The sequence below is a fragment of the Erigeron canadensis genome, chromosome 2 (assembly GCF_010389155.1).
Source record: "Erigeron canadensis isolate Cc75 chromosome 2, C_canadensis_v1, whole genome shotgun sequence".
NCBI classification, from domain to species: Eukaryota; Viridiplantae; Streptophyta; class Magnoliopsida; order Asterales; family Asteraceae; genus Erigeron; species Erigeron canadensis.
Window position 1 is genome coordinate 42832499 of NC_057762.1, and position 70113 is coordinate 42902611.

Consider the following 70113-nt stretch of genomic DNA (forward strand, 5'->3'; position numbering starts at 1 on the left):
TTTGAAAGGACTGGACTCGATAAGAGGAAAACACGAAAAAAACAATTTTTTTTTACATAGCTTCCCCACTGCGACGCAGTGGGGGAAAACACTCGTACTGCGGCGCAATGGGAATTCACTGACCTGCGCGACCAAAATCCCCCACTGCGGCGCAGTGGGGCAGCACAAGCCCACTGCGGCAGTGGGAATCTGCTGCTCCAGTTCTCATTTCCAAAACCACAAATTTGACACTTTAAATCACTTTAGAGACATTCAACTCATTTCCAACCATAACTAAGACTTCAAATCGTATAGTACATCTTTACATCATGATTTAACATCAATACTTCAATCACAACTACATTGCCCACCAAATAGGTAAAATGTACAAATTACCCAAGTTGTCAAAACACCCATTTGACACAATGCCAACTACAAATTCTAAGAGTTCCAAAACCCAAAATAATAGCCTTACAATACTTTCATATAAAAAGGACACAAAATATACCAAGAGCCAAATGAGGTGGGATGAACTAGGTTTCTAACAAACACCTATAAAAAACCTTTAAAAGCCTAGCAACTTCAATATTAACACTTCAATAGACTAAGCTAGTTCTTTCTTCTGGAACCACCTATAAAATGATAAACAACTAAAATGGTAAGCGAATGCTTAGTGAATAAACTTGCATACAAATATATATACGAAGGAGGGCAAAAACACAAAAGACTATCGCTTGTAGCCAATGAAACCGTCATATCATCACTTGCATACTCACTTTTGCGCTAACAAACACATACATGGATCCATATACGCTAAACAATAATCAAAGAGGTTCTTAGGCCTCATCTCAATACACAAGAGATTCTTAGGCCTCATCTCAATACAACTATGGGGTTCTTAGGCCCCGGCCTCAAAATTAGGCCCTAACGCCAAATCGATTACCACACACGGAATCCATCGTCATATGATAATCGACCCAACATACATACAAGAGTATGCAAATTTACTCACCTCCTCCGCGACTAACAACAATCAAGAATGCCACAAGTGCAAAGCTTTCAACCTAACAAATCAATACAATATGCATCAGACCTTATTCACAAACTTGGCTAGCTCACATAGCCACCATCAATTCACTAGCATTCATATTTACCCAAACTCATTCTCTTGGAGTTGGCTTAATTCCAATCTCATTCGACAAAATTAAATCTTTCATAATCATCATTCACCATTATCTATCACTTTGCTAAAAATCTCATTTTACCACCATCATGTGGCCATTTCATCTTATTGCTCAAAATTACCAAATTATCATTTTGACCATAATGGTCACTAACAACTCAAATCAATAAGTTCATGCAACCCTATTATCATAAATCAAGTTACAAACAATAAAATGTGGGAATATTAGCAAAATCATAATACAACCCAAAAACCCCCAATTTGGATTGTTGCATGAACCCTAATTCTTGAGCTAAAAATCAAAACTAGGTTAGAAGAATTATTATCTTAAATAAGAATTCTACTATAATGAAATTAAACAACTAGAATCAAGCTCTTTTCTCCTTTCTTTCTTGGTGTGATTCGACACCCACACATACCCACACTCAGATCTCCAATTAACTAGTTAACTAATTGTAGTGATTATTATTATTATTATGGAAGGATTTGATTAATTACGATAAACACACTTGAAGACAATTAAAATCATACTTCTATTCTCCTCCTTTTTTCCTTCTTGAATTTGATCCACAGACCATCATCACACACTTTCAATTTCAATCTTTGAATTTAGAAGAATGATGGAAGATTATTGATATTGTTGAATGATTTTGGAATTGAATTGAAATGAAGTATGATTTGAAAGGAAATCAAGATAAGAAGATAGAAAAAGGTAATGGAAGGACTAGTGGAATGATGATTCAAAAGTAATGGGATGGCTGACATCTCTCCCTTGATGCCACGCCTTTTCTCAATTTTTATGGGTATATTACCCGCTATCTGTTAAAGTTCCAATTAAATTAGCCCCCGATTCAAAATTGAAGTATCAGAAAATTATTTTAATGTCAAAACTACAAAAAAAGGTTAATTTATGTATCTTAAAATCATTGGGGTGTTACATATTTATGGTATATATATCGTACAAAGTATAAGAGTATCTCTTGGATTGATTGATATAATTTGAAGCTTTTATAATTTTTTGTATATATCGACATCTTGTCAGGGTGAGTATAAATATAAAGTTTACTTTTTTTATAAAAAAAAATTCTTTACTTATCTCCTCCCATATTTCAATCGACACCTTTGTGCCAAATTTCTTTATCACATGCCGATAGCGATGCTTGCTTAGTAAGAGGACGTGCCATGCCGATCTTCGGTACCACAACCCTTAGCACACACCTCCTCTAATTTTAGTCAAACCTTTTTTACCCAAGTACCAGTAAAAAAAAGTTTGACTAATTTCACCTTTTTTGATTGCATTGAACAAAAGTTTTGAAGTGTCAGACTAATTTCACCTTCTTTAATTTTAGTCAAACCTTTTTTACTCAAATACGAGAAACTTTTAACAGACACCAAGTTACACAGACAGAATACCAAAGTGACACAAACTCACAAACCAGCCCACCTGAATATTTACCGCCGGAATCCACTTTCCTAACAGAATATGCTTTTTCAAGCTACCAGATTTTTTTAACCCATTTATTCTAAGCAATGTAAGCTTTTATGTTTATTTATTCAAAGTCATTACTTTAGATGATTACATATATACAATAGTATGTATGATTCTTGATATTGATCTTTATGTAAAACATAATATTTTTGGTTTAGGGTTTTAATATTTTTTTAATTTTTTTTATTGTAAGCATATAACATATTTATTTTTTTTAAGTCATGTTTTTTTGTGAATTATTTGCAGAGTAATCAAAGAAAATGGCTGATATGGAAAGTGCATGTGAAGAATGCACTAAGAATTGTATCATGATGCATAAAAAGGATAAAAAGCCGGAAGCGGTTACTACGACATTCTTCAAAGTCATGATTGGAGAAGATTATGACAAAGTTTTGGTATTGAATTTTTCATCATTGAACATTATTTATTTATATGTTGCAATTTGTGATCTTTGTGCCTTGATTTCGAAAAGTTGCCATACGATGTGTGCAGGAACCGTAAATAAATAGATATGAACTGTATATAACTTAATTTCAAAAAGTTATCTACATAAGTTTTATCGTCGTTATGTAGTCTCTTTTTGGGTTTATCCATAAAGTAGGTGAATGTTACATAACCATCAAATTTTGAAGTTGAATGTTTAAGTTTTCTAATAATCTAAAATCATAAATTCGTGTGGAAAGTATTAGTTGTTCAGATATAAGCAGTATAGTATCTGCATTCTTCTCGAAGAATTAATTACCTAACTTATAAAGCTTTGTATGATTATACTATTATACAACCTATTTGTTTTTAGTTAGTGATGATTTAGGCACTCATTTGATGATATTTACTGCAAGTGAGAGTGCAAATTCTATTTCCCTTTACATCCCCGGGCTACTGGTTTGTATTTCTACGTTGGGTGAACATTTTAATGTCTGATCTTAACAGTTCAAAGGTGTGTTTGGCTCTCTGTCGAAGAAACCCCATGAACTTAGACCAATAACATAAGATTCACATTCTCAGACTACTAGTTTGTTTTAATTTTTTTTTTTTTCTTACATGTCAACCTGATTTCCTTAGCCTGTTTCAACGTGTAGCAGAAACTTACTTCTTTTGACCTCTTACCCGACCCACCCGTTTTGCCATCTCTCCTATTAGATGGAGTTTATAAGTAAACAGTGATTAATTTATGCATGTATATGCAGTTTCTGCCTCCAAAGTTTTCTCGTTGTCAAATTGAAGAGGTTCCTAATTCAACATGGCTTGAAGATTCATCAAATGGCGAGAAATGGCAGGTAAACATTAGCAAAGTTGATGGCTCAATGGCTTTTAGAGAAGGTTGGGATAAATTTGTATCAGATCACTGCCTAGAAGCGGGTGATTTCTTGGTTTTTCATTACATTAAGGATTCTCGCTTTGTTGTCTTGATGTATGGAAAAAGTGGCTGTCCTGAACTCCGACACCAAATGAATCTCCCCAAGAAAAATAAGAACATGAACTCAAACAATCGTAGCCCATCAAATGCGAACAGTAATGGCCAGCATTATTTAAGTGAATCTTCTTCAAAATTTGACTGTTCTCGGCAGAAGAAGAAAAGAAGTATAAAGGAAAACGATGCCATGCTGCCACCAGATGGGAACATTACAAATACTAATCATTTACCCGTGTCATTGGTTCAACCTGGGACCCTTGGTTCAGATATAGAAAAGGGTCAGAGATCTGAACAATTGGTCCGAAAAACAAACTGTGATTCCATGGTTTGTGAAACTCAAATCGCAACCTGTAGGCCAGATAAAGAAATGAGCCAAACATGTGAACCATTGGTCTGTGAGACTGGTACGACTGTGAAAAACTTTTGTAAGCCTGATAACGATGATGAAAACGTAGATGATGAATACAGAAAAACAGAGCCTAAAGCTAACCCTTATTCCACGAGCCAAAGATGTGAACCATTGGTTTGCGAGACTGGTACACCTGTGGAACAGTCTTTTAAGCCTGCTAATGATGATGCAAATGTAAAAGATGAATACAGAAAAACAAAGCCTATAGTTAACCCAGATTCCATGAGTCAAAGAGGTGACCCATTGGTTTGCGAGACTGGTACAACTGTGAAAGAATTTTGTAAGCTTAATAACGATGATGCAAACTTAGATCATGAATATAGAAAAACAAAGACTAAAGTTATCCCAGAAGAATCTGAAGGTGCCTTGAAAAGCAAAGTGGAGGACAGAGGCAACGGAGAAGAAACTCAAGATGACATTTATAAGAGAATGAAAACAAATTTCCCGGCGACTATAAAACGAAAGCAAAGTACTGCGATGCTGAGTGAAACTACATGTAACAATTCTAAAAAGCAGAAACTGGGGAACTTCAACATTACATGTAGGTTGCTTTTCAATATTAATTACTCACTTGCACAAAAGGAGCCTCAATTTGACTATCAGTTCAGCCATAACTTTGTCTTCCATTTTTAATATCGAAGGAGTATAAATTCGATGTTATTTGACCTCTAAGTCAAGCTATACACGGAGCAAAGGCGTTAATTTCTTAGGATAAGTGGATAACTGATGAACTTATTTGTCCTTGATCCCTAATCACATTCCTTTTGTGCTCTGTCTGTGTCCTAATTTGATTATGAACTTCAAGCAAATGATTTACTGTTTCAGAATTGGCATCGTACATGCCACTCAATAGTACAAAAAGAACATTAATGTTCATAACTTTATGAAATATAAATTTGACATTGAAACTCAAAAGAGGATATGCTTCCATGGTAATCATTCAAATGCATTTCACAGTTAAATTTTAGTTTTTGTTTCTTTTTTTTCACTTATTAAAGTCTTTTTGTACTTAAGATGCCGCTATTGTTAAACAGTTGCATGGGAAAACTCCTTCCCCATCCACTGGAGATTTTTCTATAATTGTAATTTTTATAAAGGTTTGTAAGCTTTTTCCATTTTTATCTTTTGCGTGACCATTTGCAAACATCGACCAGCTAAACAGATGGAAACGATGGAAAAGGAGCTTGTCAAGGTAAAGGAAACAGACACCTCAGGTTCAAGGTTACATAAAGGTGGTACCTCATCTGGAATTTCTCTTAAACCAACAGGTATATGTTTAATGAATTGATCTTTTTGAAGGTTTATATGATTTTTTTGTCTTTATCTGTCGTGTGACCAGTTGCTAAATTTGAACAGCTAAACGGATGGAAGGGATAAAAAAGGAACCAACGACTTACTATGACTCGGGGGGCCTGAACAGAACATATTCAGGTTCCAGCTTAATTTCTAGCTTTTTATTGGAATTTATAGACGAGAATGAGTCCATTAATAATTATAAATGCAGGAAGCAAGTTGAAAGATACCAAGAGGGATTGCCGCAACTCTCCTAAAGTTGAAAATGACAGAGACTTCCTGAAAGTTAAACCTGAGCCTGTAGATGATGACGAGGCACCCTCGTCCATTCCCACCAACACTACCTTTTCTGCAGTGATGAGTAGTTACAAATATATTGTACGTGTAGGGAGTTCTAATAATTTTAAACATCTACTTTAACATCATTTAGAATGGTGAAATGACTAATCGATTTAATGCAGGAGTTGCCGAATCAGGTGAAGTTGAAGACGGTGATTTTCCTGAGAAATGGTTCTGATCTTTGGCCTGTTTTATTTCAAAGCAAGTTTGGTTTGAAGGCTTTAACACAGAATTGGGAAGTATTTGCAAAGGAAAGAGGTATCATGCTGGGTGACAAGTGTGATTTTGTGCTTGAAAGTGATCCAAATAAAGGTGTTTTTAGTGTGCACATAAGTAGATAATAAATCGTGTCCTTCACTCTTTTGAACTCATTGCCCTTATGTAAATTGTAACTAAGATGCAAAGTGTTTTGGTCGTGATAGTAGAATCGTGGAACTAATATTTTTGTGTTTTTATCGTAATGCAAGATTTTTGGTTGTAATCCACAAGTTACAAATTAATGCATGGTACTGAATTGGCCTGAATGGTAGTAAAAGTAGAGAATGGATGGGTTTTGTGAGGTTCTGTCTGTTTTAGCACGAAGCTGGGAAGGAGCCAATGCAATTGTCTAATTATATTACAATCTTGTCCCCGGTACTTTTACATTTTTTATTTTATAAATATTGCTGTCTATTTTGTTGTTTTCACCAAATTCCCAGTTCCTTTTTTTTTAAAAAAAAAATAGTTTTATAGCTATTTTGTATATGTATTTTGCCGGGTTATTGTATTTTTAAATGATGCCCGGTACCTTGAATCACTCAATCTGGTTTAATATCAAGTCCAGTTCTAAAAACATTAACTTTTTGAAGGTGCTAGAGAGTGCATATTTTTAACTTTTGTATGAAAGGAAAGTAGCATTCATTAATACAAACTTATAAAAATTGTCCAAAGATGGTTGAATTACTTTTTAAATACGTGAAATTCTTACTTCTTATATCTTATTGTTTTTCTTTTTCATAAAACGAAATTATGTATTAAACAACTAATGAGACTCAACATTTTCACAGCAACTATAAAATATGAATATTCTTACAAGCAGACAATACAAAATCTCCAGTCTTTCGGTTTCATGGGGAGGGCTTTAAATGTGTTGATATTTTAACTTGTACAGATAGAATACATTTTAACAACTGAACAGAAACAAAACCAAAATGCTAGAATACAAACAAAGCGGGAAAACTTAGACATTGCTAGATCATGATGGAACCAACAGAGCCATCTTTCATGTGTGGGCATTATCTGGATATGCTGTGGAGCCTTTCCTTTATAGACTACTTTGAACCAATGTGTTTGTTTTTCTTGGTACCTTTCTTTCTTGAAGCACTGGTTTCAGGACCTCCAGCCTCTTCAGCTTTCTGTTCCGCCTCTAAGATAGCAAGCTACAATTTACACAAAGAAGGAACATGAAAACAAATGAGTTATGGGTGCCCAGTTTGTAAATCAAAAGTCAAAACCGAATATATGTTTATAAAGAAAAATTGTTACCTCGTCAAGGATAGGCTTAAGCTCCTTGTACCGAGTTTCAGCAAGATCAAAACCATCCTTACGGAGTTCCTGCAATGGAAATGAGGAAATGAAAAACAGCTAAGCCCATGTCAAAGCTGAGAGAATGATGAACAGAGAAAACTAATTTGAGGATCAAAGCAAACCTTTCCAGTGTGTGCTGTATGTTCATATGCCGCCATTTGCCAGTAACTGTTTGTCCGTTTATAAAAGTCCTTCAAAGCTTCCCCGGGCTTTACAAAATAATTTATGAATCAGAAACCGGTTCAGATTTACGGAAAAGGGGGGGAAAAGAAAGAAGTATAAATAAGTTTATCATAGATCAACATAGATCGTGATGTAATGATTTACTAACTATATTATATATTTTGGAGAAGTGATTACCACTGGAGTTCTCTGAGAGTCGGAAAGACCAAGACTAGCTCTTATCTGCTCAATTCTGGCTCTTTTTTCCTTCCTTCGAAGTTTCTTATGACCTTTTATGATTGCAACAGCATCTCCCAACACACCATCATTTGGAGCCTTCAAACAGAAGGTCAAAAAATTAAAAAAGTTGAAGCTATCTATTTGTATCGATAAATTTATATTCTGAATGAACATATACCGATGCAAAAATGAAAAAGAAAAAAAAAAGATACCTCAACATCATCATCTTCTTCGTCTTCATCGGTTTCATTACTATCACTGTTCTCATTTTCATCTTCACTATCTTCATCATCGTCATCGTCATCTTCATCTTCTTCGTCATCCTCCGATGCTTCAACCCACTCAGACTCAGATGCCTATACAAAATTTGCAGACAAATAGCCAATAATCATGATATCAAAGAGATGATTCCCCTCATTTATTCTTTCTGGTATGAACAATAAAGGTGGCCTTTTCAACTAGTATGGTTTAATTTGGATTATAATATTATCTCCAACAATCGAAAAAGGAATAAAGAATCAACTAAAAAAAAGAATCAAAACAGGTAGAACAACTCAAATGGGTCGAAAGTCAAGCACATAGGCTTCTTAGTGCATAAAAACTAATTAAACCAATTTTGATATGGTTAACCAATTTTGACACAGTAACTAGTTGATATGGACATATGGTTAACCAATTTTGGGCAAAAACTGCAACTATTTCTATCCATTACCCAGCTAACTCAGCACATCACTAAACAACTGGTATTTTTAACTCCTCTAATGAAGAATTACAAGAAAGTTGTAAAAATTTGAGATGGCTATGGATTCAATCACACAAAGGTCAATGCTTCACGTCTTCACGAGCATGAAGGTAAAAAGATATGTAACTAACCGGTAAAAGGCACTTCCATTCATCAAGTTTGCTAAGATTGAGTGCATAAAGATCATCAAGTGTAATTTCTTGATCTCTTATTTCCATCATGCCCCCATAGATATATAATGTATCTCTTCCCACAACCATGCTGGCATTTATACGACCACAAGGCTTCACCACCTGTAATTTCACAGCAAATCAGATAAGAACACACAAAAAAGTGAAATATGGTATGCGGCCTCAAGTAACACGTTTTTTTGTATTTAATATATTGTGTATTTAGTTGTGTATGTACAGTCTATATGCATTGTTTGAGTATAGATTGAAAGTCATAGAGTTAGAATCTATTGATATAGGATGATGTATAAAAGTTGAACAGGATGGGCATGTCCATCTCTGCTGGAATTCAAAAGATGTAATGATTTTGATGATTGAATAAAACTGAGGAAGCAACCTCTTTTATTTAAAAAAAATAAAACCTAAACGTACCTCTTCCAAGGTAGATTCATTAATCTTCGTACTTGATTTACCAGTCACCTCAGAACCATTGACCCGGATGTTTCTCTCCATATTAGACGAGATTTCTTCAATGTCACAATCCATATTGTCATCTTCATCATTTGTAACTACTTCCATTTGATCAATAGCCTCCTCATCTTTTATCTTTTTGTTCTGTAAAGATATTTCCATAAACCTTTTAATTCAGTATACTGAAAATCGATGAACTTTGAAGTAAAAAGATGACGCAGAGCTTATCAATGATAATTAAGAGTGAACATAACAAGCAAGCTACAGAAGCTACAAACAATAACACAAAAACTAATCTCATAATTTACGGTAAATGGCAATTAAAAGTAATATTATAGGATCATAGAGCCGTATATATATATATATATATATATATACTATATATATAATTATATATATGAATACCTTAGCTTTTGTTGATTTCTCCTTTCTCAGCTCCAATGGATACCTGCAAAATTAGACACGGAAACTAGTTAGCTATCTCCATAAACTTTTCATACAAAATAGGTGCCAAAAGAGAAAATTGAATGGGACTTTATAACTTAAACTTAAGCTGCATTCATCAATGATGTGAAAAGTGCAACCTGAAGATGTAAAAACCCCAAGATGGCATTGAACTTTTAGTTTGAACAGAAAAACAAGGATATGCAGAATTTACCAACGATTAATGTCCAACTGGAAGCCATAAAGCTCATTCAAAAACAAGCTCATTAACACATCGCCTGCATATACAATTAGAGCCATTAACAAGCAGAAGAATGGCAAAAATGAAGAGAAAGTATCACGTATAAAGTTGGCTAATTAGCTTAGATTATATTAGAACTGATTAGTAGTTAAACTTATGCTTTAACTTCTAGAGAGTAAACATGATCCTACTTTCTTACAAACAAGTTAACGTATTCCTTTAACTGTACCAGAAAAGACTAAAGAGAATGCCAACCTTCAGCCTCCATATCCACAACTCCACCAAAAAGCACAGCCCGCTTTTTATGGACACACATAGAAAAACCAGCACGGGCCCCTGGCGGCATCCCACCTTTCTTTACCTAAAACCATGAAAAGGTCTAATAAGAATGACAATAGCATAAAAGAATCATTTATTACAATTACAACTATAGGAGATAAGGGATGCAAAGAAAGATAATTAATTTGACATGTATGTAAATGCAAGAAGCGCACATACCTTATTCCATACCCAAGTCTTGGGATCAAGCAACCACATATCCGAATGAACAATCCCTTTTTCTGAGCTATTTTTTGGATCAGAGGATACCACTTTCGAATAACCACCATATAAATAAATCTGCAATCAACAGATAGCATGTATATAAAAACAAGAGGCCTCAAATTTATATTATATTATGCATTTAACTCACTTCATCTTGGTGAACAAATAACTGAAAACCGCTCCGAGCACTCGGCCACAAGCATCCAGGTGTAGGTTTTATCTCTTGCCACTGTCGTAACACATTGCACTTGAATTAGTCACACGAATATGTTGTTGAAAAAAAATCAGGATGCGTATGTTGCCACTTTGTTTGCCACTTTACCTTAAAAGTATCCAGATCAAAGATATACAAGTCATTATAATACCTGCAAATGAGACAAAATAGAAGATAAATAAATCAAAGTTATATCCTGTGTGTTGACGTAGCATACAGGGTGTTACTGGAAAGCAATGTAGTTGAATAACAACCTCACTTCTCGGAGAGTGTCATAGAAGCCACCAAAAACAACCAGCTTGTGCTTATACAAAACCTGCAAATGTGTTATAAGGTTAGAATAACACACTCAAAATACATAAATTGTAATCACTATTAATAGCCCAAATAACATACCATCCGATGACCAGAACGTGGACTGGGACAACCCTTATAATTCAATTGTTCCCACTGATTTGTTTTCAAATCCAACATCCAAAAGTCCTGCAACCATATAACATTGTAGCATTCCACACATAAGAAAAACTGGCATGGGAAACTAACATCAACTTCAAAGCCCGTAAGGTAAAACACCTTGTAATGATGGAAACGTTCTTGATTAGGAGAGGTAAATTCACCACCTAGTGACAAACAGAAAAATCGTTACTGTATAGGTACACCTGCTATACGATACTATATGTTAATAAAAAATGTTATTATTTGATTCCGTTACTTCACGTTTTACTACACCCTGTTGATATGAGTGGTATACATTCAACCTCGTATTTTTAGTACCTGTTATAAAGTTTCCAGTAGCTTGCAACTTTTTCTAACAAGCTAAGCTTAGCTTTATAAAGCAACAAACTTAACACCTGAAGTCAATGTGTAACTCTATTTCTTCTAACCAAAATAGTGTCTGACAGTGTTATTCATCAAAAATTAAATAGTCAAGTACCAAATATATATAAGTAATTCTTCCACGCAACGGCTTGGTGAGCACTGCGAGGAGGCGGACTATTAGGACTAGAAACAAGCTTCCAATCCCCCTTATCAATGTCATACCGATAAAGATCACCATAAACAAATGTCTGCATTGTAATAAAACAAATCATGTTCAAAACAAGCCCGGTCACAACTTCAACAAAAATGATACATAACATCATAAAATAAGCACAAACCTTGGTACCATTGTAGAATTCACCCCCGTATAATATCAACTCGCTCTCTTTCAATGGATTGATACTCAACTACAACAACCAATAACCTTAAAACACTTGTATCTAAATTAACAGCATAAAGCTAACAAGGGCTAAGTTTTTCTATCCAACTCTACATGAAATGCTATAGTTGTGTCATACTTTTACACTTGCCTTCGTATGTATTAGATATTCAATTTTTACCGTTTGATACATGTGAGTTCTTATGACTTGCACTGACATGACAGCTTATATGACTTACCACATCAGCGAAAATATATCAGCAACCTGATGATGAGGTCAGGACTCAGGAGACACATATAATATCAAAAGGTTTGAAATTTTGATACACACAAGAACATGATTTCTAGCAGGAGTCATATCATAGCATTTCACGTAAAGTTGCATACTTTAAAAATACTTAACTAATCCACCAATCCAAGAAGTACAAAAAACATATAAAGTTACCGAACAATTAGACCGAGGTGACGGTCGGGAAGCGTTTTCTTCAACATGAACATCTTTTTTCTTGGCTTCTTCCTTTTGTATATTTAACTACACGCACAATAAACAGTGTCTTTTAGTGAAACTTGAAACAGAATTTCTTTTATATGGTGTGCCTATATGTATATAGGTATTATATATATGGGTTTGAAAGGGGAGTACCAAAATGGCATCAATATCATCTTCAGGGGATATTTTTTTAGACTCTCTGCGAGCTTTTTTCTCATCCGCTTTTGCTGTTTTTCTCTCTGTTTTTTCTTTTCCTTTTCCTGGCTTTTTTGTTTTCTTTCCCATTTCTCTTTTGGGGGGTTGTTTCTATGGGTATGTGATAGTGGCTGGTGCTGCTGGTGGATACGGTTTCACTTGCTACGGTGGCTCACGACGGCGAGGCTGAACAGAAAGAGTGTTGAATTTGATGTGTGAGGGTTTGTGTAAGGTTTAACGGGGATGACAAAAATACCCTTAAAGTTAAATCTAATGAAAAATCAGTTACCTTAATATGTTTTGAGTTTTGACTAAGGAATGGGCCTAACCTAATAAACAATCCAACGAACACGAACGAAATCTTGTTCATATTTGCTCGTTTAATTTAAATAACGGTTCATAATTAGATAGATGGACATAATGTTATGTTCACGAATAGATAAACATACATAATGTTATATTCACGTACGGATTAACGAACATAATGACATGTTCATGTTCATTCATTTGTGTTCGTGAACACTAGTGAACAAACACACAAAAACAAAATATTTATAAAATAAATATTTATATTTAAACTTTTTCTTAAAGTACATATAACTATGCATTAATATTATATATACTTATGTTATATAAGATATAAAATAAATATTTATATTTAAACTATTTTTTAAAGCATACTTTTTTTTGAAAGGTGAATTCCGTTAAAAACTTCGTGTCGCGATTTGACAGCGAAGGTCTAGCATGCGTTGTCTTAACCGGGTTCACGTTAGAGAGCTCTCTCGAAGTAAAAATGCCTATTTCAAATACCCAATGGGGGAACCCCCTACTAATCCGCCCGAAGGCACAACGATTAATAGGGGTAAACTCTGCCCTCTCAGACTTGAACCTGGGTATCCCCAATGTTTGAATAAAAACCTCATGCAATGGGGGATGATCATTCAACCATTGAGCTAAAGTTTAAGGACTTTTAAACAATCATAATGTGTAAAGTATACTTGATTAGGTATTAATATATGTAAGCAATCATAGACGAACTATGTATTAATAGCATTAATAGTGTATCCCAAGCCATGCGTTATTTTGTAGTTGGCAACGAGGTAGAAATTACAAACTTAAGATAGAATGATGAAATGGAATCCCACAAAAACTTACAAGTGTATCTTGTGTGAGAAGCAATACGACTCATTGGTACATCTATTTTTTCAATGCGAATATCCAACTCAAGTATAAGTGGAAATGAAGGTAAAAATGGACGATCAGAAGGCACCTAATAAGCGGCAGGAGGTCAAAAACTGGTTTAGTAACAAAAAGTGTGATAGTATTATTAAAAGTGTTGTGCAAAGATTATCTTGTAGCCTTTGTATACATGATATGGAAGGAAAGGAACACAATGATTTTTGGCGATTAAAAAAATACCTAAAGAGAAGCCGCATAATTTGATAGTGGATACTACCTAACACAAACTTGTAAGATTGAAATTCAATGAAGGAATTGCATTCAGGAATCTAAAAGTGGATTGGAATATTTAGATGGTAGTTCACAACATGGATAAAGTACTACACAAAGAGGATATCATACAGATAGATATAAGATTATAATAGATATAATGATAGATTTTTGTATTTGTACACATGGAAATACCAAGTAGTGATTGTAATGTTTGTTTTCTATTTGATGATTTTTTTAAAAAAAAAAAAAAAACATAAACGAACTATTGTTTAAGAACATAAAATGAACAGATTATCGAACGTTCATGAACGAAAGAGAGCTTTGTTCATGTTTATTAATTTAAACAAGCGGACAAAATTTTGTATTCACATTCATATATTTAACTAAAAAAAGGACAAACACGAACAAACTTCCGCCAAACCGTTCATAAACTTCCATTCGTTTACAACCTTATTAAAACGGAAAATTTAGTTATGTATTTAATCGAATCGTGTCGGTATTCCAGTGAACTACAGGGACTAAAAACGCATAATATTAAAGTTAAGGGCAATAACTAAAAACATACACACCTTAAGCCAAACTAGAATATATATGTTTCTCCTTCTCCAAGTTATTTATGTAAGTGAAATAACAAACCCATCCGATTTCCGATATCAATCAATCCGATCCCTAATTTTATATCTCCACAAACAAAAAAATTCATCAATGGAGGGAACAGAAGGCACACAGCAACCGCACTTAGTTCTAGCCAACAAGCTATTCCTTTTAACTCAATCAGACGTCGACGATATCGAAAAAGTTCGTCTTCGTGATGAAGTCATGGCCACGGTTATCGCTGACGGTAACCTCTCATTTAGATCTAGTTTATTTATTGTTATATCAAATTAGGGCGTTTATATTTACTGAATTTTTTATTTTATTTTTGAAGATATGGCACCATTATATGAAACCCTAGCTGCGAGTTCGGTGTTGGAGCTTGACCAGAAGGTTCTAGACTCGATGCGTGTTAAGATTGATGATGAGCTTAAAAAGCTTGACGAAAAGTAAGTTCTTGCTGTCAATTTATGTTTTTTTTTAGTATACATGTGTGTGTTACAATTTTTGGTTGTAATTCTTGAATTAAATTTATATGAGATTGATGCAGTTTGTTTTATTTAAATGAGTTTTCAATAACATATAGTTTGTTTGAAATTATGCCTAGAAACGAATAAGCCTGAAAGCTTAGTATTTGAAAGTTTAGGCTGTCGAAGTTGAGGCATGTTTGAGTAGGCGTGAAGCAAGCATTGTTTTGTATATACAAGACTTCATCTTTATAATTATTATAAGCTTGTGTATGTACTAGAATATTTCATTGACCATGTTTTCTGTTTCTTTTTTAAGAATTGCCGATGCCGAAGAGAATTTAGGAGAAAGTGAAGTTCGAGAAGCTCATTTGGCAAAGTCGTTGTTCTTCATCCGGATTGGTGACAAGGTAAACAAGTTTAGTTAATAACCAGCTTGCATTTCTTCTATATTCTAATAGGTCCAGTGTGTAAGTTTGCCCCCCTTTTTTATAAATGAAACCAGGAGAAAGCACTAGAACAACTTAAGGTGACAGAAGGCAAAACCGTTGCGGTAGGCCAACGGATGGACCTGGTGTTCTACACTCTGCAAATGGGTTTCTTCTACATGGATTTTGATCTCATATCAAAAAGTATTGATAAAGCAAAGAAGTAGGTTCAAGTTGTTTGTTGATATCGTTGTACTTTTTAATTATGTTTGCCTTCAACTTATAATTTGCAACTCTGATGACAGTTTGTTTGAAGAAGGTGGTGACTGGGAGAGGAAAAACAGGTTGAAAGTTTATGAAGGCCTGTATTGCATGTCCACTCGCAACTTTAAGAAAGCTGCTGATCTGTTTCTTGATTCGATATCAACTTTCACAACCTATGAAATTTTTCCTTATGACACCTTCATTTTCTACACGGTTCTCGCTAGCATTATTTCACTTGATAGGGTTTCCCTCAAGCAAAAGGTAACCAGTACTCCTTTTCCTTGGTATTCAATTAACTTGCCTTTGTTGTTGTTTTTAATCCATCTGTTGTTCATACCTAAAGTATTACTGCCTTACAGGTTGTGGATGCACCAGAGATCCTGACAGTAATTGGAAAAATTCCATTCTTGTCGGAATTTATGAACTCTTTGTACGAGTGTCAATATAAATCATTCTTTTCTGCTTTTGGTGAGTTTATGTTGTACTGTTTTTATTTTGATGTTTTATACCGTTCATTCGTTCAATTCAAACTGCATCGAGAATTAGTTGTTCTCTGTCTGCTTTTTTGACTTATGTACTTGTAGAATATTGCACATGTAGTTTCACAACTACTTTTGATCTGCGTGAAGCACCAATACAGAATCTGAGCACTTGTGGTTTTCTCTGTAACATGAATTCGGTGCTCATGAACCTTTACATCTACAAACAGTTTATGGAACACCTGTAGTCGGAATGTATTAGACAAGAATGATAGGATTTGATGGCAGAAAATGGAGTTTTTAGTAGACTAGCTTAATATTAAAATGCTTGGGGCTTATGTCTCTAAGTAAGAAACGAACTCTCCCTTAACAGTAACACACACACACACACACACACACACCCTGCGGTGAGGCGCGACCCACAACAAACGAAGGGGGAAAGCTTGCTTTGCTTGCTGTAGCCCTATTTTTAGGCTTGGTAAGCGTAAGCTATTGTTGTAGGCTCCACACACACACACACACATATATATATATAAGAACACTCTTAAAATAAGAACGGTGAGAACACCTTAAAAACATCATTTTGATGCATTAAAAATCCATAAAACTAACATATTGCATAACTAATTATCATTATTTTAAGTGTTTAACAACACATTCATCCGTCAAAATCGAAATAATCATGTTTTTTGTTTTGTGCATCCATCTTTGATGCATATTCATCAAAATGATGCATCCAACAAAAAACGTGATTTTTTCGATTTTGATGAATCAATGTGTTGTTAACCACTTAAATAATGATAATTAGTTATGCACTATGTCAGTTTTATGGACTTTTAATGCATCAAAATGATGATTTTAAGGTGTTCTCACCGTTCTTATTTTAAAACTGTTCTCATTTGATTATTCCTCTGTATGTATGTATGTATATGTATATATTTGCACGATACTTGAGCAGCTAAACTTGTATTACTTGCTATTTTTACTTTAGATTATAATAAAATTTGTAATCTCTTCTGTATGTAATAAGATGGTTAAGTATTGGAAGAGTAATTTAAACTAGCCATTACGTTTTGCCATAGTATACCGTGATCATCAACCTTATCTGCAAGTCGATAGTGATGGTAATGCACAGAACCTATCAAAGTAACATTCTAGGAGATAGGTAGCCATTGCAAATATATTGTTGTTCTGTTCCCATTGTGCAAGCTATTGATGCGTTGTTTACTATTAGATTCACCCACGGTTCTAATGTAGAAATGATTGCAATGATTTACAGCCGGGATCTCACAGCATATTAAGCTGGATCGATATTTGCACCCACACTTCCGTTTCTACATGAGAGAGATCAGGACAGTCGTCTATTCTCAGTTCCTGGAATCTTACAAGAGTGTTACAATTGAAGCAATGGCGAAGGCATTTGGTGTGAAAGTTGATTTCATTGATCTGTAAGTTCTTGATTGTCGCTTTTGATCTATTGATTATGAATGGTTTGTTTAGTTCTATTTTTTCCTATACTCCAACAGGTCAAAGAGGTAAATATAAATGGTAAAACATGCTGAACCTTGAAAGTTAACCAAAGTGTACTTTGATGCATGAAACCTCCTAAATCGTTTATTCAAAAACTTGGCTTACATATTCAAGTAATCAAATAATTGAAATCATGTTTGACGCATTAATTGTAAATGGAGGAGGAAAACAATATGGATAAAAAATGTTGGTGGATAAATGCATGAACAACCTCATTTTGACACATACCCATTACCCAATACGGCCCATTTTTGCACCTATCACGTACCTCATTTTCATCTTTTTTATATATGCTGCATGCATATAACAACAATTGGTTTGCCGCAAACAGGGAACTGTCACGATTTATTGCAGCAGGGAAGCTTCATTGCAAGATCGATAAAGTAGCTGGTGTGCTAGAAACTAACCGCCCAGATGCAAAGAATGCTCTGTATCAAGCAACTATAAAGCAAGGGGACTTCTTGTTGAATAGGATCCAGAAGCTTTCTCGTGTTATTGACCTTTAAGTGTGTAAGCAATTTCCTAGTATTTTCCCCAAGTTAAGTCTTCGATCAGCGAAACTCTGTAATACCTTCCGCTACCAGCTTCCGACTTCACCAATTCCTTTTGTAATATTTGTTTTGAGTATACTTTCTAATTGTCAAGAATTTATTTTATTGGTTTTGAGTTGTCCTTAAGTTGAATCTGCTTAATTTGCATACTTGATTCTGCTTTATCATGGAAAATTTTATATGATGAAATCTCATTCATGTTTTAACACTCCTAGGAAAAATCATTTCGGCCTGGATCCATAGAGGACAAATGGTCTATCATATATTCATATCCAATGTAGTGTTTTAGACGTGTTTTCAAACTAGTCTTTAATATTCATCAGGTCCAATGGATATCTGCCAAGTCAGATGATGATTGCCATCAGTAATACTTGAGGGCCTGTGGCGTGGTTCAACCGTTGATTATGCTTCATGTTCTTAAAAAATGTTTTTGCAATACAATTAATCTAATCATAAATTATACTCCGTATTCAACCCTTCATGACACATGTATATGCATAATCTTTATTTCAAATTTAAATTTTACTCTATAATTTTACCAATAAAGCAATAACCATCTATCTATCTATAATACAATAACTAAAAAGAGGAGGTTAAAGGTATACTTAGCACCCCCCTAATACTCCATTCTTATTAATCTTTGATTTTTTTTAATATTTATTTAATAAAAAATGGCCAATCTTTAATAGAAAAATCTTATAAAAAAATATTTATTATTATTCTATATATATACTAACTTGAAAAAATCCTCACGTATTCTCAATTCTAAGAAAAAACCTACGTTGACTTTTTTTTCAACAACAAAAAATAAGACTACACTTATATATTCTACACTTTTTGTTTCTCTTTTTATTTAACTAAAAAAAAGAGGGTAAACTGAAATCAATATTTATATGAAGTTAATTTTTATATGCCCCTTCTTTAGTTTATTGATTAAGTTATGATATTGATTATACACTTTTTGTTTATCTTTTTATTTAACTAAAGTTGGAAAAAAAAAAGTAAACTGAAATCAATATTTATATGGAGTTAATTTTCATATGTTTCTTCTTCAGCTTTCGTATTGATTAAGTTGTGATATTGGTCATACACTTTTTGTTTCTCTTTTTATTTAACTAAAGTTGGAAAAAAGGGTAAATTGGAATTAATATTTATATGAAGTTAATTTTCATATGTTTCTCATTTAACTTTCGTATTCATTAGGTTGTGATATTGGTCATACACTTTTTGTTTCACAATTATTATAAAATTTATATATCTTGAGACTACCCGTCCAATAGACGGGTCTGAGCACTAGTATACTAACATAATATTTATAATATAACGTTTTTTATAAAGAAAAAAATGAATACAAAGTAATTTAAATATACGAGCAATAGTACCGGCGCAATGTGGCGGTGAGATGGTGGGGTGAGATGGTGGGGTGATAGGTCATAAGAGGTGATAAGTCATAGAGTGTGATAGCCAAATGCCTTAGCCGTACGAGCTCCGTATCCGGATTTAAAAATATGTCGAAAGTATATTAAATGACATCTCTAATGAAATAACATGAATTTTAAAAATACCCATACAGTTTTTACAATTCATCAATATACGGTTTTTAAGATAAAAGATGTTAAATAAATTTAAAAAATAAAATAATGCACTACTATAAATCTATCAAAATTAGAAGAGAAATTGTCACAAATCATCCCTGTGGTTTGTTCGATTCGCATTTTCGTCCCTGTACTTTTTTTTTGTCACTAGAAATCCCTATACTTTTCAATTTCATAGCCAGTTGTCCCTGTTACTAACAACCGTCAATTTTACTTCTGGAAACCCCTCATGTGCATTTCACATGAGGGTATATTGGTCTTTTCAACCTAATCTTTCCCACTATCAATTATCATCTTCATCATCAATGTCAGCTTCAAGAACATAACACTATCTATCTATTAAATCTTAGGAAAATTATAAAATCAATTATTTTTCGAGAATATTAAAAAAATTAATCTATCATCTTTAACCCATTATCATCAAACACACTATATTCTTAAATACCAATATCACGCCCTTTTCAATAACAACGAAAGTGAACATCAAATTTCCATATCTATTGTGATTTGTGATCATTAATGCCAAATGGATATCAATAACATAAAACTAAGAAAAGTGTAATGAATTAAAAGATGTGTCATTCACTTCAAAAAGCATAACGCAATGCATATAATTCATAATTTCATCATAATAAGATGAGCTACTAAGTATCTATAAGAACAAAATTGTGGATACATGTACTGAAAGCATCACAACCAAAAATTAATGACACTATAATTTTACCACCCATTTAATAGATACTTACCTTCAATTTGAAACACCCGTCACATGAACTTTGCCTAAGTTACTACCACCGTCGGTACTATCAACCACCCAGCACATACATCGCAAGAATAAGAAAAAGATGACGCTGAGCAGCGATGTATGTAAGGTTTTTTCCAATCCTTCATTTCATGGGTTTTCAGGCGAGATGTTGACTTTACCGGCAAAGGTTAGATTGAGGTTCTTTTTGGCTAGGGTTTGTGCGAAAGTCGCTTTTGGGCGCTTTGGTACTAACCTCGAGTTCTAAGTCAAAGAATCACGGAAGAAATCTTGAAATTGCGTTTTCCGGTAGCATGAATTCTTGAAATCGCGGGAAAGAGAAGGGAGAAAGAGAGAGAGCGCGATTGATTTGATGGTTGCCCTTTGTTGTTTAGAAGAGGACTGTAGAATGAATGGTGGCCCGACGGTATGGGTGATCGGAAATCGGAAAAGGAGAGAAAGAATGGTGGTTACTGTGGTTAGGTAATGGTGGGGTCTAATATATATGTTGTATATAATTAACTATTATATTATAAATCTTTTATCACAAGTAGTCCATGTAGTTATAGAATGGACCAAAATACCTTCATGTGCAATGCACATGAGGGGTTTAACGGAGTAAAAGTGATGGTCGTTAATGACAGGGACAACTAACAATGAAATTGAAAAGTACAGGGACATCTAGTGACAAAAAAAAGTACAAGGACAAAAATACAAATCGAGCAAAGCACATAGACAATTTGTGACAATTTCTCAAATTAGAATGTATTAAAAGCTAGAAACACGAGTCTTCCCATCCCATCCAATCCATAAACACACAAAACGACATAGAAAACAACATAGTGGCTTAATGAGATCTTCCATAGATAGACCACCTGCCACATTATTTTGGTTTGGTGCCATATATCTATATTCTCCGCAACCAAATCTAAATACCAGATGGTTACATAAATAGAAGGATAAATAAATAAAATAATATCTCATTTCTTATAAGCCCCTTCATTTGGACTTTTTTTATTTTATTTTTAAATCCCAACTACGATAGCATTATTTATAAAGTTGACCACTTTGTGTTCCTGGTTTGAAAAAGAATAATAAAAATCCAATCTTTTTGCATCAAGAATTTTTTTTACACAAAAAAACAAAGAAATGCCTTATTTTGATCTCAAAGAATTTCAAGAAAAAATTTGTACCCAATTTAGACCTTGGCAAAGATCTTTACAGTTCTGGACTAGAGCTGCTGATATCTACACTGGTTATAAGGTGGGCTACAAATTTTACATTTTTGCCCAAATTTTTGGAATATGATTGATTTTGGGTTTTTAACCCCCTCCAAGGTGGAGGTGGCCTGGGAAAGAGTTATGTAATGCCCCTGTATTGATTTTGGGTTTTTGTGTTTAGGTGTTTCAAGTCAGGGTCAGTTTTGAGAAAGATGTGGAGAAGGCAGAGGCAATGTGGGAAAGACAGCATGAGCATGCTGCTGATAAAGTTTATTCCATGTGTTATGATATGGGTGGATTCTTTCTCAAGGTTATTTCAATATTATAAAAACTATGTTTTGAGTTTAAGTCTTTATGCATTTTCTTTTGGACTAATGTATATATAATGGGATGCTTTTCTCTGTTTGTAGTAGACTCTTGACATTGTATTATCTTTATTGCTATGATTGTTCATGTTAATATTTTGGTAATTCAGGTTAATGTTTTCTTGTTTCTGAATTTGTGTTGTATATGAATTGGGTGGTTATTTTGAAATGGGGTTTTGGTCAGGTAGCTCAAGTTGTTGGGAAGCCTGACTTAGCCCCGGCTGCGTGGGTAAGAAAGTTAGTAACCTTGTGTGATCAAGCTCCAGGAACCCCATCTAATGTAGTGCGTCTCGTTCTTGAAAATGAGTTGGGTAAAAGCGTTGATGAGATGTTTGAAAGATTTGATTGGGATCCTATCGGTTCTGCTTCAATCGCTCAGGTACATCACTTTAATACAACTCAAAACATAATATTTCATTCAAAGGTTGAGAAATTGATGACAAAAGTTGATAACTTTAATGTGGCAAAAAACAGGTTCAGGTCAAATTAATACTTTGTTGATTGGCTGGACTAGGATGGATTGCCTGAAATACATTTATCTCTAACTTCCCTATCAGTTAATAAATATATAGTGTATCAAGTAGGATTTCAACAGTTTATTTATCTCAATAGTATTCTAATTTTTTAAAATTTTGATTTAGAAACTTTTATGCACCAAAAATGCACTTTGACACAATTTGACCCATTAGAGAAATGAATATAGCCCCGAAGAGACCCATTTATAAAGTATATGGCTCAAATTTGCCACCACATGGGAAGACATTTGGTTTTGTGAATCTTGATTTTTGTATCCAAGTTGCACGTTGTAAACCAGAATCTGATCGTTTAAAAGCACATATTTATCAAAATATGTTACATGTAGGTTCACCGAGCTAGGCTGAAAGGTCATAAAAGCGACATTGTTGTTAAGGTATGTATGCTAATAGTTGATTCGCAGTGTTATTTTCACTTGAGGTTTTAAGTATTATCTACCTACAGGTACAACATCCCGGTGTTCAAGAGTTAATGATGACAGATCTTCGCAATTTACAAGCTTTTGCTTTATGTGTACAAAAGACAGATCTTAAGTTTGATTTCTTCTCTGTCTGCAAAGAAATGGAAAAACAGGTGAACACTAGTAAAAGTCAGATCACGAGTTAATTAGAGCGAGGGGTAGTTTGGGAATGTTATATGGTAGTGGGTGTTACTTACTACTGTTTGGAAATGTTAATGCTTCTAGAATTTTAGCATGTGTTGATTATGCTTTTTCAAAGTGATTATCTTGACTTTTAGAATTGAAATCAGATAGAACAGTTGATTTGAACAACATATAGACATAGTTTGGCAATCTTACAATATATCAACAGTCTGTAAATTTTCGCAACTCCTTGTTTCTAATAACCTGCTTCTCTTGACCTTAAATATTCATATAGCATAATCTTAAGCTCTTAACCTTTAACATTTAAGATTGCTGTCTATATGTGGATAGTAATATTATTCTCATTCTTGTCATTCAAGATAGGGTATGAATTCGATTTTACAAGAGAAGCAAATTCTATGGATAGAATTAGAAGTTTTTTGAGGGAAACTAACCGAAAAAGCATCGTTAAAGTGCCAAGGGTGATCAAGGATGTGGTCACTAGGTGTGTAACACAACTGTTTTGAGCCTTCTTTAGGAATCAAATATATAATGAATTGATCATTGTACATACATGTTTCAGATTTACCCAGATTTATTTTTCATGAATTTGAGTAGGAGGGTGTTGGCGATGGAATATGTAGATGGAATCCCAATCCTGAACCTTAAAGATGAAATTATGAAAAGAGGAATAGACCCGGATGGTAAGATTGCAGCAGCAGCCAAGCAGTAAGCTCCATACCCGAGAGTATATCCTTACAACATCTCTATCCTTAGTGTACAAATGTACAATATTATCCTCGCAACATCGCTATCAACTATTTTAAAGCCGCTGGTCTGAATAATGCTATATTTGAAATTTCGAATGCAGGAATATCCTTAGAAGCTTGAGTCTTGCTTATGGACAAATGATACTCAACAGTGGTTTTTTTCATGCAGACCCCCATCCTGGAAATATTCTCATTTGTAAAGGCTCAGAGGTAAGTTCAGAAGCTAAAGCTAGATAATGCATGTCAAAAAGTGTCTCATTTCTTTTCAAAGAATTTCCATTTGGCATCAAAGTATTCATTTTCGGCGATAATTAAGTATGAAGTGACTTTTTTGCTCCTGGTGTGCAAGTCAGCAAACTTGTTCTGGGTTAAGCTATAGATGTCCATTTAATCGCTACAATTGGATATAATGGTGTTATTCATTATAGCCACATTGCAATTGTGATCTAATGGTGTTCCCTAATTTTCTTGCTAAGGTTGCATTGCTTGACTATGGACAAGTCAAAGAACTTCCTAACTCCCTAAGGCTCGGTTATGCTAATTTGGTTCTTGCTATTGCCGATAATGATCATATGAGGGCATCAGAGGGCCTTAGGTAAAAATGCCTATTTATTGTATCTTTACTAGCCGGTGGTGCCTTACAAGAGCATTTCACTCAAACTACATGCTCGTCTAAATCACAAGGGTTTCTCGAATAAGGCAGATACCATGTCTTAACCCATCATCCACATGGGGTATTTGTTCACGTACAAATGAAGCTTTCATGCTCTTAAATAAGAGGAAAAGGACCCAAAGAGTTTTAGTTGTGTGCATAATCTGATTCTGTATGTTTTGTTTGGACCACTGATAATATATCAGGGAGCTTGGCATAGATACCTTGAGCCTATGTGAAGATGAACGAGCAGAACTGTTTAAGCTAGCCCAGGTTATGTTTGACACAAAACTGCCACCGGGAGTCACTATGTTGCAGCCTTTTGCGGATGATTCTTCTTTGAAGAAGATTGCTGTTCAGGTCTGTGTCTGTTTATTGGAATAATGGTGGTTTGGAGTTGTATTAAATTACATGATGAAGGTGTTGATTTTGGTTTCAAGTTATGGTATTGATTTGGGTTTTTTAAAAGGTTTATTGACTCAAGTGTTGTACAGTAGTTTTTTACAATTTGTTTATGTTGTTTATAATACATGATTAAGAAGTTGGTAAAAGGACCAAATGGCCCATCAAGAGGCCACGTACCACACACGATGACACTTTATGACTTAATTATGAGTCAGAAATGGATTTGATTGTGAAATGAAACTATTTTGATAATCCTAACAAACTTTTGGGAAATGATCTATATTTTGGGTCATAGGGACACAAATATACTCCTTTGTTCAACTTTTGGGTTTTGCATTTGGACATTAGCTCATTATCACTACTTGATTAGGCATTCCCAGAGGAGTTGTTTTCTGTTCTACGCACGGTGCACCTGTTGAGAGGGCTTAGCGTCGGTCTTGGACTCAACTACTCCTGTGTTGAAGAGTGGCGACCCATTGCCGAGGAAGCTTTGTATCATTCTGGCAGACTAAAAGGTTTGCTTGTACCTTATAGATCCTCAATTCATGTCATTTGCATCATCAACTTAATTACCAGAATGTCAAACTGGGTGATCAGGTGGGTTGGATAATGGAGTCATAATGGTGTTTTCCTTTTCTTGCACCATTGTCATTTTTTACTCATCTAGCTAATTCATTCCCATTCACATCATCAAGCTATTGTTGTTTTACACATTTGATTTGTTTGAAATATAACACTACTAGAATTGACCCGTTTACAATTAACTGGGTCATTTCGACAGCTATTAGTTATTTATTTACCTCTCTTTTGATGTTTCAGAAGAGGAACTGAAGTCTAGAAACTGTCATAGACGCAGGATTTTAAGGAAAATGTTATGGTGGAGCAAGTAGCTTTAAACAACATCTAAAATTATAGCTTGATTTACTTCAAGAGACATAGCAACAACGGTAGTTACAAATGATATATCTGCTGCTAAGTGTAATAGATCATAGATTAACCATCTGTTAAGATCAGTTAATCTTCTTTTGCTCAATTTTTTAAGGGAAAACAACCACAGCACATGTGCTGGATTTTGTAGCAATAATGTATATTAACTTGTAATTCGTGCATTGAAAGTTGTTTATAACTTCTGTTACATTATTCATTGAATATATAAAGTTAATAATTAGATATATTTTTATTTTTATTCTACTGATACGGAGTAAATTCCACATTTAGGCGGTGTCAACGAGCCTAGTTGAGTTAAGTATCAGAAATTTTAGGCTCAGACTCATTTAATAATTATTTTGGCTCAGTGTTGTCAAAGGCGGGCGAGGTGCACCTCCAGCACCTAAAACCCTAGGCCCAAGTCGATCATGAAAAAGGCGGTCAACTATGGTCAACTGTGGTTGTCAACGGTGGTCAAAAAGGTCAAATGAGTCAAGATTCGACCAAATCATTCAAGATCCGGCCAAATCGTGGCTAGATCTAATGTTTTCCGGCCAAAATGAGTGACAATAGTTTGTTTAAGAAGATGAAAGAGTGAAAATATAAAATGGGGGAAGAAAAATTATGATATTTTTTATATATGTTTATAATAATTTGAAGTTTTTAGTTGAGAAGTTCATATTTTTTGAAAGATATTTGGCATTATAACTGACATCTGATTTTTTTACTATTATTTTTCAATATATATATAAATATTTTATATTTATTTACTTAGTGCGTTTTTTTTTTCCAGGCCTGCGCTTTTTTTGCGTCTCTCGCCTTCGCCCTATTTGGGGTCTTTGCGCTTTGAGGTCGCCTTCGCTTTTGTCAACTATGTTTTGGCTCGAGCTCGAATAACTTTTCAAAAGCGTAATTTAGAACTCGAATATTTCTGTCTTAAACATGTGATAATAACTCCAATTATTAATGATGATAAATAATGTACAATCATGTTCAAACACATCAACTCGTACGAGTTATATGACTCATCCATATGAGAAATAAAATTTCATTAAAAAGTTGTAATCAAAAGGTCATCAATCTATTAATGTTAATACAACCCCTTTTTTCCCACATCAAGTTGGTTATTTATACTGTAGTTTTTTTCATATAAGATTCAAAGACATAGATATTAAAAGGGAACCTATCTTTTTTTTTTTTCTATTAAATTAATTAATGACTAGTTTAAATAAAGAAAAATTCGAACTTCACCAATTGGCTTCTGGAATTTCACTGACTCTTGCTCCCCGGTAACCAATCAGGCGCCTATTGCTCACCACTTGTAAGGAATGTCGGCCTATTCCTTCCCACTTTTTTTTAAAAAAAAAAATATTCTTTTTTCCATCATTTTAAACATTAATTTATAATATAATAATTAAAACTAATATACAAAGGAGTTGTAAGCCCATTGGTAAGGTCTTTGACCTTGGGGAATCCACCTGGGTTCGAGTCTCACTTTCCATATTTGTAGGAGTGGATTAATAGAAATTTTTCAAGAGTTTTGGGTTTCATCCAAAACATGCATGTAATTTAGGAGTAGAAGTAAATTAAAATACCGTTCTAAAAAAAAATATATATATACAAAATACTAAATTAAACAATAATTTCTATCAAATAATTATAAAATTAAAACTACTCTACAAAGTTAAAATAAAAACTATACTAATTTAATTCCAAAATTTATAAATAACTATAATAGAAGCTATAGATATTACATCAGTTAAATAAAGAAGATACTACAGTGATAAAATCAAACGACATAACATTATGTTAACGTTTTGTATATGAAATAAGTGTATGAAAATTTAAGATATTATTTGACTTTTAACAAAACTTTAGAACTATGGATAAAAGATGATCAAAGTGTAAATATCTAATTACTATAGGGGTCTCAAAGAAATTAATATTTAAGAAAAGATAAGAGGAAACGACAAGGGGAGTATGTCGTCGTCGTTTTCCTAACCTGCAAATCATATTTCTCCATTCGATGCCCGGGGTAGGGAGCAGATTAGGCAAGACCCTCGCGATTTGGTTCACCCCCCATCCGGATTTGGTTCACCCCCCATCCTGTGCCGGATGGGCGGAACTAGGGATGAACATTTGGACCGAAACCCGTGACCCAATATGGAACCGCCCGAAACACTAACGGGCCGGGTCGCGAGTCATGTTTTTAGTGCATTCGCGACGGGTTGGGCGGGGCGGGGCGGGTGAAGGCAAAAACCAAAAATGTGTGAAGGAAACCTGTGACCCGCCCGACCGCGACCCGAACCGGACCTTCACGGGCCGGGTCACGGTTCTATTTGTCATGCTTTTGCGGGGTGCGGGTCGGGTTCTATTTTTCATGCTAGGCGGAACAATGTTCCCTCCTGTCAGTGACGGCCCTATGAATTCAAACACCCCGACCAAGAAAAAAAAATGCCCCTAATTTTTACCGATTTTAAATATATAAACAACCTTTATTTATAAATGAGAACTAGCATTGTAACAAAAATTATATATGCATAAAAAAATCATAGTTTCAACCTTTTAAGATTACATACCATAATAGTTATTTATTTACATTTTAAACATTAGATAAAATTGAATTAAATAAATATTTATATTATAACACATCATTTTAGCACATTATATGTTATATATATAAAAAGAATTCTAAAAATTTATGCCCTTGCTGAAAATTGGATTTGCACAACCTCTAAGCCTCCCCTACCCCCGGTGTCTATCTGTTGCCTAGCTCTTCCCCAAGGCACACCGTCTAGCTTTAGAGAAAACATTCTTTTTCTTGCCATCTTCAATAGTTTAAGGACCTTATAAGATAGCATATAAATAGTTGAGGTACTAAACTTGCAAAAATAAAATATGAAGGAAAGTAGTAAGCCCTAATTAAAAAGATTTCATTTTTTTGCCACATATATAAAAATATATATACCTACAAAAAATTTTGGTATTGAATTCCCTCCCGCTTTTAGAATTCCAATTTAATTGCAGAAAGATCATTTACCGCCAATCTGTATCCATCTAATTCAGAAATAGTATTTCTCCACACACACACACACACACACACACACACACAGAGGATGTTTGGGAGAGTGAGGGGGTGTTCATTGAACTCTCTTCAAGTATTGGAAATGGAAAGAACAACACCAACCAATAATAATCATAATAATAAGCTTCTCAAACACGATTCTCTCTCTGTCTATGGTAACCCCTTTTTCCTTCCTTGTTATTTTTTTTTTTTAAAATATGAAGTGATTTGTTTAAAAGTTAAGGAGGATTAGTTGAGATGAGATATTTTCATAATCAGTTAAATTGATTATCAATTTATCATGTTGAAAAAAATATAAGTATTAGCATCTCAACATAACTGGATTTGATATTTGGAATTACACTTGTACGGAAAACTATCTGAACTTCTTTTTTTTTTCTTCCGGTTTTGATGCCCGACCTCGAATTATCTTCCCTACTTGTGGTTAGTTTGGTTGAGCTCCAGATCTGTTATGTTGTTAGTGTTCGAGCTTCACGCTTGCTTAGGTATTACTATTAGGATAGGATCTGTTATTATGTGTGTGTATATATATATATATTGAATTATGTTTTTTAAAGCTTGAGTTGCTCGTTTGAGCGCCATGATAAAGCCTCGCAAATTATACCTGAAGTCTTGTTGGGGCTCTAATCCTGTTAGTAGTATTTGTTTAAATGTTTTAAACATATACATTTGATAGTCACTCAGCCCGAGCTCGAATTATCTTCCTTAGTTATGGTCGGGCTACAGATCTATTAATCTATTATATGCAGTTGGCAGTATATGTTTGAGTTTGAGGTTCTTGCTCACTTAGGCTTTAGAATTTGTCAAGTTAAATATTGAATCAAGTTTTTAAGATCAAGTTGCTTGTTTTTTAAGTTTTTAAAAGGCCATTTATACTTGTATTCGGATCCTGTTTGTAACATTTGTTTAATATTTTCAAACAAATAAATTGTAAGGTCTTTATATTCTAGCCTTCTAGCCTGGTTCAACTCATTATCTTGTTTGGCTCGAGAAGTCAAAACGAGCTGGAGCTTATTATTAATATTGGAGAATCGGCTCATGAAAATTGTCGACTGGTAACTTTTTTTTGAGCTTCAACACGAGCGAAACTAGCTTTTGTATAGTTTTTAATTGCTCAACTTATTAACCAACTTTGTGTGTGTGTTTTCCCCCTTGAGTTGGAATACTGCAGTGCAGTTGTTACCATTCGTGTTGAAGTCTTTAGATTTAGTTCAGCAAAAATGTTTGATAACAATCTTTATCGGCTTTTCTATTAAGTGGATAATGAATCAATGGTGCCAACACAAGCCAAAGTTTGAAAAACCATAGCTGGTTTAAGTGGGTTCCTGAATGGAAGCAGGAAGCTGTGTTTCTGTCATAGTTAGAAACATCTTATAGCTGCATGATTATGCTTAAATGGGCTTTTACTGGAAAGTGTTTATGTCTTTTAATAAGTTTTTAGTGCACATGAATGTTACTTTGCTGAACTTAGAATTCCACTTAAGAAAGTAACCCTTTTTGAGGAATGAATTTTACTTCTAATGCTATATTCATTTTGTCATCCAGAGAAGACACTGCTCAAGCTACAACTAGGTTCTCAGCGTGATGCAAGTTTAGTTCCTGATGAATCTACAAACTCGGAATCAAGTTCCTTTTCATTTAATGAACCATCATTGCCAGTGAGTGCTCCTGATTGTGCTTCGACAGACTTGTTTCCAAGCGCTGGTAATTGTGAATCCATGATCATTTCCAAAGAGAAACCAAATGGGAATTTGTCTATTCTTTATATGTTTTCAAGATACAAGACTTCTAAAAACGTCAATAAAAGTTCATGTGATGATAATACTTTGGCAATGGAGGATGATTGCTCTTCTGCAGGACCTCACCACATGGATGTATAGTTGATCCACCATCACCTATTTAAATGTAAATTTGAGTTTGAGACTCTCAATCTAAATGTTCAATTCTGTATTCCATGCAATGCTTAAAATTTTCAATCTTATTCATGTTTTGGATTGTATATGACCCATCTTTCAACCAGTTTGGATTAACACAAACATCCAATGCAAACATGTTTCTCCGTTGATACATCAAATATTTTCGTAATACAAAATTGCAAGGTATAGTAGATCCTGAAAATTAAACCGTCATTTTGTAACACATTACATCTCTAACATAATCAGCTGCAAAAATAGATTACTGAATGACCATCAATGGGTCATAATACATCATTCTATCAGCCATGGAGTTTGAACTGGTTCCCAATTGGCTAATTCACCTTCTTTAAACCATAGGGCTGTCAACAAATTAAACACAAGATAAGTTGCTCATGTTACAACATTAATGATGAACAAGATTACCTTTCCGGTATTGTATGAACCCAAAAAATACTTGTTGATAACTTGATATAAGTATTTACACACGTTGTATGTGTGCAATCTAGGGTTAAAGTCTTCAGGCTAACAACTTATGAAATGGTGATTACACCAATCCTTGCAAAAAAAAAGGCACACAAATAGTTTATACAGGACTCCTGCATAGGATTCCAATTACAAAAAGTTTATACAAGACTCCTTATATTTTGGGTTTATCAAAAAAATAAGCAACATCTCTACTTTGATAGGATTTGAATCATGTTATTAAAATGCAAAGATATGTCATTCTGCTAGGTGAGTAAGAGTAACTAGGTAGTATACTCAGATATAATGAAACGCATAAAGTTGTATATTTGGTTTAAATCATTGAGCCTGCGATTAGTTTGTTTTGTTTTAGTTAGATATTCAAGATGTAAAAATATGAGAAGATAGGATAGGAAATTACTATTCCTCTATTGCCTTTTTATATTGGGCATATGCCAACTTGTAAGGAACTTTTCTCTCTGCCCGAACCATGACAAGAAAACTACATTTTAAGAAGATGAAGTAGAACACTAAAGCAGTGACTTTACCTATCTCACGCTTCCCATTCTCAGGGCTATCACTCCCATGAACCACATTCCTGTTCCAAGAACCACCAAAATACAATAGTCACTAAAATGTGGTACCTATAAGAAGAAGCCAAACTTCCCAATTCAAAATCAACAATTAAGAAAGAGGCAGAAGTTTAACCTTCCGGTTTGAATAGCAAGATCCCCTCTAATTGTGCCCGGTTCAGCTTGAAGAGGGTTTGTTGCTCCAATTAACTTACGTGCTGATGCAACAACACCAACTCCTTCCCAAGCCTTTTGCCCAACACATCAATGTCAGTAAATGGTTGTCCTAAACAAATAATCTAACTGACTGTTGACAGCCAAAACACGCATACTAAAGTACCGAGAAATATTACCATACAAACAACAGGACCAGATGTAATGTAGCCGATTAGTTTAGGGAAGAAAGGTTTGGAGCTCAAATCCTTGTAATGTTCCTATAAAACCATTTGCAAATCACGAGATAAGAATCTAAAATGGACCACACTATCACTTCAATCATACTTTAATGCAAAGAAAGAAACTGATCTACTTATTTTAATTTAACACACAAACTTATAACACCACTTTGACTAATGAACTTAAACCTTTTACTAAATAAGTTTATAATGAAAGGTTACACGCTATACCATCTTCAGAGTGTTGTAATATGAACAGGATAACCAAAAAGATATCTGAGTATTGGTAAGCAGAAAACAAACCTCTGCCAAATCTTTTGGGCACTGGAAAAGCTTCAATCCTTTCAACTTAAATCCTTTCTTCTCAAATCTAGTAATTATCTCTCCTACCTGTAACAACCACAAACTTCAACTTGGAAAACGACAATAGATCAACAATCAATTAAACAGCAAGGTATATCAAAATGCATCCAACTATACACAAACTGCAATTGTATGTATCGCCTTTGAAAGTTATCTTTTGACTGGACAAACTTTCATAACTTAAACTTTTACTTAACCAACTTACATCGGGCCAAATTATCATGTTGAACTTTACGTTCTAATATGGAAAAAGCTCATAGCTTTAAGCTATTAAAAGCCCCTCGTCAAACACACTCATATAATCTGATACTCGAAATACATAACAGTTGGTGCATAGTTGAATACATTTTCATAGAGTTTACACATGTGAAGCTAAATAATACTTAAAAATTATTGTATTTAAAATACAGTAGTAAACTTACAAGGCCTCTTTGAACACCATCAGGCTTAATCATAATATAAGATTCCTCAACTTCCTGAAATTAATTAAAACACCAATTTAATAAATTAATTAAACACATAGATAAAAATGTGAGAAAAATGAGAATAATAATAACCATGGAAGCAATTAGATGAGGAAGAAAGATATGGGCGGTTTTGTTTTTCTTGGTTGTATTAATCATACGATAAGATAGTGATGAATTTGAGAAAAGATGTGCCGGCGATTGAAATGCGGCTAAGTGACGGTGGTTGGTGGTGGCGGAAACGGTGGTTGTGGGTAAAGATAATCGGATTGAAGAAGAAGAAGATAGCGCATAGCTGGACTTTCCTATTGCCATCACTCCTTCCATTTTCTCTCTCTATGTAACCAGTTGATTTTGTGAAAGGCTGTTTACTGTTTCTTGGATGGCTTTGAGTATGGGAATTGTTAATCGTACGGTGTGTTTGTGTATTGATAAATTTACCACAAGCATGCATTACTGGTTTATACGGTATGTTTTAATAGTTATATAGTGTGGTAAAATTATCAAAAATTATTGTACGAATATCACTTCCCTTTGAGTATTGGTATAACTGGATTTACAAAGATATCCTACTTTTTTATAACTCACGAAATTACTGACCAATTATGTCCTTTTTTATATTCGTATTCAATTTTAATCTTTAATTATTATTTTTTTAATTGTCTTGAATCTTCTCCCCTACAATTGTATGTTTCATATAATTGGTTATTTTTTATGGTTAGTTTTTGCACTTAATTATTTCATTATTTCTTACACCTAATCCACGATTTATTTTTAGAATGATAGATACGGTTAAATGTTGCATTGATGCATCCCATGAAAGTAACCGGAATGCTATAAACCGTTACGACATCTAATGCGTTATAAACCGTCGCCGCTGTAACGTGCGAACATCACTCTAGCTTTTATACAAACCCCTTGTATTAAACTCGAATACTTTTTATATATGTATGGTGATTTTAAGATCGCTCAACATTTGTAGGTGAAAAATTAAATAATAATATAGTTGGATTGTCTAGCTTGACTATTTAACCTGTTTAGTATAGGGATGAGATTTTAACCCGAAAACCCGTGACCCGTTCTGAAACCGCCCATACCTGACCCGAACCGACCCGTCCGCTACCAAAACGGGCTGGTTCACGGTTCCACATTTCGATGCATTTTCGGGTCCGGGTCGGGCCGGGTCAAAACCCGAAATTTCCCGGTTTGACCCGTTAAACCCGAAACATTCACTATAAGAGTAGTTTGGCATGGAAAGCGAAAACGAGAAAGAGATGGTAGATGAGTAACCTGTAACATATTTGTTTGTAATCTCAAAAACCATGTTTTTTTGGAATATATATATATATAAAGCTAGTGATGATGAAATTGAAGAAAGCTTTTCAACAAGAAGAGCACGAGCAGGAGATTGACAAGATTTCATGGGCATGATTTATGAGCATAAGCTATTATTGATGATGATGATGATGATGAAATGGTATATATATATACTGATGTTTTTGTGATACAGACTAAAAGATGGAGTAAATGACTTTGAATATTAGTCATGGTCATATATCCTTGTAAAGTCACGTGAAACACATAAATCTGATATGTGTAGAAAAAGTGGACACATTTTCAAAAGCCTCTCTTTACCACACATTTACTTCAATTTTGTTTAGATATATTTTGGTAAATGATCAGTATCAAATATCAATGTAAACTAACCCACTTTATCACATTCCCCATGTAAATATTAAATTATATTTTAAAAACTTTACAACTAAGTTATTTCACACACTTACCCATATATATCTACATCTAGAGAAGATTATAATTTATATTATATGTACTCATTTACAACACATAAATTACAGATTGAGAGGACACACCAATATAAACTAAAAAGAGAGTTTCCACCATCTCCGATCTGCTTACAAGGGGCACGTCAACACCCCATGTCTCATGCATCATCACTAAGTTTTATCTTACAACAGTATCATCATTGTCATCAACCCACTCCACCAGCAAACCCATTTTTTTGCAGCAAGCAATCAATTTTCGGTTCTAGCCGGGCAAACCCGAGCCCGACCCGGTTAAACCCGGGCCCGAACCAACCCGCCCGGGAGGTTAACGGGCCGGGTCACGCTTATGTTTTTCATGAAATCACGGGTCATACCGGTTCGGGTCGAGTCGGGCCGGGTTTTGACCCATGCACATCCCTAATTTAGTACATGTGTTTATTTTGGGGCAGGATGTAATCCAACATTTTCCAAAATGATGGACACAAGGTCAAAAAAGAGGTGTAAGAAATTAACGATTTATAAGGAAAAAAAAAAACTCATCCAGGTCACGAGATTTGACTTTTTAGTCCAGGATTGGTATACCAATAAAAATAACTGGTACTACCGAGTACCGACCTGCTCATCTGCATAACGAAATTATGGGCTTTATTTCTTCTTTTTGAATTTTTTTTTCCAGGATCGAGAAACGTACTACCGACTTTGAATACCCGAAATCCGGAATGACACTATGAGATGTGAAGGTATTTTTCTTTCTTTCTTCTTAATGGTTTTGCAACATGGTTTTTTGGATGCTATTGAAGTTTTTATTATATATTGTATCAAAAGCATAGAGGCAAAATCTTATATATAGGTTTGGAGAGATTAACCAGTAACAAAACGTAGATTGCAGTAGCAGTAAGTAATAAGAGTGTCCAAGGTGGAGAGACGCCACACATTCCAGACAATGACAATAATAGCATGCTTTAGAAACCATGAATGTGCGTCGCTGCTCTTATATATACTAGGTTATTATCGTCATTAAAAGGTTTAGCCTTTGGTCTCTTATATATACACTTGATTATCGTCTCAAAGTTGTTTTGATACTTCAAGTTTGTTCATAGGGTCGAAATATTATATCGCCAAAGCAGTAACCTTTGCGATTCCAAGGCAATTTCAGTCCTCCCAAAAATTCTATTAGCCCACAACCTCGTGGCGTGCGCCACACAGAACCTGCTTTTGGTTATGTGTCGGTATTGTAGCAAGATACCAGTACCGACCATATAAATTTGGTGCAATTGATTTCTATATTCCCAAAGTTTCGCTATAGATATTGGTCTGTACTGTATCAGTATTATACCGAGCTCATCTCTAGGAAACACCCTTGTTTCCAGATTTAGCAAGGGTTCAAGGTTTACGGAGTATGTAAGGCCTTTTTGTGTATATATTCAGAATCTCCTTTTTCAAGCCTTTGGTGCTTCATATCGAAACAGATAGTATATATATAAACTTTTTGCCCATTCTGTTTACATAAAGACGCTGCCCAAATGGTGCAACAAACTATTAATATCACTCGTAGAGTATTAGTAACTGAGGCTGTCATAAGTGCATAGTAAGTACTTTCTTAAAATGAAACTTGAAGATTTATCTTCAAGTGATTTCTATTCTATCAGTAGTAGTACAAAGAATGTTAATTAATAAATTATATGTACCCCCTAATTTTGCACATAAATTATCAATAGCTAGTTTATTTTCTCTGTTCAAAGTCATAGAGCCCCTGAACATGCTCGCACTCGGTTTTTTTTTTCTTTCTTTCTTTTCTTTCTTCTCAGGACACAATTCTTTATTTATTTTGATGCCACAAAACTAGTGTTCTCACTCACTAACATTTGGATCTTATTGAAGGTTAAACTTGTAACCGCACCATAGATTCTCCCATTAGCTGCCAGCTATGCTGCTTTATTGGCTGGAAGATGATACAGATCAGGGAAGATCTTTTTGCTTAACATTTCCAGCAAGAAGCGGCGACAATGGGCTTTGATTTCCAACCAAGAACCAACGAACCCTTTTCTTCCACAATAGTGTATCCTTCACAAATTTCAAGCTTTGTGAGCCATTGCTTTGCTTGAGCCATCAACTTAACTGGTGCAGCCTGAAACCCTGCCCGACTCATTCTTCTCCTCCATTGGTCCACCCTTTCGTGCCTTTCCACCCTGTTAGGACCTTCACAACTGACGATATTCTTGATTTCTTCTGCAAAGTAAAACTGTTCAATTTTTGCTCGTCTAGTGTCGTATTTAGGTAGCATTGCATCAAGGGCATCAAAAATTGCTGAGTAATAATACAGTGCTTCCATAAACCTTCCAAGGAAAAATGGTCCATTATGGCTAGAATCCTGCTCAACAAGGACTAAAACCTTTGGGGACAGTTCATGTATTATTTTTAGAACCGAGTTTAGAGCTCCCCGGCTCTCTTTCACCACACAATGAAGCTGGAGAATGCTGTTTACAACTAGGATTTCGTTTTCATATGTTTTAATATCTTCTGGCTTAAGGGTTTCCAAGCTACATTCCACATATGAAAACTCTAGAATTATGCCCATTTCTTGGGCATAGGCTTCCAGCTCATTTCCGATGATGTGGAACTGGTTAACACAGGATCCAACTGCAGTGATCCTCAGGCGGCACAGAGACTGACTAGGATGGTTAGCCAGGCTATCTATAAGTCCACGCCATTGGTGTCCATGTGGCAAACCAAGGGTCATACCAAGGTCCACAACATGAACAAAACTCTCTCCCTCAAAGGCTTCCAATATTGTTAAATTGGCAACAAGGTGACCAAACTGAATGTGGGGGCAAACTTCATAAACCAGGCGTAAAGCCTCTTCCTTTTTCTCTGTTGCAATGACATTTTGGTTTGTTGCTGGAGAAACCAGCCCAACCGCCCCAAGTGGTTGCACCAAGGCTAGCCGGTCTGTGAGCCCCTGCATAAAGCATGATGCCACTCGCTGAAAAGATGAACCAAAAACAAGCGCGTTGGATCGAAGTTCGGCTAATAAATTCGAAGCATGTGCCTTATCACGACAGGCAACAGCTTCAGCACATGAAATTAATAGCTGAACAAGATGCATGCCATCCATATTTCCTTCATGTTCTGCCATCCCGTTTTCCAACATCGCGTCTTCAATGGCCTCAGCTGCAAGGTACCTTTGAGTGTAAGTCCAGATGTGGTCCCGAAACTGGAGCTTGGGCAAGCTGTTGGTACTGCTGTTACGACGGATGGGAAACTTTACTCCATCTAACAAATTCTTTCCCACATTGGTTTCAGGCATGCTCACCGTTCTTTTTATCTTTTTGTGGCCAAAGGGTTTGTTGGACAAGCTAAGTAGCTGCCAAGGGGAGGTAGGATTGTCCAAGCCAGTCCAATAACACTGGGGATATAAGGGAGAGATTGAAAGCTTTTGACCAAGATCTGGTCCATTGGCATTGTAATGTGCATCAACATCATCTTCATTATGGACATACAATGAACTTTTCGAGAAAGTAGGATTACCTGTATGGAAGGATCCCTCTGCTTTTCTCTTTGTACCACCAGTTTTGAATCTTGGGTCAACTCCGTCAACACCTACTTTAAGATGATTCCACCTCTGGTCACTATTAAGAGGATTTGTGAAAAAACTAGGAGCCATTTCGAGTCTCTTATCAAGCTCTTGTTAAGATATTTCTTTGAAGTGAAAAAACCATAAGCCGGATTAGACGGGCTTATATAGAACTGATAACATCGTTCTTGTTTGCGGACAACTCAATGATTGTTGTCTTGTTCCTTGGTGCCAAGATTCTTCAAAGTAAAATATGATAAATTTTAGCTTTTAGTGTTATTTGTTCCATAGAATACACATTTTTTCTTGTTTTTCATACTAGAGTGGGTCCTCCAAAGGTTAATAAGCTCAACATATTCCAACTTTGTTGGTAAGTCACCAACAGTACATGTTGCTAACGATCCATATGTCTTTCAAAGTGTTGTAAGGTGTTAGTCTGTTAGATTTAAGTACCTTTATGCTTCCTGTAATTAACTGTGTTTGTTTCTAATAAGGTTAACCTTGGCGGTCAGGATCAATTTACGGCAAGTAGCCACATAACTGTTTAAATCATTTACATCTGTGATTTATAAGTATTGGAATCTAGATGGAGACTCCTATTAAGGTTAATCACTTACCAATAAAGGAACCCTGCATTGTTATGTAACTGATGATCATTTTAATCATAATGCCATTTTAGTCACAGAATTCTTTCTTTTGTGGGTATTAAAAGTTCATTTATCATATAGATTTTGTAAAAGAAGAGGACTTATAGGCTGAGTTCCTGTGGATAATCTAGGATCCAGCAGATTCAACCAGGAATGGTTTCTCATGTGGGAAAAAGGAAATCAAAGGTTAGTTTCCTTAATTTCATTCATATATTTCCTTAGCATCATATTTGTGTTTCTGATACAAAAGTAAATAAATCTGAAAGTGACGATAAGCCTATAAAGTTTACTAAGATTTCTGCACAAAACACATCAAGCACCTTTTAGAGAAAAGTTAATCATGCATTTGCCATGCTTATTTATCCCTATGATTAGTTTAATTGATAATTAAATTTCTTAGTCGGGTCCTAAGTAGTTCGGGAACAGCAAAGGACATTCTTCAAAATGCTAGGGATTAAATCTGAAAGTTATTTACTTCAATTCTTGTGTAGGTCTTGTTTGCCAATGTGTTAGGCCGCATAGACCATGTCTTACTTTGAAAGTCAATTACAGTTATTTTCATCGTTAAGACCTATGTTTAATATATACATATATATGGAACATGATTGATAGGCCTCAAAGATAGTTCTAAAGATAGACCTTACAATATGATTGTGACACGGGACGAAATCAAACGTGGATATCAGGAAAGAAAAAATGCGTGTTTCATGTGTTAAACCTTGAATGCATTAAATCCATTTTTACAGTATAATGGATGTATTTCACTAGCATCAAAACCCTAACGAGGAGGTCATGATGGGTATCCAATGTGGTACCGGGGACAGGGTTCCCTTCTTAACCTTTTGTGTATATATATATATGTGAACAAATATGTAATTTTACTTAAGCCTTATCATGCTTCTACTTGTATACTGTATACTGTTTAATCTGAACCATTGGAGAAACATAATGTGGCGCATCACCTAGACTTCTTTGTCTTTGGCATCTATCATCCATAGGACTTAAGTTTAAACTCTGATATGTTATTGATCATTTCTAGTGGTGGTAGTTGGACCCATTTGCTTATGAGCGGGTCAATTTGCATTGTGATTTATCTAACAAGGGTCGAATGTTTCAGATCATAAAGTTATCTAAAAAGAGGACGTTTTCGATGGGTTGATTGTTGAACGTTATCCAAAGTCTATTTTTATTTCAGACAGCCTTGAAACTTTTTCAATCCATATCTAAAGAACTTATTTCAACCTAATCTGTTTTGACCCGTTACCCAATTCATGTTTCTGCTTTTTTGTAAACATACCTCTTTATATCTTCTTTTCATACTAAATATTTTCCCAAAAGTTTGTATCTGCGTGTGTTTGTTGATATAGTCAATGAAATAGAGGTGCGGCGCTGCAGCCTCCCGAGCACTTTACATAATTTCAGCAAATGATTGAAGTGCTTCATAGGTTAACACTAAAACAAATGTAGTTAACTTTCAAGAAAATATACGTAAGCCATAATTATAGGAAAGTATATGCTGATGTGTCAAAAGTATGAATTCTGGGTAAAATTATTATAAAAACCATGTTACGGCTTTAACCTCTCTGTTAGACAATTAAGCATATATCTAGTAATGAAAGCTAAATTTTGATAAAAGTTGAACAAATAAAGTTTCCAGCCTATTTAAATCTCATCATGGACGGGTCGTAGGAAGACAAAAGATCCCACTAAAACAAATGTAGTTAACTTTCAAGAAAATATACTTAAGCCATAATTATAGGAAAGTATTTGCTGATGTGTGAAAAGTATGAATTCTGGGTAAAAGTATTATAAAAAACATGTTGTTACGACTTTAACCTCTCTGTTAGGCAATTAAGCATAAATCTAGTAATGGAAGTTAAACTTTGATAGAAATCGAGCGAATAAAGTTCCCAGCCTATTTAAATCTCATCATGGACGGGTCGTAGGAAGACAAAAGATCCTACGTTTAATGCCGCCTTGGACGAGAGAATGTTGAGAATAAACAAATGCATACTAACAAAAGGCCTTGTGTTCATTGGGCCCCCTATGTAAACAAGATAATGCATCTTTTTAGGTACTTTCTGCTTGACTTATATGTATATCTCCCTCGCCGTCGAATCTCATACCTGTTCACGAAATGATAATATTTATTATCACGTGACGCCCATTTTTCACTCATAAAACTCAAAACAGACTATCCTTCCACTTTCGAGGACAACCCACAAGAAAAGGCAATGCACGGTTTCATATTTATCCACATACTTACCGCATACTTTATGCTATGCATTTCACTCAACATAAGTATCATTGCATACCTAAGTATGGAATTTACGGCATTAAATGGTAAAGTAAATGGCAAATATGTTATTAAATGGTTAACTAGTAGTTTGCTGCATAAATTGTTAAAAATTGAATGGTATCTTACATATCCATATAGTCATATAGGTTGTTTGACTTTAAAAGTTCAACTGTTTTCTTTGACCTTGATGCTTTTAAGATGTAGACTAAATATCTGGAGTCTGGACTTCAACTAGCTTATACATATCTTCCAAATATGTGACTTATTAAACAAGAAATTTGTGATTTGGTGAGTTAGAGGTGATGGGTTGGACGTGCTAGGTAATGGATCGTAATAGGGTACATTGTCGTGCAGGTTGAAATATTCCAAGTGGCCTGAATCACTAACAGTTTTTCTCTCTTAATATGTCAAATGTGAAGGGAAAATAAACTGACTATGCTGTTTGATATTCATCCAACATAAATTCTGTTCAAGATCCACCACCACATGAAACTTATTTTGGGTAAAGCTCAAGGGAGACTGAAATTGCCAAGTAGGTTGTGGAAGGACTGGAAGTCGAAATTGACACATCTAAACTACTAATCAAATATGTTGACCGTTACATCATATGAAATTTAAAAGAACCTAGCAGATTGTTGTAACGATATGGCAAAAACACATCTGATTTGGCTTTGAACTTTTGTCAAAAACATGAATTGCACATTTTTATAAAGACCTCGACATCGTTTAAGGGGTTCTAATTAATGTGGAAGTATTTTCTAACATGATCGTATTGTACTCTGTAAAGCAGCATGGTTTGGATCAGTGGTAAACACCATGGCCTCTGAATTCAGAGGTCATGGGTTCGATCCTCATCCCATGTGAAGGTTGGAGGGCCTTTTCTACCATTTAGGTAGAAACTGAAAGCATCCTCTCTACTTAGGTAGAGGTAAGATCTGCCTACATCATAACCTCCCTTATATACCGTCGAGGTATTGGGGCTCAAAACCCGCGGAAGGTGACACTGAGCAGTTTCTTCTTCTTATCGTACTCTGTCTTTGTTTGAAAAGTCTGGATTGGTTTGCATAATGTAATGTTTTAAATCAACTATCTTTGCTCTATCTTTGTTTGAAAAAACTTGTCATGGTTTTCATTTTGTAATTTGTTTATCTACTTATAAACTGTCACAATCAAGTGATGGCATCAGTTTTGTTTACGATATCTATATTATTATTGGAACTCCTCCCAATGCATGTGGATGTTTATACTATTATTATTACCATATATATGATTATTTTTCGTAATAAACAATGCATATGGTATATCAGTATATGCTTGTGACCATTTATTCAAACAATATTCTCAAGCAATTTAGGAGGATTTTTTTTAATAATATCATATCATTTCTTGCTTATCATAATCAAATAAATTTTGCAAAGACTATTGACTTGTTCCCATGGGTACTTTTAGTTCTACTTTTTCTCTTTTTCTTTGTAGGGTAAAGATGGAGATGCCAAGGTTTAAAACCTTCTACTTGTACCGAATCTAACAAGAAATAATTCCTATCTTTGGAAAGCTAGACTTTAATTTTGTACGTTGATTGGTGCACAGTGTTCATCCGGCTAGCAATGATTTGGAAGGTAATTGGTTGACTGGTTGTTAATCATATATTGTAATCAAAGATGGAAGTGCATCGTTGTTTCCTTGTTTGCAGCATCACAACATGTTCAAATATTGTTTCTTAATTACTTGATCGTCTATATATGAACCTGTAGGCAATAGGATACTGGTTGCCTGTTGCCACCCCGTGTCCCGGATTTTGGTTAGCAGACAAAGATGAAATGAATTCTTGTTACCTCGGTCTGCAGCCGAATATAAATATACGTGTACATTCTTCTTTCCAAGTTTGGCACTTTTCTTAGTATAGAATATCTTTAGTGTCACCACCTATAACCCTCAAATGATTGGTAGCAAAGTCATTGCTATCTCTATCAGTCGGCTTTAAATAAGGTTGAATCAGTCCGGTGCCATATTTTTGGACTGTAATGAGTGTTTAGAGGATGGTAGTAACATTAACATATAGTAAATGGGAATGGTGTCCAAATATATGGGAAAATCACATCCAAACCCGGGAAGAGGAATGATTTCCATTTTCATTCCTGTTTACTACTATTTTTATTTCCATTTTATTTGTGCCTCTGTTCTTGCCATCATGGTTGTGTCGTCATTGACAACAATTAGATATGCACACAGCACACAACCTGGTCTTTTCGATTATCGTAGTTGTAAATTGGTAAAGTTTTATAGAAGTATAGCTTTTGCTAGTGGTCTATTTGATCCTGAGCGTTCTAAAGTGTGGAGAAATCCTCCTGTCTCTAGAGCAAAATGAGGCCTAAACTAATGTGGGCTTAAGGCCCTTACTACCCTGCCGCAAATGGCAAACATCATGCTAGTATTATATCAAACTCAATTTGAAATTTGTTACAAACTTAATTTATAGTGCGACTATCCATGTATATAACCTACATGTTTGTATGATCACATAAGCCGTATAAATAGTGGCATGTATCATTGTTAGAAATATCAATAATACAAGACTAGTCTCTAATTTTTATATGTTTGTGTCTCTATAATCTCTAGTTAATTGTTATTAAATAGAATTACACATATTGAATTAATGACACAATAATTGGTAAGAAAAATTGAGCACTTGGGACGGGAGTACGGAACCAATATTTTTAAGCTCATCTGGGCCGACGTATTAGAATTGGGCTTTTGTTAAGCGGTTTCATACTTTCATGTCTTTCATGTTCTCGGAATCTAGGATTCTATGGTGCTTTTTTCTAGCTCTTGCCAAAATCAGTAAATCACTATTAACTTCAAATTGGACAAGAAAAGAAATGTTAAGCCCATAACTTCTGTTAAAATGAGAGTAGATTCAAAAACTTCGTATACATTTTGTTATAGTATATATATACTACTACACTCGTAACCATATTCATTTCTTTTCTTTTTTCTTTGTCCTTTTTCTTGGAGTAACCGTGGTGAATTTTTATCTATATACTCAGTTATAATGTACGGAATATTGAAGACTACAATTAAAAAAATTATCAAATTAATATAATATTCATTCTTAAATATCACACCCATATCTTGAACACTATGGAGCCGACTATTGTGATAATCTCTGTTATAGGACATGCAACTAATCTTTTTAGCTTGTAGAAACACTTGCAAGTTACGTTCATATATGGTAATGTACAAATTCATCGGTTTAAAGTACCGATTCATCTGGCCATTGTTAGCATCAATGTGAGTAACTAGAGTATCCAATATCAATGATACATCTGGCCATTGTTAACATCGAAAGGTAGAAAACCAATTATATTTTCTATTTATGTTGCTCTTGCTTTGAGAATATCTCATTAACGGATTTTTGGTAGTTTGTTGCATCAAAATATAAAAATATATGTACATGTGTATTGTGTTTATCAGTCTAGTCCATAAGTGAGAATGTGAGATAAGTTGATCATGTTAAATATCCCAAATAGAAAAATATCACTTTACATTGACATTGTTTAAGGAGAATGACAACAATGTAGACCATACTAAAATCCTTAATACTTGCAAATCGATACCATTCGATACCATACTAAAATCCTTAATACTTACAAAGATCACAATCAAAGTTAGCAAGAAAATAGCCGAAGATCGAACCAATATGAAATGATTATCAATATGGAGAGGGGTGACACGCGATGCAAGCTAACAACAGAATTGCGGATGAAACACCATCATCTTCAAAATAAGAGGTGTTTTTCTTGAACTTGGGTGTGTTGCTTTTGTTGCATTGCATTACCATCTGTTTTCGATAATTTTGACTTCTCTGATTTTGACTCTTCTTCCATTGTTGCCTCTTCCTCATCACTACCTCCACCTTTGAAACCATCTTCTCTGCAATTCAAAATATGTGTCAAAAAGAAGAAAAGGTAAAGCTAGAATTGTGTGATTGTGCATGAAAAATAATCTTAGAATGGACCTTCTTTAATTATATATAGTCATAATAATGTTAAAGCCTTAAAGGTGTAAATAGTAAATACCCTTTGCTTAGTACGTGATTTACTTCAATGCCCTTTTGGACCCCCACTGAGCACCCTGTAGATTTTTCCTCTTTTGTCTTTTTCCTTTTTGTTTCTTCTAACATTTGGCACAAATTTCACTATTTACAAGACATTCAAACAATAGCAGGCCGATGAAGGTCTTTTTGGACAACTTCAACTCCCACATCCTTTTCCAATTTTATTTTATTTTTTTTATAGTTGAATTTCACTTAAGAACTTCGTGTCGCGATTTAACAGCGGGAGGTCTAACATACATTGTATTAACCGGATCCGCGTTAGAGAGCCCCCTCGAAGTAGAAATGCCTATTTCAAATACCCGATGGGGGAAAACCCCCTACTAATCCGCCTGAAGGCACGACGATCAATAAGGGTAAACCCTGCCCTCTCAGACTTGAACCTAGGTATACCCAAGTCAAGCTTTCATAGAAAGACTTCCTATGTACTTCCCAAGTCTTGAACCCAAGACCTCCTATTTGTAAGGCAGGTACTCAACCACTTGAGCTAACTAGAAAATACCACAGCCTTTTCCAATTAACATTAGCATTAGCAAAAAAATATTAAAAACACACGTAAAACCACGGGGACACATAAAGGCGATGGTTAATTGATGGCAATTGGCAACTAATCGCTATACAAACTATATTTCAATTTTCAAGTAATATTTTTATGTATTAGTTTAATGTAAAGTTAATAGAACCATCCACATTCCACAATACTTAAAATTTTGTTCGGACCTGTGTAGACGTAAATCTTGGCTACGCAACCATCTTTCGTGGTTATTGACATCTTTACAGAAAGTCTTAAATTCAAATCTCACTAGATAACATCTTGAGGTGGTCATAGTGGATTGGGAAATGATCGCTTCATTTCATCTGATATGTAAAAAAAAATTCGTCGACTCCTCCTAACCTGAACAAGGAAACACTTGTATTTTTATCGTATCAATAGCTTATGTAGACTAATTGTTGCCTTGTACTAACCGTACGTCACAAGTTAATTGCGCCCATTAGACATAAAATATTAGAATACAAACATGGTATTAGCTATTAAGATTTATAACAATTATTATATACAAACAGTCACGAGTACACAGCGGAATAAATATGCAATATAATAATTAACAAAGATAAGTGAATGTACGTGTACCTTTTAGCTTATCTTCCAATAATTAAGTAATAATAGTAATTATTATTAATAGGGTTTAAAATAAAACCCCTCTACGATCGCACATTTGACACCACTATGAATGTATGCTAGTACCCGATTACGAACTCACAACTCCTTGTGTTTTTCCCCTTAAAGTCGAACTAACCAAAACTCCCTTTGTGTTTTGATGCTACGGTCGAACTAGAAAGAAAGAGGATAGAAGAGAAGTTTTTAGTTAGGATTTTACAATTCTAATTGTTATGGAAAACTTTAACCTTTAATTGTAAGGGTTTTATACTTATTTTGAGTAAATCCTACTCCAAACGTATTCCCTTTCCCCCCGCTTCTCTAATTAGGAAACAATTCCAATTCCTAATTTACACTTAAGTCCTTCTTTTTAAATTAGTAAACACATATTTAACTTTTAACGAACGTTTATTGATCATTTCGTGAACATACTAATTAATATATTACATTAACATATTAATTAATTACATAGTGTATTTGTGTCATTTCGTATGACTGCTTAAATATTTTTCGGATATGTATTTATTTAACGTGATCATATTTCAATAAATATTAGCTACTGGCCGGTTTTCCATAAAACCAAAATAGCATGACGTACCAATAATTGTTACAAATAATTATCTCAATGTGGCATAAAAAATGCTCATGTTATGTACGTGTTGTTTGACCTTCGTGTATATAAACGTTTTACAGGAGTTGTTAAGTAACAAACTAGAGAGACGATTAAATATGTCAATCGCCTGAATTAAGTTGGAGCGTAGTGTTAACATATAACGCAAAAATAGGTGTCTTAATCTGTACCAATTAATCTTTGCATGAAATAGCTAGAGCTACTTTAAACTTGATAAATTAGGTCATATTATTAAATTAACTTGAATTGGAAATACAAAGGTAATATTTAACATTATGTGATAGAGGGCGTGAGTACTGAGTAGCTTTAACTGTTTCATCAACTTCCATCCATACATATTTGAAAGTTCATCCCACCAAATTACATTGAATGAAGAGGGGAAAAGCATATGATCAAGAAGCTGTTCAAAAAAGGAAAGACAATGCATCATGACACGTACTTGTTACTCCTTTTTATTTCAAAATTTCCACCCACTTCATCATTTATAAAATTCCAACCTATTTTTATAAGTAGCAACAATTAGGAAACTTATATACGTGTAAAAGAAAAAAAGTGGCATGGCTTCGAATAGATAGACTTGAAACTTTTGTTCACCTTCAAATAATAATGAAAAACTAGAAAGAAAAAAAAGAGTTTATAAACTAAAGTCATACATAATGTTAGTAAACCAACCATAATGTTAAGTATGTAGAATCTTAATATTCGATACTGCATCTTTTGTTTTTTCTTTACTATGGAGATGCTTCTAAACTTGTAGTATTACTGAAGTTGTTAATCATTTTATTTGGTAATTAATATTGAAAAGAAGAAGAAGAGGAGGAAGCACATGGTATATAACCGAATATGAATTAATGATGTCAAAAAGGTAAATACATGGTTTATAACTAGGGGGAAGGGAACATGAGGCTGTTAGGCATTCAAGTTGGGTGAAAAACCCCTCACATACATTTTTTTAAAAGCTAAAAATCATGGGGGGCCATGTATTTATTTAAAATATTAAAATATTAGTATGTGAGGGGTTTTTCACCCAAGTTGGGTGCATAACAGCCTCATACTCACTTTTCCCTTATAACTAATAATATTTTATTAAATAAATACATTCTCTATTAGTAAAAGTTTAGAAAGAACAATGTGACAACAATTGCGATATCGAGCATCGTGTTCTGTGGTCCAGTGCATCTTACAAAGATCAAATATATATGGCACTAAATTTAAATTTCAAATTGGCTGTAAGGGTCAGGGAAATCAGAATCAGAAGTTATGATAAATGGACAAGCTAAAACTTTTAAATCATTTGAATTTGGGCTCAGAGGCTTAGTCCAATATTCTAAGGTGTAATTAGGCCCGATGCTTTAGTGACTGGTGAATTGAGACATACAACTATACAACTACAAGTATACAACTACCAGGCAAACAATACCAACATCTGTCAAATTATATCATGTAGCATCGCATGTCGCTCGTTTTCTTGATACATGCATTTTTTATTGTAACATCTCCAATTCTACGTTTTATAGTTACGTACTATTAAGTTATGTGAATAAGTTAGTTCGGGTCATAATAATATCAAATTTTGCCTGATTATATATGTTCAATATATATATAGGGAAGGAAATATGAGGCTATTAGACATCTAAATTGGGTGAAAAATCTCTCACATACCTTTTTTTAAAGGTAAAAAACATGGGAGCCCAAGTATTTATTCAAAATATTAAAAAATTAGTATGTGAGGGGTTTTTCACCCAAGTTGGATGCATAACAGCCTCATACTCACTTTTCTCATATATATATATATATATAGGGTAACACTTTGGTGAGAACAGTTTTAAAATAAGAACGGTGAGAACACCTTAAAAACATCATTTTGATGCATTAAAAGTCCATAAAACTAACATAGTGCATAACTAATTATCTTTATTTAAGTGTTTAACAACACATTCATCCGTCAAAATTGAAATAATCATGTTTTTTGCTTTGTGCATCCATCTTGGATGCATAATCATCAAAATGATGCATCCAACAAAAAACGTGATTTTTTTGATTTTAATGAATCAATGTGTTGTTAAACACTTAAATAATGATAATTAGCTATGCACTATGTCAGTTTTATAGACTTTTAATGCATCAAAATGATGTTTTTAAGGTGTTCTCCCCGTCCTTATTTTAAAATTGCTCTTATTTGATTGTCCTCCTATATATATATAAACCGTTTCAGTAAAATTATTGAGAGAAACTATACTGTTAGTTTAATCATGAAATTTATTAACATGTTGTGGTAGCCTAGTAGATTTTAGCCTTTTAACTGAGATGAGTGGTATTGTATGTTTATGGGTTGTCTGATCATTTTTGTACTAATGGAATTCTTTGGGCGCGTTTAATCGTGGAAAATGTATTATAGTTTTCCATTTTCAATTTTTTAGAAATTAAAAAGAGTTTTCCATCTCTAGAAAATAAATGAAAATTCTGAAAAAGTGTTCAAATCTAGAAAATGAAAAACAATTTGAGGTTTCAAAAATTTTAAAAATGAAAAATGAAAAATGAAAAGTGAAAAACAATAAAAAAGGGTTTTCTAATTTTACATTAGAAAAGCGGAAAACAGTTTTTTCTGTTTTCGTGGAAAACACTTTTGAAAAACTTTGATTTGAACGCATTTTTTGCTTTCTATGTTTTATTGGAAAACAAAAATAGAAAACAAAGAGTGTTTTCCTTTACTAAACACAACCTTCATATCTTACTATTTCAAAAGTTATTATAAATTTAAAAGTTTTTTGAAGTTACAAGGTGTGTCTAGTGCTATATAGTTATGAAAAATTAAAAAGATTATATCTGGACATAGGCCGAGAATTTTCTCTAAATTTGAGATTATGCAAGGTGTTTTATTTTGATGGAAATTTTTTGTGCGAAAAATGTATTTTATATTTTGATCATATATATTTCGCAAGAAAAAAGAAAAGCAATTACGTTTGTGGTTAGAAGTCAAATTATTGTGGCAATACTCTTGTCTTATCTTTTGACTTGGGGCATGCCTGAGGATCACATGTTACAGCTTGCTAGGTTTTTGCCTTTTGTTTTTCAAAGTGACGGGATCATCATGAATGAAATGTTAAGTGATAAAAGGTTCGTTTGGTATTTGTGCGAATGGATAGAGCAAATTGCTGGCTGCAAAACTATAAAATATTGTGTTTAAATATCACTAGATGGTACAACATACGAGTAATATAGTTTCACAAAAAGCAAAAGTTAGACATGTGAATGGATTGAAAATTAAAAGTTAGCCATTCTCAAATTAAAATTACTTGTGATTTAAAACAAGTTAAAGTCTTACAATTTGTTAGTTCCATTCCACATTTTCGAAAATATGATGGGTGTATTGTTTTGTGGAACATCGTTTGGTTGATTAGAACCGATGGGCTGGACTAAAAAGGTTGACTACGACGAACTTAAGCAAATTTCTGTTTTTAACTTATAAAAAAAAATTGAAAATTATTCACGATACACAAATATATTTGGTAATAATATATTTATACATTATTATAAAGCAAATTTACTTTTGATTTTTAACATTAAACTTAAATTTTCAATATTGATTTTAAGTTTCAACGATATACATATTCTAATGCATGATGTACCATACATTATAGTCACATTATATTAATAACTTCCACTATTTACTGTCGCCACCGCCACCACCACCACTAATCACCACCGCTCTCCACCACCACCACCACCTGTCACCGTCACCACCGCTGCCACCTCCATCATCGCCGCAACGCGCGGGTACCTTTCTTTTGTCATCCTAATACATCATCTTAAATAATCTTTTTAATCTCTTAATTTTATGTCAAACCGTATCTTTTAATTCTTTCATAATTGTAACATATATAATGATTTTAGATGAAGTTTTAGAAAGATGAGTTATGGTCCTTATGGAGATCGATTATTTTCGGAACATATTTTTAAGCAAGTTACTCGTATAATTTTAATGCACCGGCACCACACCTGATCAAAACTCCCTAAACCCACCGCCTTACCCGGTAACCGGTTCTTTTATTAAACCCCCCACTATTCTTCCCAGTCTCTCATTTTCCACACACACATACACATATTTTCAATTTCAATACACTTTTTTTATCTCCTCTTCATCAGCTTAGCGTCATGGGTAGGCTACAGTTATTTACTTATTTTATATATATATATATATATATATATATATATATATATATATATTATTTTGCTGCCATTTTTATTTGTAATATTGATTGATGATCTAACATAATTTTGTTTATTTTTATTTTTTGCTCCAGGCAAGATCAAAATCGGAATTAACGGTACCAGATCTTATGTTACACTTCTATTGACTTACTATATATATATAATTTGAATTAAAAAAATTGTAATGGTTAGGATTTGGAAGAATCGGACGATTGGTGGCTCGAGTAGCGTTGCAGAGAGATGATGTTGAGCTTGTTGCTGTTAATGATCCCTTCATCTCTGTTGAATACATGGTTTGCTTTCTTACTTTCTATTTGTATACTTTCTGTATACACACACACACACACACACATATATAGTGTATCTATAGTAACAGATCCTTGCAGTACCTTTATTTTAGTGATCTGAATTTTGATCGCATACTTGTTGTATCTATAGTTTGTTCCTTGATTAAACTGTGGATCTGTGAATCTATAGTGTTTTCTAGTTTTAATTAACTTGTAATCATTTATTGCTATTAACAATTATTCGTATACACTATTTCTCTATATGTATTTTTTACAAATTAATATTATTATTATTTTTTGTTATCTTACTGTTATAACGTCAATGATCTTTATAAATATTACAATTATAGCCTGATTTATATGTGGTTTGTGACTTTGTGTATCCGGTCTTCTGTGTTTAGGTTTATTACTTTTTTTTTTTTTTGGTTTTGTTATTTATTCAAGTATTTGATTAATTATTTTAATTTTTGTGTGTAGACATACATGTTTAAGTATGACAGTGTTCACGGTCACTGGAAGCACCATGAGCTTAAAGTCAAGGATGACAAAACCCTGCTTTTCGGAGAGAAACCTGTTGCCGTTTTCGGTTCAAGGTATGCCTCTTCACAAGTTTTGATTGTTTGGAGATATGTAGTAGAGATTTTGTGACATTGTGTTGTTTTTGGTTGGAAATTGAGGTTGATTTTGGGTGCTGTTGTTTAAATAAAAAATCCTGTTTTGTGATTAATGAAGGAACCCAGAAGAGATCCCATGGGCTTCAACCGGAGCCGAATATGTTGTGGAATCAACTGGAGTTTTTACTGACAAGGACAAAGCTGCTGCTCATTTGAAGGTATCTCATATAATACGGTTATTGATGACTTTGTATTTTACTTTATGTTTTAATGTTGTGCTTTGTTTGCACGTTTTGTTTGTGATTATGGATTTGGAAGATTTTTGTGCTTGTTTATATGGTTTAATGGCTAAAGTAATCGTAGCAGATTGCGTAACTTTATAAAAGTTTCTCACAAATGCGGTTATTGTGGTCTCATATTTGTAAGTTATTTAAATGATCAACTGAATACTCAGTTTTGGTGTTTTGAACATAAGTTATGCTATGTTGATGTGTCTCTTGAGACTATGCCTGGACTGATCATGGAAATGATGTAAAATAATTTGCCTAGCTTAGTTTTCTAATTCTTATATTTGAATGTCAAGCGGCAGTAATCTCATTTGAGATTTACCCATGTCCTCTGATTATTTAGAAGTGTATAATTATTGCATTATTGTAAGGCTGTAATGGTTGCTTATATGTGTCGGATCAAATTCTCATAAAGGCTTTGAATGCATATGTTTAGGGTGGTGCTAAGAAGGTCATCATTTCTGCCCCAAGTAAGGATGCTCCCATGTTTGTTGTGGGTGTGAATGAGAAGGAATACAAGAAGGACCTTCACATCGTCTCAAATGCCAGCTGCACCACCAACTGTCTTGCCCCTCTTGCTAAGGTTCTTGTTTATTAACCATTAACTAAGTCGGTGCTTCCTGTACTATGCCTTTGCTTTGAATGACTTAATTTGTAACCATGTACTTTATACAGGTCATCAATGACAGGTTTGGTATTGTTGAGGGTCTTATGACCACTGTGCACTCCATTACTGGTAAGGTTTTGATCACTTGTGTAATATGGTGGCAATTTGACCATGCTTATCCTTAAATAGATCAATTGTGATTATGTTTTTTCTATAATTGGTTGTATGTGTAAGCTAAATGATTTAGCAAAATGAAAACACCTCAAATGGTTGGTCATCAAATGCATAAAATCCTGTTTTTCAAAAATCTTTTTGAAAAGGAAGTATCACAAGTATATCACAAATCTCGATAATTAAAATAACAAAAATAAGTTAGAAAATTATGCAAGTGCTTGTGGTGCAATGCTTTTGCGTGACGTGTGTATTTTTTGCACATCTACTCTTGTGTGTCGAAGCTCTAAAATTTGTGGTGTGTATGATTCAGCTACCCAGAAGACTGTTGATGGACCATCAGCCAAAGACTGGAGAGGTGGAAGAGCTGCTTCGTTCAACATCATTCCTAGCAGCACTGGTGCTGCCAAGGTACGAGGATATCAAGTTTCAAATTCTTCTACTATGTAAGCATATCATAACAAATTATAAATTTATAATGCTTTTACCCGATCATTATTAGGCTGTTGGAAAAGTGCTCCCTCAGTTGAATGGGAAGTTGACTGGTATGTCTTTCCGAGTCCCAACTGTTGATGTCTCGGTTGTTGATCTCACTGTGAGGTTGGAGAAGTCGGCCACCTATGATCAAATTAAAGCTGCTATCAAGTAAGCATGTTGGTCTTTGCATGGTTTGATTTGCTTTGGTTCATATGGCAATGTAATAATATTGTAAATTCTATTCTTTGGTTTTGTTATTAGGGAGGAATCGGAGGGAAAGTTGAAGGGAATATTGGGTTATACCGATGAGGATTTGGTATCCACAGACTTTGTGGGAGATAGCAGGTATTGGATTAGTTAAATTTGTTTCTTTCATCTTTTTTGAAGATTCCCGAAAATTTGTTATTCATCTGCTCTATAAGAATTTCTCAAGTGGACCGCTTGGGCATATAATTGTCAGAATAAGAATGGAAATTAAAGTAGTGGTGAACTTATGACTGCTTGGCTGTCCGAGTGATGTTACAGGTCTAGCATATTCGATGCAAAGGCTGGAATCGCATTGAATGACAACTTTGTGAAGCTTGTTTCGTGGTATGACAATGAGTGGGGTTACAGGTATATTTCTATTATCTTCTCTTTTAATGTTCATTACTTGTCGAGTTTCTTAAAGAAGATTCTGAATTGGTGATGATGTTTATATGCAGTTCACGTGTGGTCGATTTGATTGTTCACATGGCGTCTGTGGAGTAAATTTTGGTTCGGTATGGAGATGTCATTTCTTATCCAGCTTAGGTGTGTTCCATCAAAATATGTAGGTGAAGTTGTCTTTGAGTTGGAAGTGTAATAAAGTGCTGGGTAGGGTGAATAAGAAGATGTTTTGGTGGTTGGTCTTTCTATCTTATCCCCCCCTTGTGTTTAAGGGTTTTGGTTGATAGGTAGAAATCAGAATGATTGTGACTGTTTTTTGGTGTTACGTTGTTATTTGAGTGGGTGGTTTATATTATATTATCAAGTGGACCTCTCCTGGTTTTTGAGACATTGATGTGAAAGTTTATTCTATCTTTACCGGTTGTGTCACTTATTGTAATCTAACGTCTTCAGAGTGCCGCCCAGCACTCCCTGAAGCGATTCCTATCCAAAGCCATATTGTGTCAATTGGGGTAACTCAATTGTCATGGGCAGGAGGGCTCAAATATATTAATTCCTGACGTGAATATCACAGTTGTTTTTATTTAAAAAAGAGAATCCTTGGATGCTTTATATATAATGTATGGGAAAATGACAATGATAATTGATAATTAGCTGGGTGGGTTGTTATTCTTTCCCTTGCTTGACTTGTAATTATATATATATCGACTACGCTATTTGACAAGATAGTGATGAGTGTGTGAGACAACGAAGTTGGAGTTGGAAAAAGTTATTTTTCAAATGTCCATTCAATGTGTGTTTGTATGTAATAAGGTGTAAAATAATTTCGATTTAAATTTCCAATGGTCGATGAATAAATTTCCAAGTTATCCGTTGGAGATGTAGATCTACAAGTGTAGAGTGTTAGATGGGAGAGAAAGAACACAAACAATCATAAATCATCTAACAAAAATGCTTATAAAAGAAGTAATAGTTTTATTTTTCTTGTATGAATATTCACTGAAAACTTTACCATGGTGAAGGTTTACACATACATTAGACAAGAACATATTGACTATGGGTCGTATTAGGGAAAAATCAAGCTTAGATTTTTCTAGTTAGGTTTGAGTTTATGTCCCTTCTGGTTTATTTGCACAGTAGATTAGATAGTTTACAAAATTTATTTTTCTTATCCCTGGTCAAACGGTATATAATCCTAGTTAGTAGGTAAGAATGGTTCAAACAGATGACATTTTATAATAAAAAAAAAGTTTTACTAATTCGACTTTAAAGTTTTAAATCTATGCTGGTACGAAAATTCAGGGAATAAATTTGTAGATGAGCACCATATTAGTAAAAGATCGGTTTCGTGTAACCACCAACCAACCCCCTCTGCATTTTCATGTGAAGGAGTTATAGTTTGTCTGTTTAGTAACACCAACCTGCTGCTTCAATCCCCTGTTTCGAATCCTAAAAATTTCTTGTTGCTACTGCAGTCGTTAATCAAATGGTCAGTTTCTTTGACACGATTGCTATTGTATTACTATGATTTACATTATCAATTAGACAATTAGTCTGTCTTTTAGACTTTTACACCCTTTACATAAAGGTGTAGTAAATATTTTAGACAAACATACCTAAGTTGTAATCCAGTTCTTATTTTAGACTTAAAACCCTATATTTTAGTTATGACAAAAGGTTGATAACCGCCGATATCCCAAACTGTGCTCACTCCTATTAACTGGTAACCCAAACCGGCCCACAATTGGCAGCCTATCCATAAAGTGGGACTCATTCAACGGTTGTAGGCTTGTAGCTATGAGGGAGTCCGGACTTAAACCCTAGACTTTGTACTATTTGTGGCACCTATGCGGCTATGCCTGCCCGTTATTAATTCAGCTACGTCACGCCATTAGTAAAAACCTATATTTTTTTACAAGGTTTTGTTCTTATTTGTAGCTTGTTAAGTAGTTAATAAAGATGTGGATCACATTTATAACTCCATGCTTTACTCTCGCATGTTATCACATCCATAGTTACTTATAAACTTGACTTTCTCTTTTCTAACATTAAATTGAATTACATATCAAGTATAACACATAGAATTTCGCTATTCAAAGTTTAGAAAGTACAAGCCATAGAATAGTAACGTAACAAAATGTATTCTGTCTCTTAATTTTCTGTGAATAATGTTGCTTCAATACAGTTATGAATTCAGTGGGACAAGGAGAGGATTTTAGTCCTACACCGGGATGCAAGTTTGTTAATACCATGAGAGGTTCATGTTTTACCGCAATCAGTTTTGATGATCTGGTCTTAGAGTTTTCTCCGGTCAGGGAAATGATCAACAAGGTAATTGATGATATGTTATAATATTGACATATACCGTTTCACAAATAAGATACACTTTCATACATGGCTAATTTACAACCAACTCTAATCTTTATTAATAGCCACAGAAGTGTAAACTAGACCTATCAGATAAGATGGCCTTAGAGGATCAACAAGATAAGGGCAGTTCCAAGATTATTAGGGAAGTGCTTTCGGTCAAGAATGATGATATTAATCTCCCATGGCTCAAATGGGATATCAAAGATGTTACTCCTTTAGCAAGCCAACCCAGAGAGGCTAAAAGTCACCCAACATCCAGATTTGACATGGCTAGGTACAATGAGCTTCAAAATGAAGAGCAACTCTTAATTGACAACTGGTGGGAACGGAAATTGATTAGTTCGGGTGGGTTATTGCTTTGTAGACATCTGTTGTAACAGATCTTTAGCTGTAATAGTTAAATCGATTCAGAACATTGTCTTTACTACAAACAAAAACCGTGTAAACCAGAAGATTAAAAGGTAAAACTAAAAAAGAAAGGTACAAACAATGGCTAAAAGATAAAATACACATCATAATATATACTCAGTTATGAAGTAAATGATTAATTTCGAGTACATAATTCCAATTTCGTCATTACAGATTCTGCTATTTCAAAGACTATGATTTTCATATATGCCAACTTGCTCAGTCAGCTTAAGTGGAAAGCTTTATACTTGGTAAATGAAAATACTTATTGGGAATGGAAAGTCCTACCGGGCTACAGTGGATTTAAAGTGATATAGAAGAAGATCCATTAAGAAGTTGAACGACTTCTTACCCTGACATAGCCGTTCCTATTGGCCTGAGCCCTTTATAGTAGAGGTGTAGAACTGACAAGGTACACAAGTCATTCAGATACAAATACTTCACATTTTAAGGTATCTCAAGGCCAAACAATGCGAGATAAAAATGATATTAGTATGTACATTCTGTCAGCTACATTTGTGCAAATATGCATTATTTATCGTGAGTGCTACTGATGCATTTTGCTTCCATTTAAGCATTGTGACAGAGCAAAAGACTACAACAAGATGATGAGGTATGCCCTCTTTTGTAACCATATGTTGAAGTAACATTATATCTGGTGTTCAGTGTGGATTTAACTTGATAAAGGTCCTTCAATAATAACTAAACATTAGCAATATAAAGATTAAGAAATGCAACTAATCTAAAGTCTAAACAATATCATCTAATATTTGTAACTTGTAAATTGACAGACAAATTAACTTCTAAAAGCATTATTTTTGAAAAGAAGACTGAGTACCAAGTTAGGGTCAAATGGAGTAGGTTGATATGGGCTCTCAGCTTTCCAAACAAGTCACATAGGTTACAACCAAGATGCTCATCCTGGCATGTTTGGTAAGAAAATTTTATTCGTAATCCCCTTTTAATTTTCCAAACAGTGCCAACACCACCACAATGCCACATAGTTTAACTTAAGATTGGGGCATATATAGGAAAAGCCAATGACCCACAATGTATAAAACAACACATGCACTGATTTATAGACATGGCCCAAATGACCCACAACATAGATTAAACTAGACCAAAAACCATTCATTTTAAGACAACGGTTTTAAGATCACCAGATCTATTCATTAACTAGCATTCCAAAGTTCCAACAAAGGGAACCCGGGGTAGTAGTAACCACTTGTTTAGCAGTACAGACAAGTGCTCTTATAACTGTTGAGAGTAACAAGCCTCCTAAAAATAAAGCGGAAAACCAGAATCTAAGTATCTAACCTCCAAAACAGTTAAGTTCATATGCAAAACTACTACCCTTAGTAGCAGTGCAGATACTTTCTTTACATCATATCAGTTTAGAGCGGCTCATGGTCCTTCCTTATTTACTGCAAGTTAGCTTCCTTTTTCACAAAGTCATCATCTTCAGAAATCTATTACAATATATTAGACAAAAGGTTAAACTGCGGCTACAGAAGCTGCATAAAGCAAACAAATGAGAGAATATATAGCAGGCAGACTAATGTCATTTATAGTCAGTATGGTCTATATAAATGATAACCATGTGTAAACATAAATTCAGTTCCCGATACCTGAATTTCAAATGCCGTTATTTTCAACATAATCTTTTGGCTACAAACCAGTTACCTTAGTCATACCTAATAACACTGGAGAAGTACAAACTTCATCTAATGATTGTTGAAAGACAACTTGTATAAAGGAGAGGGATTAACTCACTTCACCATTTTTCTGGATACAGTAACTTGAGATTATAAATCAACTAATTAAACTTTAGTTTTTATTTTAGAAGGCACCTGAAAGAATATGGAGTACAGTTGATCACTTCCCTGCATAATCCTTTTAAAACCATTTTTAGCATTTGGATATAGTAATTGGGGAAACAATACAAGTGATGTTATTGTTATATTTAACATAAAAACTTGAAAGGCAATAAAATTACTTCAGCAGTGACTAACTCCCTCTGGAAAAAGTTGTGGTGATTCCTTAGGGTGCGGAGATCTTCCAATATCACAGCTTTCTCATTTTCTGCTTGCTTCTTCGCACCAATAGTTTCTAAAAGTTCCTTTTGAAGTTTGGTATTGTACTGTTGCAAGCTACTTACATATTCTTGCAACCTTTTACACAGGTCGTCCAATGCTTTCACCTGCAAATAAATTAAATTAAAGCCCATTAAACGAAACAGAGGTTCTGAAATAAAAACCATATAGTGTAGTTCACATCTATAGTTGCAGGGTCACATATTTATTTCACCTTGTCACTAGTATTCAATGCTTCTTGCTTAGCCTTTATAAGCTCATCCCTTAGAAGTTCTTGATTCTTTTCTGAACATATCCTAGCTTCTTTTTCACTCTTGTGACAATCAATGCCATCCCAATAATGTACACAAAATATCAGATATAATGAACTAAGCAGATAAAACTAGGAGATACTAGACAACTGTTAAATCGAAGGCCCTTACTAGTTTCTCGGACTTTTCATGCGCCAAATTTATTTTCAAAGAGGATATATCCATTTCCAACTTAGATATAGCTGCAATAAACTCTTCTTCCTTAGTTTTCATAAAAGTCTCTGCAAACAAACAAACAAAAATGTCATCTCAAAGTTATTTCCTGTATATTAAACTGACAATCTTCATCTTAAATCAAAACACGCAAGTAAGCAACCTCCTTCTACTCGTTTTCTTTCAGAAGTATCCAGCATCTCACACAAGTTATCCTTTTCCACGACCAGTTCATCAAACCCCTTTCGGAACCATTTTATACACACCTTTAACCTTTTCAAACAGTCTGTCATCCAGTCCAGTTTCCCCTAAATTATGAAATCATATACATAAGAATTAATATTGCATAATCCAAAGCCTCAACAGCTCATCACACAATACCTAAATCGTATTACAGTATAACAATAGCATAAACAAGCTAAGAGACAAACCGACCTTCGAGTCATACTTTCCTCCTCTAAACCGCTCATTCAACAGTGCATCCACGCCCTCCCTCGTAAACACAGTTTCACTCTCAGACACGTTAATCTCATTCGTTATTGTCGTAAGCGGCAGCCTGCCTGGAGACATGCTAGCACCAAATTTCACATGCTTATCTAAGGAAACCTCATCAACGACTCGATATTTCTACACACAGAAATCACATCATATTTCAATAACCGAAAACGGAAACCCTAACAATTTAACTATATACATAATTTCCATATTATGAAATATAAAAAATCACAAATAACATAGATGAAGTTATCAAGTTATAATTTAAAGATTCTTATGGTTCTTTCAATTTAAATGTTCTCACGTTAACTTTTCCTTATAATCATATATATATATATACACACACACATACATATACATCATATCATATATATCTATATATCAGGATTACTATATATATAATGGAAAATAAATAAATAACGTGGAACAGTTAGAACTTACATTTGAAGAACTGCGTGGAATTGGAGGCTTGTTCTGATAAGCCATGGATTTGATTTAGAAATTGATTTGAAAATTTAGATCCAGATATTTCTAATTTAGGATGGAATTTGAACGAAAGAAATTCGTACTACACTACTCCGTACACGAATTTTAAAAGAATTCAACTTTAAATCTTACTCCTATTTATCATTGGGCCGTAATTGCAAGTTAGGGCTTTAGCCACACATATAGTATTGGGCCGGGTGGAAGTCACTAATTCAGTTAGCGTTCGATCAATATAAATAAAATCAAATAAAATCAAGCTTTTAGTCGGAAAAAACACCCGTTATTTTTTAAGTTTTCTATTTTAAGAAAACATAAAAAAAACAAAAAACTTAATCAAATTATTGTTTTTCAGGATCCCCTTCCAAAACACACACCCACCCTAACCACCCCATTTGGGGGAGGCCTAAAGGGGAAAACCCGGTTTCTGACCAAGACATATATTCATAGGATGCATTAAATTTTAAAAATTACATGTTATATGTTATAAATTAATAAGAGTTGATATTGATATGAAAATTGTTATAACTAACAACTAATATATTATATATTTTTAATTTTTAATATTCGATAGGAGTTAGAGGCATTTATGTCTTGATTCGACAAATGACCCCACTACACCAAATAGATTTATAACATTTTTATTATAAAAAATAGAAAATACTATTTTTAATTCTTAACACGTTTTCACAATTCACTCTATTGAAAAAACATTTTTTCACAATTAAACGGACCATAGGTAACCAACAACGTTATTCAATATTTCATGCGTGACTTTAAAATACAAAGGTGGAAGTCGATCAAAATTTTGATCAAATCATAATATTGGTTGTGATTTGGTTTGCCATGAAAAAAAAACTTTAGGAAAAATGAAATGATCTTACACAATTCATTTGTATCATACACAACAATACATGCTTCGGATAGTTGTATTATACAATTATATAATACATATATTATTGTGTATGATAAAAGTATGTTGTTTAAGGATCATCTCCTTTAGAGAAATGATAATAAGAGGTTAACAACTTTTTAGACTCTCATTAATAACTTATTGAATTTATAATAAATAGCACATTATATATTAGAGGTAAAACTAATCCTTTTAGTTCTTTAAACGGCAAAGTATAAATTTTAATGCATCGAATTAATGCTTATCAATAACCTTTGTGGTTGTCATTAGCAAGTCTCAAAAACTTAATACCGAATAATTATGGAAAGAGTTATTAAAAATTACATAATTTGACCTTAATAAACTAATTTACCACAAAAACCCTTATCAGACTAATTTGCACTCAAAGTCTATATCTTCTAATATATTTGCACTACCATATTTACATCAATTATATTTACATAACATACACCATTTGACACCGTCACCACCACCTTAGTCTCCGCCATCACCACCCGCCGCCAACACCACCGGATCATTGTCGCGACAACCACCAACCATTGTGTGGGTACCGTGTGTGCGCATTGTAATATACTTTCAATTCACTCTATTAAAATATTTGCTTGATTCAATAAACTTACCTCAAAATATATAACGTTCTTTATCTATCTATACCTAGAAATAAAAAAATAGTTTTTTTTTATTTTTAGAAATGTTGAATGTTACACCATGCAATATTACAAAAATATATATTTTTTTTAAAATCACTATATGTTTCATTCACTAATTTAATAATCTATATTATTTAAACTCTTAAAATAACTACACTGATGAGTATATCGGTCACATTTACTTCAATAGTCTACACTACAGTCTTCACCACCACATGTCGCCCCGTCATCATCACATTATCCCGCTGCATTGCGCGGACAATATGCTAGTGTTATATGTATAAAAACCCTTATATTAGTATATATGTTTCCTATATAAACGCACGTGTTACTAAACAAGTAATAAGATATAAAATGGTAAATACAGTTGGATTACAGCTCTATATCCATCCAAAGGTCATCTATATATTGTATTATTCTGTCCTTAATTTTGTTATATGATGTCATATTTAGTTACACTGTAAACATAATAACATAAAATTGTATAAACAAGTAGTAACATGCGATGCATACAATAATGTAATGTTGTATAGTCTTGTCTATCCTTTTGTGAATGAAGACTATATATTCTGCAATAAAAAGATAACTTGCACGCTAAAGACACGAGCATCCAACATAACTGAAAGAATTGAAGGAAAAACGTTTTTTCATTCGTCCTTCATTGGCATTAATACCAGGGTCTTGTTGTCGCCATTTAATATCACATACATTCGAAACCAATGAGCGACTTTAATGATTTTGAAGATTAAATGGATAAACTAAAGTATTATTTATTTTATTTTTTTTAAAGGTGAATTTTGCTTGAAGCTTCGTGTTGCAATTCGACATCGAGAGGTTTAACATACATTGTATTAACTGCACTATATTAGAAACCTCTCGAAGCAAAAATGTCTATTTCAAATACGCGATGGGGAAAAATCCTCTACTAATCCGTCCGAAAGGACGATTAATAGGGGTATAGTAGACCTTATTAGAAGTGATTTAGAGAATTCTATGTTAAAGTATTAGATATAAAATAGAAGCAGCCTATCTACTTAGGTTGAGGTAAGGTCTGCCTAAATTTTAACCTCTTTCATACCTCTACTCTTTGCCTTGGTGTTACATCCTTTGGTTTGCAAGATTAGAGATTCCTTTAGTCTTTCTTTTCATGCTTGGTATCTGGATGATGGCACTATTATTGGAGATACTTTGGTCGTCGGGAAGGTTTTAGAGCTTATTATGAAGGATGGACCACGCTATGGTTTGCACCTCAATGTTGATAAAACCGAGCTTTTTTGGCCAAAGGAAGATCCTAGAAGTAGGATTGCAAGTGTTTTTCCTTCTAATATTGCACGACCCTCGCTTGGTGTTAAATTACTGGGTGGACATGTCAGCGTGGACTTTAATTTTAGTAGTGAGCTCGTTATGAAAAGGGTTATTAAAACCATTGAGCTCATGGATTCTGTTGCTAAGATTAATGACCCTCAATGTGAGTTATTGCTACTTCGTGCTTGCGCCGGTATTTCCAAGTTATATTTTGCAATGCGCACATGTTCTCCCTCGATATTTAAGCATGCTCAGACTTCATTTGACGAAGCACTACGCTCTTCTTTGGAGCGTATCGTCACTGCTTCTGGATCTGGCTTTGGTGATTGACAATGGAGGCTTGCGACCCTACCCTTTGCATTTGGTGGGCTTGGTGTTTACTGCGCGGGTGATGTCTTGAATTATGCATTTCTTGCGTCTAGACTACAATATGCCAATTTGCAAACTAAGCTGCTTCAACATTCTAATATTGTTACTTTTGGGCCTTCCTTTAATGATGCCTTGCGTGCTTTTAATACGAAAACGGAGATTGACCTTTTGAGTAATCCATGTGAGATCGCTGCCCCCAAACTCATGAAGAAATTAGCAGATATATATTTCACACGTGTTACCCAAACGGTGGAATCCACTTTTTCCTTATCCTCTCGACAGATGGCATTATGGAAATCTCAAATGGAGGAGTACACTTCAGATTGGCTTAGGGTGGTTCTAATCTCTGGACTCGGACAAACTATGAATGCTAGGACCTACCGATGTGTTCTATATTATCTGCTAGGTATTCCCCTATTTACGGTTCCTACGTCGTGCTCAGCTTGTTCAAAGGTATTTCCGCGGGATATTTATGGGGATCATGTTGTATCATGCGCAGGTATTGTTGGTATTAAACATCGGCATAATGTGGTACGTGACACCCTTGTTGACATCTGTTCTCGACCTGGGGTTTCAGTTCGTAAAGAAGTTGATATCGGACTTGTTGGAGGAAAAGACAATCATTTGCGTCCGGCTGATATGTTGCTTTATTCATGGGACGGAGGGCTTGACGTATGTGTCGACTTGACAGGGTCATCGCCCTTGACACAGAATGGTATGGTTGACTTTTTGCCTGGTCGTGCGGTGATTGAGGCGGCACAACGTAAACGCGTCAAATACGAGGCTAAGTGTGCGGATATTGGATATGGGTTTCTCCCCTTCTCATTCTCTTCCTTTGGGGAACTCGATAAGGATGTATTGACCCTATTAAAGCGAATCCGAAGGTTCTCTATGGCTCAAGATGTTGGTGCACGTGCTGCTTCTCATATATTTAGTAGGATTAGTTTTGCTATTGCTAGAGGAGTGGAGACCCAGATAGTATCTCGGCTTCCCACTAATTTCTTGTAAAATCCTATGAATTATTATTATTAAATAATAATAATAATAATAATAATAATAATAATAATAATAATAATAATAATAATAATAATAATAATAATAATAATAATAATACTTTTTCATCCAACCATCATTCATTTTAAGATAACTTTATTAAAGTATAAAAAATTCAACACCATTAAATTGCAAACAAACAAAAATGTGATATCTATAAATCCTTATAAAGAGTATTGAAATTAAGTTTAAACATTTTTTTAATACCAATACTACCCTACATATTTACTTTATATTTTACACATCCTATTCCTAACTACCGAAATTAGCCTTAAAAAAAAATTAAACCCACAAAAAGAAACCAATCTTTGATTGTAATCAAATTAAGACTAAAGAATCTCATAATCTATATTTTTGACACATTATATAACCAATGTGTTCATCCACAAAATTAGTTATAAAATTCCGCCGCAACGCACGGGTAGTATGTTCGTTTATTTTGAAGCTCAATGTAAAAAAAAAAGCCATTCTAGCTATTATATGACCACAACTGAATATAAACTTAAGCTGCGGTTACCTGTAAATGCATTTGATATTTACTAGATTGATATAAAGTATAAACTACTTATTAAAATAAATTCAGAAATCATGCATGTGTCACACATTGCATGGTTAAAGTTCTAATACTAATACATATATATTGATTTTTTTATTTAAATTGATCTTTTTCAAAGTAATTTCATTAATTAGTGAAACATCACTAAAATAAAAGAGTACTAGCTAGGTTGAAATAAAAAGCTTAATGGATAAACATATATATAATTCCAAGAGATACCATCATACTAAATATTAAATACTACAGTCTACGAAGTATATAACTTAGAGAGTATTGATTTATTCTAAAAGTTAATGAGTAAATTTCGGTCATAGTTTTAATTGAAAATTTCATATAATTGACTTTTCTTTTTCTTTCTTTCTTTTTTTTTTTTCTGTAATTTATATTGATTTTAAAGAGTTCAAAGGGTTGAACATTTCCAGCAAAATGTGTTCAGGTACATTAATCTTTTATTAAATCATTTTAGTATTTGTTACAATATTACATTACATTACAATATAATTAATTAAATACACATGCTACTATGCTAGGCACAATATGTGTTTGAAAAAAACCCATCAATTTTATTTTAAATTTTTTTTTGTAAAAGCGTTTGTGTATACGGTAAATGGTAAATTAATACTCGTAATAAATACCATACTTTTTTTTATATAGTAACTAAATAATCTGCAGGAATTACGGGCTGTAACTTATCTATATATATACTACTCGTAACAAACAACCTCCAAAATTAATCAATAAACACTCCTGTTTTCTCTTCTAAAACACCCTTTTATTTCTCATACTTTCTCTCGATCTCACTCTCTTTATCTGATCCAAAACTTGATCAAATCCTTAATTAATTAAAAAAAATCCAGGTGCATTGTATATTTATAATAATCGTTTTTATCAATTTCCATTTGCAAAACCAAGCATTATGGCATCAGATGCTGCAACTGCGGCAGCGATAAAGAAAGCAGAAGAGGAACGGAAACTGAATGAATGGCTCCCAGTTACGTCGTCTAGAGACGCAAAGTGGTGGTACTCGGCTTTTCATAATGTCACTGCCATGGTTGGCGCTGGCATTCTCGGCCTCCCCTTCGCCATGTCTGAGCTCGGATGGTACGCGTTTCCTTTTATATTATCATAAATATGGAAGGTTATCATTAATGATGAAAAGTTATCATTAATGATGAAACATTACCAAATATTTTGTTCAATGACAATTAAACTATATATATTATCATAATAAATCGGAATATTATTATGTTATTATTTTTAACGTTATAATTAAATTTCTAGATGACTTAATCACTAGAAATGTTGTTACTATTTTCTGGGATGAAAAAAATTAAGAAGATTGTTGATGTCTTTAACCAAACTTCTTAAAGATGTTCTGTTTTTCGTTTTGAAAAAAATATTGTAAAAAAAAAAAAAAAGAAGAAACAAACAAATAAGGTACGTAGACCCTAACTTATTTAAACCCGCATAGGTGAAATGGTTGAGGGTGCAGCCTCAATATGAGACCTCGTAACAAAGTATAAAATTGTGGTGTTTGATCATTGTGATCGACATCCATTTAGCTCGAATTATTTCTTATCTCTCTGGGGTGATCAGATGGATGGGCTTGGTTAAGTGACTCTAACCAAAATTTTGAGGCCCGGGTTCAATTTCCTTCGAACAACTGACCCGAAAACCAGAACCAAATCATATCGGATATATCGTTAATCTTGTATATCGTTTACCATTTTATTATATCATGTTTATTGATTATATATGTGTGTCTGTATACGTATATTGAAATTTACAATTAGACATTTAGACCCGTTATTTTCATATGGCTTCTTTAGTACTACTTGTTGGGCTAAATTGTCCAACCCAAAAACCCAAAAGATGAAAAAGGAAACTACTGAACTTTGTCGTATCTGAGAAAAAGGAAACTGATTTGATTGATTATTGGAAATTTGGAATCGAATAGTTTACATTTTCAGAAAATTGAATCTTTCAATTTTAGCCTAAATCGATTCATGTTCATTCCACCAAAGCCTTTTTTTTTTAATCTCTTGTTATCTATAATATTAAAAGTAAACATGACCTTAACAATATATCTTTTGGAGGACTATTCCATAACAACTAGTGAGCCTAAAGATTATTTCCAGCTAAAAAATACCTTTGATCAAAGATACATAATAACTATTAGTATAATATATGAAAGTCCTTGATGATCTCCAATAGCCAAAAAACATCTTTAAGGTCATTTTTTTTTGGTTGATTATTGTGACTAGAGTCATACGGGTATAGACCTCCGGGGTGACGGCGGACGACTTTGCAGACCGTCGGCTTTGGATTGTCTCACGGGTATAGAAATATTGTGTTTGTTATTTGTTGGTAGAATAATTAGAATATAGTATGTTTTTTTACTTCTTGTAGTATTGAACATTTTAGTAGAAATGATTTGAAGAAGTAATATGGTAACTTTCATGTTTTCCAAAATTTTAAATTTAAAGAGAATAATCATTTGTATTATAATTTTTGACATACGACATAACTAATGAGTTTTGTCAATTAATTGGCCATATTACTCCGGTCATCCATCTTAAATTTGGAAAGGTTACAATTGTTTTGATAATGATGGCATCAACAATTGTAAATTGTAATGGCATCACAGATCATCATCAAGCATGTGATTTTTGTTTGGTTTATCAAAAAAATTGTTTTCAAAAAACGAGATAAATAAACAAAACTCTGTTTTATCTAAACCAGGAAATGTCTTTTTATTCATAGTTCATGAATATATAAAAAGTGCAGTAATTTATATAACCCAAGTTTGACAAGTTTTCTTTTATCATTGAATTAGGGGTGTTGGGGTTACTCTAATGGTTTTATCGTGGGTGATTACTCTCTATACCTTATGGCAAATGGTGGAGATGCATGAGTGTGTTCCTGGTAAAAGGCTTGATCGATATCACGAGCTAGGCCAAGAAGCCTTTGGCAAGAAGCTCGGTCTTTGGATAGTTGTTCCATTACAACTTACGGTTGAACTTGGTTGCTGCATCGTCTACATGATTACTGGTGGCAAGTCCATCAAGAAAGCAGTCGACATTTTATTGCACGATGGTGGCCCACCCATCAGAACCACGTACTACATTATGATGTTCGGCGCTGTCCAGTTCTTCCTCTCCCATCTCCCTAATTTCAACTCCATCACTGGCATCTCACTACTTGCGGCTATTATGTCCCTCGGGTACGCTTTGTTTTTATTTTTATGTTGAAATAATGCAAACTATTATATCATCATAAACATATTTGGCGAATTGGCGCATTCAATGTTGTATAGAGGAGGCTTGTTATATAGTCATTAAGTGATTGAATGGAGAAAGTTACTGAATAGAAACATAATGTCTGTATGGATTAAGTCAATATAGTTGTTTTTTTACTTATTAAGTCAATAACAAACATATTTGATTAACTTAATGAATTAAGTCAATCAAAATTAAGTCATTATCAAACACTAAGTCAGCCTAATAAATTTGGTATTTAATAGATTATTTACTGAAATCAACCCAAAATACGGAAAAAAAACCCTATGTCAAAAGCCCACTCATGAATTTATAGTAAAAATACAACTAATGTATACACGGTCATTAGCAGAACTAACAAAAAATTTAGGCCCGTGGTTTTCATTATATGTATACCAAACACAAATCATAGATCTACAATGTTACATGAGCAATTAATAACAAATCCATGCTAGAAATACCTTTGTGGCTTTGTTAGTTTGATCTTATTTCCATTGGCATGGAAATGAAATGGAAGCTAATTATGCATATATGATTACTTTTTTTATATAGTTATTCTGCTATGGCA

General features: G+C 34.0%; 11 protein-coding genes and 1 long non-coding RNA gene across 13 annotated transcripts in view; 8 read left to right on the plus strand and 4 right to left on the minus strand.

Annotated features, from left to right (window-relative positions):
- Positions 1-2553: 2553 nt before the first annotated feature.
- On the plus strand, positions 2554-6589 carry LOC122589254. Its single transcript, XM_043761521.1, has 7 exons — positions 2554-2694; positions 2898-3046; positions 3839-5015; positions 5629-5742; positions 5831-5905; positions 5979-6145; positions 6229-6589. Exons 2-7 carry the CDS (start codon positions 2912-2914, stop codon positions 6445-6447), a joined length of 1887 nt encoding a protein of 628 aa, XP_043617456.1. The 5' UTR covers positions 2554-2694; positions 2898-2911; the 3' UTR covers positions 6448-6589.
- Positions 6590-7143: 554 nt separating this feature from the next.
- On the minus strand, positions 7144-13021 carry LOC122586981 (kelch domain-containing protein 4). The gene is made up of 20 exons (XM_043759034.1): positions 12741-13021; positions 12543-12629; positions 12057-12125; positions 11834-11966; positions 11473-11519; positions 11296-11382; positions 11154-11215; positions 11008-11050; positions 10834-10914; positions 10641-10760; positions 10398-10503; positions 10116-10179; positions 9863-9905; positions 9419-9601; positions 8948-9109; positions 8287-8430; positions 8033-8170; positions 7795-7881; positions 7631-7699; positions 7144-7524 (listed from the first exon to the last, which is right to left on the minus strand). The coding sequence occupies exons 1-20, from the start codon at positions 12870-12872 to the stop codon at positions 7417-7419; spliced, it is 1965 nt and encodes a 654-aa protein (XP_043614969.1). The 5' UTR covers positions 12873-13021; the 3' UTR covers positions 7144-7416.
- A 1816-nt stretch (positions 13022-14837) lies between these two features.
- LOC122587035 (26S proteasome non-ATPase regulatory subunit 6 homolog) lies at positions 14838-18673 on the plus strand. The gene is made up of 8 exons (XM_043759104.1): positions 14838-15075; positions 15163-15277; positions 15615-15705; positions 15801-15946; positions 16029-16248; positions 16347-16455; positions 17746-17914; positions 18328-18673. Exons 1-8 carry the CDS (start codon positions 14940-14942, stop codon positions 18500-18502), a joined length of 1161 nt encoding a protein of 386 aa, XP_043615039.1. The 5' UTR covers positions 14838-14939; the 3' UTR covers positions 18503-18673.
- A 3244-nt stretch (positions 18674-21917) lies between these two features.
- Positions 21918-26585, plus strand: LOC122590004 (aarF domain-containing protein kinase 1-like). Its single transcript, XM_043762342.1, has 12 exons — positions 21918-22147; positions 22286-22414; positions 22654-22848; positions 23332-23379; positions 23448-23576; positions 23967-24091; positions 24205-24315; positions 24458-24566; positions 24833-24951; positions 25215-25368; positions 25784-25928; positions 26233-26585. The coding sequence occupies exons 1-12, from the start codon at positions 22034-22036 to the stop codon at positions 26301-26303; spliced, it is 1449 nt and encodes a 482-aa protein (XP_043618277.1). The 5' UTR covers positions 21918-22033; the 3' UTR covers positions 26304-26585.
- Positions 26586-29314: 2729 nt separating this feature from the next.
- On the plus strand, positions 29315-31385 carry LOC122589337. Its single transcript, XM_043761625.1, has 2 exons — positions 29315-29580; positions 30971-31385. The coding sequence occupies exons 1-2, from the start codon at positions 29457-29459 to the stop codon at positions 31303-31305; spliced, it is 459 nt and encodes a 152-aa protein (XP_043617560.1). The 5' UTR covers positions 29315-29456; the 3' UTR covers positions 31306-31385.
- A 78-nt stretch (positions 31386-31463) lies between these two features.
- Positions 31464-34003, minus strand: LOC122589336 (nucleoside diphosphate kinase 2, chloroplastic). Its single transcript, XM_043761624.1, has 7 exons — positions 33691-34003; positions 33556-33609; positions 33074-33160; positions 32729-32809; positions 32512-32624; positions 32352-32401; positions 31464-31700 (listed from the first exon to the last, which is right to left on the minus strand). The coding sequence occupies exons 1-7, from the start codon at positions 33922-33924 to the stop codon at positions 31633-31635; spliced, it is 687 nt and encodes a 228-aa protein (XP_043617559.1). The 5' UTR covers positions 33925-34003; the 3' UTR covers positions 31464-31632.
- A 1796-nt stretch (positions 34004-35799) lies between these two features.
- Positions 35800-43759, plus strand: LOC122586412. Its single transcript, XR_006321985.1, has 3 exons — positions 35800-36121; positions 39684-39788; positions 43378-43759. It is a non-coding gene; the product is annotated as an uncharacterized LOC122586412 (long non-coding RNA).
- On the minus strand, positions 37360-39045 carry LOC122586411 (GRAS family protein RAD1-like). Its single transcript, XM_043758407.1, has one exon. It carries the CDS (start codon positions 39043-39045, stop codon positions 37360-37362), a length of 1686 nt encoding a protein of 561 aa, XP_043614342.1.
- An 8093-nt stretch (positions 43760-51852) lies between the features above and the next one.
- Positions 51853-55525, plus strand: LOC122588717 (glyceraldehyde-3-phosphate dehydrogenase, cytosolic; the record flags this gene model as incomplete). Its single annotated transcript, XM_043760888.1, has 12 exons — positions 51853-51964; positions 52110-52133; positions 52210-52310; positions 52782-52897; positions 53037-53136; positions 53642-53788; positions 53881-53941; positions 54297-54394; positions 54486-54628; positions 54722-54805; positions 54986-55075; positions 55165-55525. Coding segments are annotated over 12 exons (1122 nt in total), but the record flags the coding sequence as incomplete, so codon positions are not given.
- Positions 55526-57223: 1698 nt separating this feature from the next.
- LOC122590142 lies at positions 57224-58139 on the plus strand. Its single transcript, XM_043762479.1, has 3 exons — positions 57224-57439; positions 57541-57752; positions 58061-58139. The coding sequence occupies exons 1-3, from the start codon at positions 57296-57298 to the stop codon at positions 58116-58118; spliced, it is 414 nt and encodes a 137-aa protein (XP_043618414.1). The 5' UTR covers positions 57224-57295; the 3' UTR covers positions 58119-58139.
- Positions 58140-59016: 877 nt separating this feature from the next.
- Positions 59017-61505, minus strand: LOC122589499 (kinesin-like protein KIN-14C). Of its 2 annotated transcripts, XM_043761795.1 has the most exons (8): positions 61380-61505; positions 60879-61070; positions 60607-60751; positions 60402-60511; positions 60194-60292; positions 59883-60086; positions 59660-59736; positions 59017-59355 (listed from the first exon to the last, which is right to left on the minus strand). In XM_043761795.1, exons 1-7 carry the CDS (start codon positions 61422-61424, stop codon positions 59707-59709), a joined length of 825 nt encoding a protein of 274 aa, XP_043617730.1. In that variant the 5' UTR covers positions 61425-61505; the 3' UTR covers positions 59017-59355; positions 59660-59706. The 2 variants fall into 2 exon arrangements, with proteins under 2 accessions (XP_043617730.1, XP_043617729.1); XM_043761794.1 differs by lacking the exon at positions 59660-59736.
- A 5678-nt stretch (positions 61506-67183) lies between these two features.
- The window catches only part of LOC122588308 (lysine histidine transporter 1-like), a 6690-nt gene continuing 3760 nt past the window's right edge, over positions 67184-70113 (plus strand). Inside the window, exons 1-3 of the mRNA XM_043760422.1 lie at positions 67184-67368; positions 69104-69490; positions 70098-70113. The exon at positions 70098-70113 is cut by the window's right edge and continues 378 nt beyond it. Of these exons, the coding sequence (XP_043616357.1) occupies positions 67184-67368; positions 69104-69490; positions 70098-70113 (588 nt within the window). The remainder of the gene's footprint in view (positions 67369-69103; positions 69491-70097) is intronic.

Coding starts and splice junctions, on each gene's coding strand:
- LOC122589254 (XM_043761521.1), top strand. CDS start 2,912: ATGGCTGATATGGAAAGTGCATGTGAAGAATGCACTAAGAATTGTATC. Junction 3,047..3,838: donor AAGATTATGACAAAGTTTTG/GTATTGAATTTT, acceptor ATGTATATGCAG/TTTCTGCCTCCAAAGTTTTC. Junction 5,906..5,978: donor CCTGAACAGAACATATTCAG/GTTCCAGCTTAA, acceptor TTATAAATGCAG/GAAGCAAGTTGAAAGATACC.
- LOC122586981 (XM_043759034.1), bottom strand. CDS start 12,872: ATGGGAAAGAAAACAAAAAAGCCAGGAAAAGGAAAAGAAAAAACAGAG. Junction 12,126..12,542: donor CACCTCGGTCTAATTGTTCG/GTAACTTTATAT, acceptor TGGTTGTTGTAG/TTGAGTATCAATCCATTGAA. Junction 11,051..11,153: donor GACACTCTCCGAGAAGTGAG/GTTGTTATTCAA, acceptor TCTCATTTGCAG/GTATTATAATGACTTGTATA.
- LOC122587035 (XM_043759104.1), top strand. CDS start 14,940: ATGGAGGGAACAGAAGGCACACAGCAACCGCACTTAGTTCTAGCCAAC. Junction 15,706..15,800: donor TCATCCGGATTGGTGACAAG/GTAAACAAGTTT, acceptor AAATGAAACCAG/GAGAAAGCACTAGAACAACT. Junction 15,947..16,028: donor AGTATTGATAAAGCAAAGAA/GTAGGTTCAAGT, acceptor CTCTGATGACAG/TTTGTTTGAAGAAGGTGGTG.
- LOC122590004 (XM_043762342.1), top strand. CDS start 22,034: ATGCCTTATTTTGATCTCAAAGAATTTCAAGAAAAAATTTGTACCCAA. Junction 23,577..23,966: donor GCAAAGAAATGGAAAAACAG/GTGAACACTAGT, acceptor TTGTCATTCAAG/ATAGGGTATGAATTCGATTT. Junction 24,567..24,832: donor TCATTTGTAAAGGCTCAGAG/GTAAGTTCAGAA, acceptor TTTCTTGCTAAG/GTTGCATTGCTTGACTATGG.
- LOC122589337 (XM_043761625.1), top strand. CDS start 29,457: ATGTTTGGGAGAGTGAGGGGGTGTTCATTGAACTCTCTTCAAGTATTG. Junction 29,581..30,970: donor CGATTCTCTCTCTGTCTATG/GTAACCCCTTTT, acceptor TTTGTCATCCAG/AGAAGACACTGCTCAAGCTA.
- LOC122589336 (XM_043761624.1), bottom strand. CDS start 33,924: ATGGAAGGAGTGATGGCAATAGGAAAGTCCAGCTATGCGCTATCTTCT. Junction 33,610..33,690: donor CTCATCTAATTGCTTCCATG/GTTATTATTATT, acceptor AATTAATTTCAG/GAAGTTGAGGAATCTTATAT. Junction 32,625..32,728: donor CTGGTCCTGTTGTTTGTATG/GTAATATTTCTC, acceptor GTTGGGCAAAAG/GCTTGGGAAGGAGTTGGTGT.
- LOC122586411 (XM_043758407.1), bottom strand. CDS start 39,045: ATGGCTCCTAGTTTTTTCACAAATCCTCTTAATAGTGACCAGAGGTGG.
- LOC122590142 (XM_043762479.1), top strand. CDS start 57,296: ATGAATTCAGTGGGACAAGGAGAGGATTTTAGTCCTACACCGGGATGC. Junction 57,440..57,540: donor TCAGGGAAATGATCAACAAG/GTAATTGATGAT, acceptor CTTTATTAATAG/CCACAGAAGTGTAAACTAGA. Junction 57,753..58,060: donor TCCAGATTTGACATGGCTAG/GTACAATGAGCT, acceptor TCGTCATTACAG/ATTCTGCTATTTCAAAGACT.
- LOC122589499 (XM_043761794.1), bottom strand. CDS start 61,424: ATGGCTTATCAGAACAAGCCTCCAATTCCACGCAGTTCTTCAAAT. Junction 61,071..61,379: donor TTCCACGCAGTTCTTCAAAT/GTAAGTTCTAAC, acceptor TTCTGTGTGTAG/AAATATCGAGTCGTTGATGA. Junction 60,087..60,193: donor CATTGAATACTAGTGACAAG/GTGAAATAAATA, acceptor ATTTATTTGCAG/GTGAAAGCATTGGACGACCT.